The following is a 62,159-nucleotide window of genomic DNA, read 5'->3' on the forward strand; positions in this document are numbered from 1 at the left end:
ATCATCCCATTTGCAATAACATGGATGGACCTTGAGGGAATTATGTTAAGTGAAATAAGCCAGCTGGAGAAGGATAATCTGTGTATGACTCCACTCATATGAGGAATTTAAAAATGTGGACCAAGAACAGTTTAGTGGATACCAGGGGAAAGGTGGGGTGGGGGGTGGGCACAAAGGGTGAAGTGGTGCACCTACAACACGAATGACAAACATTAATGTACAACTGAAATTTCACAAGATTGTAACCTATCATTAACTCAAAAAAAAATTAATTAACACACCCATCACCTCTCATCTTTACCTTATTTATTTATTTAACATTGACCCTGAGCTAACATCTGTTGCCAATCTTTTCTTCTTCTTCTTGTCCCCAAAGCCCCCCAGTACATACTTGCATATTCTAGTTGTAGATCCTTCTGGTTGTGCTTATGTGGGACACTGCCTCAGCATGGCCTGATGAGCAGTGCCATTTCTGTGCCCAGGATCCGGACTGGTGAAACCATGGGCCGCCAAAGCCTGCAAACCTAACCACCCGGCCATGGTGCCGGCCCCTGTTTATTTATTTATTTTTTTTGATGAGAATGCTTAAGATCTAATTTCTTAGCAAATTTCAAGTATACAATACAGTATTATCAACTATTGTCACCAGAACTTATTAATCTTATACATGAAAGCTTGTGCACTTTGACCAACATTTCCCCATTTCCCCCACCCCCATCCCTGGCAACCACCATTCTTCTCTCTCTTTCTATGAGTTTGACTTTTTTTTAGATTCCACATATAAGTGATACTATACAATATTTGTCTTCCTCTGTCTGACTTATTTCACTTAGCATAGTGCCCTCCGGGTTCATCCATGTAGTCACAGAAGGCAGAATTTTCTTCTTTTCTAAGAGTGAATAATAATCCATTGTATGTATAAACCACTTTTTTTGGGTCCATTCATCTATCAATGGGCATTTGAGTTGTTTCCACTTCTTGGCTGTTGTGGGTAACGCTGCAATGAACACAGGAGTGCAGATATCTCTTTGAGATCCAGATTTCAACTCTCTTGGATATATACTCAAAAGTGGAATTTCTGGGTCATATGACAGTTCTATTTTTCATTTTTTAAGGAAGCTCGGTACTGTTTTCCACAATGTCTGCACTGTTTTTCCTTCCCATCCACAGTGTCCGAGGGTTCCAATTGTTCCACAACCTCGCCAACACTCGTCATCTTTTATTTCTGTTACTATGGCTTTGTGATGTCTATACTCCAATGACAGCCACTCACTCACTCCAGCCTGACATCTCTCCTGAACTCCAAGCTCAGACATTCAAGTGCTTTTTCAAAGGTCCACTTGAGTGTCTAACAGACCTTGTAGACTTAGGGCAGCCATGAAAATCTCTTTACCTTCACTGATAAACTTGTCTTCCCAAGCCTGTCTCTCTCAATAAACAACTCAAAATATTGGTTTTCTGGCCACATAAACTTGATGTCATCCTTGACTCATCTTTCTTTTGCATTGAAAGTCCAATGGAGCAACAAATCCCATTGACTCCACCATCAAAACAGATTCAGAATCTGACCACTCATCACCCCCTCCATTTTGCCACTTCTTAATCTCTCACAGATAGTTGCAACAGCTTCAGAAATGGTCCCTCTGCTGGCCTCTGCTGGCTCTCCTCCACACAGCCCCCAAACTGTGCTGTTTTAAGACATCAGCCACACATTTTGCTTCCCCTCTCAAAAATCTGCCACTGGCTTTGCAGAACACTGGGATAAAAATTCAACTCCTTTGTCATGGCCTCAAGGCCCTTTAGGATTTGTTCCTCTGCACCCCATCTCACCTCCAGACATTCTCTCCCTGTCTCATTCCACTCCCCAGCGACCTTGCAAGAAAATGCACTTCTGCTTTGAGATTTAGTTCATGAGGTTCTGCTCCACTGTCTGGAATGCTCTGCCCCTGATACAGGCATGGCTGACCCTCACACTTGGTTTAAATTTCAATGCAATTCTCAGGGCTTCGGAGAAGGCTGCTCCGACTGTGCTGTATCAGTCAAAATCCCACTCCCATCACTAGAGTTCGTCAACAGCAGTCTCTCAGCTCCAGCGCTTTGGACCAGATCATTCTTTGTCTTAGGGGGCTCCCCTGTGCATTGTAGGATGCTGAGCAGCATCCCTGGCCTCCCCTTACTGGATACCAGTAGGTTCTCTTAGTGTGACAACCAAACACATCTCTAGACATTGCCCAGTGTCCTCTGGGAAGCACACTTGCCCTGCTTGAGAACCTTTATGAGCCTGATTTATATTTATTCATATTATTTACCACCATCACACATATTATACATTTATTTGCTTATTTCCTTATTGTTGGTCTTTACTAGGATACACCGCAAGCTCTGTAACATCTGCTCCTTTGTTTTATTTACTACGTCAGCATTTAGGCTGATGCTTGAGACCTAGTACAATGTTTACGCAGTAGACGCTCAATATATAAATACAGATAATAGACAGACAGATGATAGATGATAAATAGATAGATGATAGATAAATAGATAGATACATCCAAGGTTCTGTGCTATTTATTAAGATCTTCCATCATTTTTTTCATGCCTATAAATGGCCTTGTCTAATTGAGAATGTGCTCCGCACACAATCTCCATTGGAATGACTATTTGGCTGCACAGAAAATTATAGTTTGACTTTGCTTTCCTTCAACTTCAAAAGTGTTGCTTCATTGTCTTTCCACACCCAGTGTCACCGCTGGAAAGCCTTATTGCCTTCCTGGGGAAACGATGGGTCTGGAAGGTTTTTGAATTTTTCTTTTCTCTTTGTTTTAGGTATTTTTGAAACTCATTGTTTTGTGACTAGGTATAGATTTTTTTCCTGTTTGGCCTTAAAAACCCTACCAATCTGAGAGGTTTTTCATCTTTAATCTTTTGAAATTTACCTTTATTATTTCTTCGAATATTCCTCCTCTCCCTTTTTATTTTTTCCTCTTTTTGGGAACCTATTATCTCATGTTGGTTCTAGATTCTTCCTACCTTCTCGCTTCTAGAAAAGTTCCCCAGTTTTTTTTTAAATTTAATTTAATTTTTTTTTTGAGGAAGGTTAGCCCTGAGCTGACATCTGCTGCCAATCTTCCTCTCTTTTTGCTGAGCAAGACTGACCCTGAGCTAACATGCGTGCCCATCTTCCTCTACTTTATATGTGGGACGCCTGCCACAGCATGGCTTGTCAAGCAGTGCCATGTCCGCACCTGGGATTCCAAACGGTGAACCCCAGGCCACCCAAGCGGAACGTGTGCACTTAATCACTGCACCACCGGCTGGCCCCATTTCCCAATATTTTCTTCCACTTCTCTAATTTATTTTTCTGTTGTGTCCATTCTACCATGTCTCATGTAGTGTGTTCTTTATTTCAGCTATTATATATGTATATATATATGCCATCATCACAGCATGGTCACTGATGAGTGGTGTAGGTCCCCACCTGGGAACCAAACCAGGGCTGTCAAAGTGGAGTGTGCTGAATTTAACCACTAGGCCACTGGGGCTGGCCCTATATCTTTTCTTAATTAATATTTGACTGCATTTATGGTTTTGAATTTTTTCTTTTTGAGGAAGATTAGCCCTGAGCTAACTGCTGCCAATCCTCCTCTTTTTCCTGAGGAAGACTGGCCCTGAGCTAACATCCGTGCCCATCTTCCTCTACTTTATATGTGGGACGCCTACCACAGCATGGCATTCCGAGCGGTGCCGTGTCCGCACCCGGGATCTGAACTGGAGAACCCCAGGCCACTGAAGCAGAACAGGTGCACTTAACTGCTGAGCCACTGGGCCAGCCCCCACGCTTTTGAATTTTTAACTCTTATTTCATCTTGCTAATTTCTTATGTTTATTATGCTTATTTATGTTTTCTTAGATGGCAGTTTTAATGCCCTTGTTTCTGAAAATACCTGTGATCCAGTTTTTATATTCTTGGTTGATTTTTTGAATTAGTTGTCTCCTTATTTGGCCTGTGAATTAACAACCTTTAGGATAGGAATTCTCAGTCCCGGGTAATTTTGCCCCAAGTGGACATTCATCAATGTCGAGAGACAATTTTGGTTGTCACAACTGGGGAGAGGATGCTCTTGCCACCTGGTAAGGAGAGACCAGGGTTGCTGCTCAACATCCTACAATGCACAGGACAGCCCACCATGACAAAGAGTGATCCCACCCGCCGGCCCCCTGGCTGAGTGGTTAAGTTCACATTCTCCGCTTCAGTGGCCCAGGGCTTCACTGGTTCAGATCCTGGGCATGGACCCAGGACTGCTCATCAAGCCATGCTGAGGTGGCGTCCCACATAGCACAACCAGAAGGACCTACAACCAGAATATACAACTATATACTGGGGGCTTTGGGGAGAAGAAGAAAAAAAAGAAGGAAAAAAAAAAAGAAGATCGGCAACAGATGTTAGCTGAGGCGCCAATCTTTAAAAAAATAGAAAAAGAATGATCCCATCCGAAATGTCAATAGTCCCAAGGTTGATAAACCCTGGGATGGGCTATTGTCTGTAGCTGATAAGCCTGGCAAAGAGCATTCGGCCAGAAACTCAACTATTCTATTTCCAATGCCCTTAAAGAGTGGAGATTAACCTGTAGTTAAGACTCCCTTTAGTATGTTCCTCCCAAGTGGAACCTCAGACCAGGGCCTGAAATGCAAGCCCCCTATGGAGCCCGCATTGAAAGGAGACACTCCCTGAACTTGAGATTCTCAACTATAATAGAATCACAGGAACATAGAGAACAAACAAACAAAAATACCTCCCATGCCTTTACCCCACCCCGGAGAGTCTAATTTATTTGGTCTAGGGTGGGGCTTAGACAAGGACTTTTTTAAAGGTCCCCAGGTGATGGAATATTACCCAGGCTTAAAGAGAGGAAATCCTGTCAGAGGCTACAACACAAGATGAACCTTGAGGACGTTATGCTGAATGAAATAAGCCAGACACAAAAGGACAAATACTGTGATTCCAGACGGAAGGTAGAATGGTGGCTGCCAGGGGCTGGGGGAGGGGATGGAGAGTGAGGGTTTAATGGGGATGGAGTCTCAGTTTTGCAAGATGAAAAGAGTTCTGGAGATGGACAGTGGTGATGGTTGCACGACAAAAATGAGTGTCCTTAATGTCAATGAACTGTACACCTAACGTTATTAAGGTGGTAAATTTCATGTGACATATTTTAACGTGATTAAAAAAGTTTTTAATTCAATATTTTTAAGAGACTAGTTTGGGAAACTTGATTAAGGAGAGATCATGGTCAGATATGTATCCACTGCCCTCCCCTTCCTCAGGTGTGTCCCTTACCTGAGTTCTCTGAGCACAGGATGCGTCTCAAACAGCTGCTGGTTCTACTCGTTAGGACCTGTCAGTCACCAGGACACATGGAGGGTGATTTGCACCTGAAATGGAAGTCTTCTCCACCTCATGTAGACCTCCCTGTCTCCCCCTGCAGACACAGTCACTGCTCCTACAGGGGAGAAAGTGGTGGCAGCTCCTGGGACTTTGACCCAGCTTTCTCCCTTCACTCTGACTGACATGGCCCTGCACGCAGCCTTAGAAGCAAAGACCAGTCCAATGAGTGGCCCCTGATGGTTCTAGCCGTCCAGCCTCGGAGGGAGCCCAGGGGACCTGTGTGTTGAGAGGTTGGGCAGAGTGGTCTCCCCCCATTCTGTTGCATCACTCCTTTCCTTACCCAACTCTTTCCATCCTGAGCTGCACAGAAGGAGCAAGGACTGAAATCTGAAGATGGGGCTCTGACCCCAAAGCCACTCAAGGAATGGGCTGTGTTGACAGTGACCTGCGTCCTAGACAGTTGGGTGTTGACGGCACTCCAGGAATGAAGCTGTCATGGCTCCAACAATTGTAAGCAAATAAAAATTCAGGATGCCCAGTTAAATTTGAATTTCAGATAAACCATAAACAAATTTTAGCATAAATATGCCCCACACAATATTTGGGATATACACATACATTTGGATTTGAGATGAACAATGAAATTTTTTAATGTGTATATATTGCATGCAATATGAGCCCCATCTATGCAACACAGGACCACCCCTCTGCAGGGTTCCAAACCCCGATCAGTATGGGTGAAATTCGAGCATCTGGACAAGACCCTTATCTTTATTCCCCTCATCCTTAACACCCATAGACCTACCTTTCTCTGCCGTGGCGACACCAGGTCTCATTTCAATATATCCTTTACTTATGTTTTTGTCAGTTTCCAAAAGAAGACTAGGTGCCCCCCAGGCATCCCTGAGCCCCCAGGCCCTAGACATAACACGAATCTGGATCTCCCCTATTGTAATACCCTGTTGCCTCCCAACTCCTGAACCCTTCCATAATGTCTTCTACAGGGCATGGTCACTCAGCAGGAGAATTCCTTCACCTCAGCCTCCTCTACGAATGTGTCCTTCATGTCATTCACCCTCACTCCTGGAAGGGCTTAGTTCCCACCTCTAATGGTATCACTACCGTAGTTCTTGGGTATTTCCAGCTCCTAAATAACGTTCCCTTGATCCTCTGCCACACACTCCTGTGAAGCCATACCTGTGGGTTTGTCATCTCCAGTAATTGCAATGCTTCTACAGTCTCCACTCCCAGCCTTGTACTCTACTCCCCTCTACTTCCTGTTTCTCTCCCTGATCTTCTTTTTTTAGTGAGGAAGATTGACCCTGAGCTAACATCTGTTGCCAGTCTTCCTCTTTTTTTTCTCCCCAAAGCCCCAGTACATAGTTGTAAGTCCTTCTAGTTCTTCGCTGTGGGACACCACCATGTCATGTCTTGAGTAGTGTGTGGGTCCGCACCCAGGATCCGAAACTGGCAAACCCAGGGCCACTGTACCGGAGCGCGCGAACTTAACCACTATGCCCCGGGACGACCTCCTCTCCCTGATCTTTGAACACCACTGAGGCCTACAACCTATTGAATCCCCAGAGCTCTGCCCTTGGACCTCTTCTCTTCTCTGTTTGCTACCTAAATCCTACAGTGCTCCAAATTAGACGTCCGTTCTGCACCTCTCTTTTTTTTTTAAAGATTGGCACCTGAGCTAACATCTGTTGCCAATCTTTTTTTTTCTCACCAAAGCCCCCCAGTACATAGTTGTATATTCTAGTTGTAGGTCCTTCCGGTTGTGGCATGTGGGATGCCACCTCAGCATGGCCTGATGAGCGGTACCATGCCCACGCCCAGGATCCAAACTGGCGAAACCCTGGTTCACCCCTGGAGAGCACGAACTTAACCACTCAGCCACAGGACTGGCCCCTGCACCTCTCTTCTGAATTTGAGATTTGCATATTCAACTCCCAGCTCCCTACCCCCTATTGCATAACCAATAGGCATCTCAAATTTAACATGTCCAAAACTGAGCTCCTAGTCTTTCCCCCAAGCCTGCTCTATGCATGGCTTCCCATACCCTTCAATGGCAACTCCCTCCTTCCATTTACTTAGACCAAAGAAATAGGGACTCACCCTTGGCTGCTTCTCAAATCCCATGGCAAGTCCGTTGGGGAATCCTATTAGCTCTACCTTCAATTGTATCTAGAATGTGACTGCTTTTTACCACCTCCACTGCCTCCACCCTGGCCCAAGCCCCCATCACCTCTCACTGGCATTACAGCATTGTAAGTGGTCTCTGCCCTCTTTTGTCTATTTTCAAAACAGCAGCCAGAACAATCCTGTTAAGATGTGAGTCGTTTCATGTCACTCCACTACTCGAAGCCTCCAGTGGCTTGGCACTTCACTCAGGGACAAACCTGAAGTCCTAGTGGCCGACTCCAGGACCCCACCTCCCATTACCTGTCTCAACTCATCTCTTCCACGCTCCGCACTCAACTGATTCGAGACCCACTTACGCAGCTTCCTGACCCTTGGAAACTTGCTCCCACCCTGAGCACTGCCCTTGGTCATTCCTCTGCCTGGCATCCTCTTCTCCCAAATATCCTCATGTCTCCACCCCTTTCTCCTTCAGTTCTTTATTCAAATTTCATCTTCTTCACACCTCCCCTCACCACACACTGAAAATTTCAAACTCACTCCTTGGGAACTTCCCATTGCCCATCTCTGCCTTTGTGTTCCCCATAGCACTTATCACTGTGTGGAATACTGTCTATTTTACTCACTAACTTTTTTCAATGTCCAACTGCCCTCTCTCCCAGAATACAAGCTCCAACAAGACAAGAATTTTCTTTTTTGGTCTGTTTTGTTATCCACTCTATCCTGAACCCCTAGACGTGTTCTGGCATATGGTAGGTACTTAACAAATATTCACTGAATGTTAAGTTAATTGTAGACCGTTCCATCTCCCTGTGTCTTCAGTCTGTCAGCTCCTTTCAATGCCCACTTCTGTCTCCTCAGCTAAGGATGCCATCCTCTCTCCCCATGAATAGCACAACAGCTTCCTATTTTATCTGCCTCCAGGATCATCTTCCTCCAACGCCTTTTCCATGCCAGCCACTGGAGTGGTCTTTCTAAAATGCAAACCTGGCCATGTCAGCTATGGGTGAGGTGCTATGTGTCCACCAAAACCCATGCTCCCTTTCCCAACTTAGTATTTGTAGCTGGGGAGCAGCTTCATACAAAGGGAACTTATTGCCCCCACTTTTGAGCCAAGTGTGGCCAGATGATGAATATGAACAAAATGGATGCAGGTACTTCCAGGCCAAGGCTTTTATGAAACAGGAGTGCCCCCCACCCCCTGCATATTCTCTTTCCCCTTCCACTGTTTGAGACAAGACCCTAATCGATGGGTGAACAACTATATAGAGTGAATCTTGGTTTCTGAATCACTGCATAGAGGAGAGTTCCTGGCCAACTTGAAACATCCTCCCTGGACTGTTAGGTGAAGGAGAAAAGAAATTTATTGTGTTCAATTCATTGCATCAGAGATTGGCTAACTTTTTCTGTAAAGGGCCAGATAATACATACTTCAGCCTTTGCAGTCTCTGCTCATCTTCTTCTTTCTTTCCCAACCATTTAAAAGTATAAAAACCTTTCTTAGCTCAGGGGCCAACCATCAACAGGCAGCCGGGCTGGGTTTGGCCCCCGGGCCATAGTTTGCAACCCCCTACATTGCATGCCCACAGTCTAATCTCTCTTTGGTGTTACACCTTCAGCCATTTCTAACCGTCTTCATAAGAAAGTCCATGCTCCCAAGACTGAAATTCAGAGCTTGTCTTTGCTCCTGTTTCCCCACCTCCGCCACCCTCGTTGCTGTCCTCTTGGTCTCTGAATTTTATACTCTAATCCCCCTGAGCAACCTGCTCGACTTCCTGTGCCCACATATTCCTCCCTCTGGGTCTCATGAAAAGTGCCGATTCTTCCTACAAGTCTGAGTCCACATATATTAATGCTCCTTGGGACCAGTTTCTCAGCCTGACCCCCAAGTTGGTTAGATGCTCCATGTCCTATTGTCCCCTGTGTGACTTCTCCCAAAGCCCTTGTCCCCCTCCATTTCATCTGTCCACTCACATGTCTGGTTTCTCCCCTCTGTGAGATCTTTGAAGGCAGTGGTGGTGTCTTATTGGTCCCTGAGGCTTGCTGCTGCCTCTCTCTTCCCATTCTGCTATTTAAAGTTGCTAAGGGCTTAGAATAAGATTTTTGATGATATTAGACTGCATACGGCCAGAGATCTAGGCATGTCAGAATCCTGCACTAGCAATCCCTGCCATGTGACGTTGCTGAGAAAGATGTAAATCCAAAGGACAACGGCAAATCAGAACAAGTGGCTGAATATCTATCTCCAACTCTTCCATTGTCTTGTGTTTTTAACTGGGCAGTGCCTCCAGCTAAAGACAACATTTCCCAGCCCTCTTGTGACTAAGAATAGCCATGCATGAGCTAACATGATGTGTGGCCTTTCAGACTTTCCTTTAAAAGGATTGGTGTGACACCTGCTGGCCCCCTTTCTCACTGGAGGTAGATGAAACATCCCTCTTGGGTCCAGAGACGAAACTTCATAACTGAAGATGTCATGGCCATCCTACCAGATCCAGATTGCCCCCTTCTGGACTGTGACATGACAGCGAAATAAACTTTTATCTTGTTTGCACTACTTTATTTTGGGGACTCATTGTTACAGCAGCTTGGCCTTAATCAATGTCCTAGATAATAAGGCGAAAGCCCTGAATTCCCATGTAAGAATTCAGTGATCCTAAAACCATCACACTGGAGAAATCATGTGTAGGTACTTGAGTCAACTCTCCCAGCCGAACCCGACCTTCTGGCTAGAGCCATCCAGGCACCAGACTTGTGAGTGAAGCCACCTTGGACTCTCCAGATCAGTCTACTCACCAGCTCAGCACCCCCAGTGGACTCCATCAAAGCCACATGGAATAGAAAAATCATGCGTTTGAGCCCACCTGGATTCCTGACCTACGAGATCATGATGTTTAACAAAATAGTTGTTGTTTCAGGCCACTGAGTTTTGGGGGTAGTGTGTTATGCAGCAGTAGTTACCTGGAATAGGCAAAAGAGAATCTAAAGCAATAGGCATTAATGGGGATAACAGAAGTCTATTATATAATGATAAAAAGAAGTTTCCTCCAGATATTTATAAAACTTATAAACTTATATGACACCGACAACATAGCTTCAAAATATGTAGAAGTTTTAAAATGAATGAACTGATGAACAGAGAGTAGGTCAGATATCAAGGTAGGGACAACTGCCAAAAATTAGAATTAAATTTAGGCCTCTCATCAGATAATCCAAGATCTAATGCCTCTAAGAGTTTATATGTCCCCCAAAATCCCCCACCTGACTCTATCATCCTTGATTTTGCTACCCCCAAGAAGTTCCTGTACTAATTAATGGAAGAAAACATTGATTATTTGAAAAGAAATATTTTATTCTCTCCATTCTGCTCCAGATGACCTCTCCTCATTTCCAGCTGGAGGAGGCTTGGATGAGGTGGAAAAATGAAGAAAGGTGAGGATGCTACTCTGGAGCATCTTTTCAAGCCAAGACATCATAGAACCTCAGAGTTAAAAGGGATAATAATATTGTATTGTTCAATAGTTCCTGTTATGATTCCAAAAGAACACAATTATTTTAAATGTACTGCAGGAATATTCCCTGATACCCCCCACCTAGAATCTCCTAAATGGTTTCAGAATTATTCTTGAGTTTGTTAACAACACTTTATACTTATTCCAAAGATTAATTAGTAAAATCTGAAACAGTCCAGCGACTTTTGAGAATAATTCTTCAAATGATCCAAAATTCCATCACGAGATTTGGGGATTTAGCTTCAGGATTTTAGTCTCAGTAGAGAGTGTCTAGACAGGGCTTCAGGAGGAGCTGGAGAGGAGAAGGATGAGGAGCAGAGGTTTGGAGACATCTATGACTGCAGGATGTCTCCCCTCTTGGGAACTCTCTTGCCAAGCTCACTCTGATCTGCGAGAGAGAAAAGGGTGAATTTTGAATGGTTCTGTTTACCACCACCCCCCAAACCAGGTTCTTGAGGTTGGGATGAAACTCTCTTTAGTTCATCTCAGATCCAATAGCCTTCCCTCTTCTCACTCCCTCTTTCCTTTTCTGTTCTACCTTCTTTTTATTTTCATCTACCCACATATTTCCCCTTTCTGCCCCCATTTTAAGATGGCACATGGTGGTGGTGGTGGGTGCTTTCAAGAGCCAGACTGTAGCCAAGGTTGGTGTGGGAATTAGTGAATTCAGAAGATGTGTCATGTCCTGCCCTGGTAGGTGTCTAATAAATAAATGCTTTTCAAATGAATTAGTACAGTTGGAATAAAGGCACTGCGTTAGTTTCCAAAAATAGGGTTAGGACTGAAAAAGGAGATGGAATTGGAAGGAAAATCCACCTGGAGGCAGGCAGAAGCCAGGGTTGATTGTTGACTTTGATCATGGTTGGGAAGGCAGTATGTGAAGACTGAATTTGGATAATTTAGTTCATTCATTTAACAAATGTTTACCAAGCACCTGCTATGCATCAGCCATTGGGCTAGGCAGTGAGCAGGACAGAAAAGGTCTCTACTCGCATGGAGCTTGGAGTTTTTGGGAGAAGATGGAGAATAAACAGAAAATAAATATATGAAGCAAAGAAGAATCATATAATGATGAATGTTACCATTAAATAAAACAAGATGACAAAAATAGAGAAAAAGTAGCTTTATTTCAGGGAGTGTCTCTCAGGAGTTGATGACTAAAATGATTTCTGAATGACGTGAAAGATCTAGCCATGCAAAGCTCTAGAAACAGAACATTCTAGGCAGAGGCAACAGCTGGTGCAAAGATTCTAGAGTGAAATGGACCCAGTGTTCCAAGAAAATCAGAAGTCAGAGTTGAGACAGAAGGGCATGCTGGAGTATGAGCACAGAAGAGTATAGAGCTCAGAGTAAGGTTAAAGGTTGGAAATAAAGATCTTCTTTAGGAGGGAGGTCAAAGTTTGGATTGAGCTGTGAGGTCAAAGTGAGGGTTTAAGGTCAGTGTCATAGCTAAAGCTAGGCTTGGGGGTGATGTTGGGGGAGATCAAGGTTTGGGTTTGGGGTCATAATTGGAAAAGTACCAGATTGTGGGGAAATGCCAGTATTGGTTGGACAACTAGATTTAGACTGTGAGGCAGGATGTGAAGTGAAGGAACAGAGTCGAAGTGAGCAGTCAAGGCCAGGATGGGAATTTAGTGTTAGGATATGTGGTCAGTGGTGGACATTGTGGCTATAAGTCAGGGGGCCTCTTGGTTGATTCCTGTTTCTTCCCCACCCTCCCAGGCCCTCAAAGCTCTGCCGGCCACATCTCCTGCCCTCTTCTTGTACCTATTTCTCTCTTCCATGTTCCCCCTGCCTTTACCTCCAATCTCTGGTTCAGCAAAAGTCTCGCTCAGACTCCTCTTGGAGGCCTGCTGAGAGAGGGGATAAGGGAGCCCATCTAGAAACAAAAACAGAAATCGTTGTGACTTATGCTACTCAGTTCAGTACTTTGTACCGTCCAACGTGGTTCTACTTCCCCTGTGTCCTTGGGAATCTGACAGTTCTTAGCGGTTCTCATCCAGGGGCACTTTTGCCCCTCTGGGGATATTTGGCAACATGCAGAGACATTTTTGGTTGTCACAACTTGGAGGTGCTACTCTCTTCTAGAGGGTGGAGGCCAGGGACGCTGCTCAACATCCCGTAATGCGCAAGATGGACCCCATGACACAGAGTGCTTCAGCTCCAAATGTCAGCAGTGCCAAGGTTGAGAAATCCTGCCTTAGATACACTTAATTGCCTCCATTTAGAAGGTGACAATGACAAGGAGATTCCCTTCAAGTCATATGCTGCATTCACTGTGTGCATACGCAGGTGTCCGAACCCCTTTGTGCCTCCATGATTCTTTCCCTTGAGATATGACACGGGAAGGAGAAGGGAATCTCAGAGATATCACTTGGTCAGGTGAGAAGAGGAGATAATAGCACCAGGGGTGAGCAAAGAGGAAGTGAATAGGGGATCTTGCAAGGAGATAATATTAAAAATAACAGCTTAGGAATTTTACATGCATTCTCTCATTGAGCCACACAATCGAATTACGAGGTAGTTTTCATTGATACCATCTTACATAGGGAGGGGTTTGAGGCTCAAAGGAATTGCATCACTTACCCAGCTCCCTCAATCGGTAAGTGGCAGAGCGAGGAATGGAGCCTACATCCGCCAGTTTGCAAAACCAGTAGTGGGCACGTGGAGGAGAGTGATGGCGATGAAGAATGGGGGAAGTCTAACTGGCCATTCACTCACCAACGGCCTTCCACAGCTCTAGGATCTCGAGGGCTGTCTTCTCCTTCCTGCCTTGGTCAGCCTTCTGGGGAAGGTGGAACTCTGGGGAGTGGGGGAAGAAGCAAGAGCTGGTGGTCTGTTAAATGGCAATGGCAACACACAGAATCCAGCAATCCTGTGGCATTCATTACCCATCCGAAGGAGCATGTCCACCAAATCTGTGGGACGGGGTACGCTTTGACCATCCCTCCTTGTTAGTGAGGAGACTGTGGCTCTGAGAATTCTCTTGCTCAGAGTTACCCCACTGCTAAGTGGCGGAACTGGGGTTTGAACCCACCTATGTCTGAATCCAATTCTTATGTCCTTTCTGCTATGCCACACCGTTATGGGAGCCTGGGTTTTCTTGGACCACTGAATGAGGCCCAAGATGAACTCTGCCTTGAGCATCATAGGGGATCCCCTTATGTAATGGGTTTAATTGTGACCAAGCAGCACATTGCCACATGTGCAAAAAGTGCCCAGTGCAGATGCAGTCAGGGGCACAGAAAGAGAAGGATGGGGGAATATGTCATATATTGCTCTACCTTATCTAATCCTCACGACATCCCTATGAGGCAGGGGCCTTCATGACACTCTTCATCATAGATGAGGGAACTGAGGCATAGAGAGATGAAGGCCACACACAAAGCAAGTGGCAGAGCTGGACTTGGACCCAATGCTCTGGCTCCAGGATCCACATGCCCATCACTCCGCTAGACTAACTCTCAAGACAGGTCTGGAAACAAAACCCGTGGACTTCAGTGAATGTGAGTTGAGGGTCTTTACAGGGTCGCAAACTCACTGCCCACAGGCACCAGGCAGACACTAGCCGGGGATGGAGCGCTCAGAGCAGGCTCACTCACCAGGACCCAGAAGGTAGCCAGCACTGTTGAGGGTCCAGCCTCCTCGCCCCTGGATGGAGATGGAGAGATCAAGACTCAGAGAGGTGGAAGGGTAGCCGGCACCCCCAGGTCTGGGATGGGGTGGGTCAACATGCCCCTTTCCCACCAACCTGTGAAGCAGGTTCGCTTGATCTGAATTTCACCAAAGAGGAAATTGAAGACTTCCTAAGATGTAACAACTCAGAATGCAAAGAAAGCCTTAAAAACCACTGCTGGAAGTCCTTTATATGCATAGTATATTGTCACCAATCACACACACACACACACAGAGGGGTTCAAGGCCAGGCTACATAACTGGATGGCTAACATCTGTTGTGGGTTTACCATATGCTAGCATCCATTATTTTTTTTCTTTCAATTTTTTTTCTTTTTTGGAGGAAGATTAGCCCTGAGTTATCCTCTGCTGCCAACCCTCCTCTTTTTGCTGAGGAAGACTGGCTCTGAGCTAACATCTGTGCCCATCTTCCTCCACTTTATATGTGGGATGCCTGCCACAGCATGGCTTGCCAAGTGGTGCCATGTCCGCACCCGGGATCCGAATCGGGGAATCCCGGCCCACTGAAGTGGAACGTGCGAACTTAACTACTGTGCCACCGGGTTGGCCCCAGCTAGCGTCCATTCTAAGCAGGACTGGCTACATAATTTAGGGAGCCCAGCGCAAAATGAAAATATGGGGCCCCTTGTTCAAATGTGATTAAGAATTTCAAGATGGAGACAGCAAAGTGTTAAATCAGGCACAGGCGCCTTCTGAGCGCCCCAGGTGACAGTCCAGGTTGCATGAGCATGAAGCCAGCTCTGCTTCTACGTCCATGACGTATTGACTGATCTAGTCCTCGCAACAACCCTGGTACGTAAGAACTACGATTAGCCTCATTTAACGGAAAAGGAAACTTCCACAAATAGTTTGGGCAAATTTCCTAAATTAACACAGTGAGCAGTGGGCTGACTTCAGACTTAATGACTCTGTGGACCCAACATTCAAGTCTTAGTTTTCCATTCTGTAAAATGGAAAGTAAACAAATGGAATCAACTCAAAGTGTTGCTGGTGCAACTGCAGCTGCCTGTCAGGGGAGTTCCCACGGTTCCCGGGGCCAAGAAAGCCCTCCACATCCGTGAGAGCCTTGTCAAAATGCCCTGGCCATCCTCCCAAATAAGTGCTGTTATCCTCTGGTTACACAGAAGCAAGGGAAGCTCAAAGAAACTTGAATGGCTTGCTGAGGACCCGTCAGTGTGAGGATAGCTGGTACCCAAACCCAGGACAACACAACACCAAGCCTGGGTCCCCTCCATTAGATAAGATAGAGAGCTGACTGCCTGCTCACGACGTTCTCAGGGCCTTGCACGATGAACTCAGTTAACCCTGCAGTGCTGTGACTTTACAGAGAACACAGAGGCACTGTGAGATTAGGCAGCTTGCTGGAAGTCATGCAGCTAGAACGTGACAGAACCAGAACTCCAAACTCAGCCCGGTCTCCATATCCCACACTCCTAACCAGGGGTTCTCACAATGTGGTCTCGGGACCAGCAGCATCAGTGTCGCCTGGGAACGGGGTAGAAATGCAGGCTCACCCAATTGGACTCTCCAGCGGTGGCACGTGGTTGGTTGTACTTCAACATGCCCTCCCCTCCGGGCGATTATCATGCAAGCCGAAGCCCTGAAGACGCAGAATGATGGGGAGCTCTGCCTTGGAAGGCATCTTTTTGCATGTCTGGGCAATGCTAATCCTTAGGAAGCGAACCCTGACTCCTCTTATTTCACCTGTTCTATTCTACCCCTGGGGCCAAGGAGATGAAGTCTGTCCTTGTCTTATCGTATTTTCATAGCTTGGTCCCCACGGCCCTGGCTCAGCCAGGAAAATTAGAAAACTTCCTGGAGGGCAGGAAGGGCTCACCTGGTGGACAGGTAAAGAGGCAGGAGTCTCTGCCAGGATGAGCAAGACGGTGAGAAGCAGGACCAGTTGGACAGAAGGGGCCATCTGAGGGCCGGAAGGATGGGCGCTCTGCAAAGAGAGGGTGGTGAGTGTATTTATTTTAGCTTTATTGAGGTATAATTATATGCAAAAAATTGTGCACATTTAACATCTACATCTTGATGAGTCTGGACTATGTGGACACCCGTGATGCTGTCACCACCATCAAGGCGATAGACATACCCACCACCTTCAAAACGTTCCTTGTTTTTTTTTTAGTTTTACTTTTTTGCTTTGTTAATGTGAGATCTATTCCCGTGACATATTTTTTCTTCCAGTTTTACTGAGATATAATTGACATACATCACTGTACAAGTTTAAGATGCACAGCATAATGACTTGACATTTGTATATACTGTGAAATGATCACCACAATAAGCTTAGTCAACATCCGTCACCTCACAGTTACAAAAAAACCTTTTTTCATCATGATGAGAACTTTCAGGATTTACTCTCTTAGCAACTTTCAAATATACAACACACAGCATCATTAGCTCCAGTCATCATGTTGTACGTTACATCCCCAGGACTTATTTATTTTATAACCGAAAGTTTATGACTTTCGACCACATTTACCCAATTCCCTCAATCCCGCCTCTGGTAACCACCCACCTGATCTCTTTTGCTACGAGTTTGGTTTTTTTTAGATTCCACATGTAAGAGAGATCATACAGTATTTGACCTTCTCTGTCTGAGTCTTAACATATTGCAAAATGCACAATACTGTATTGTTAACTGAAGGTTAATCTCTATGCCTTTTTGTCTTAAGCATATGATAGAAAAATAAAACAAACATTTTCAAGTTTCTTCAGATTTTCATGGAGCTCTGTTTTGGAACCCATTTATTAAAGTAAAATGAGAGAAGCCGGTTGAGGGAAAATGCCACAGGAAATAAGTAAGTAACAGGATGTTGGGTACATAAAACCCCCACAACTCATGAAAGACCAAAGTTTAAGATTCAGAGGCATTAACGCTTCTCCATCTCTCATCACAGCACCTGCCTCCCGCCATCCCATCCGCTCTCCCAGACCCACCGCCGTGCCCTGGAATGCTCGTCCTCATTCCCTCTTCCACCCGTTCCCCAGACTTCCCCGGTCCTCTGCCTGCTCCCCAACTGTCCTCCATCACCACTGCTCTCATTTTTCTTGACCCCCATCCCTTCTTGACCTCCCTGCATCCTCCCTCCTCTCCTCCCGCTTCCCTCCTCTCACCTCACTGGAGTTGGCAGCTCTGCCCCGCTCTCTCTGGGTTCCAACTCCCCAGACTCCAGCTTTTATGCCTCCCAAGGAGGAGGAAGGAGGAGGTGAGAAGGGCAAGGAGAAGGAGGGGGTCAGAGACCAGGAGGGAGGAGGGAGAGAGAGCACAGAGGATGGAGGTGGGATGAGGATTCACCCACACAATGGGCTTTTATTAGCTGGCCTGTGAGGTCAGAACAAAGATGCTTCCCTTGGCGTCTCCCCTCTGACCCTCTAATCGGAGATGTGCGCTCTGCGTTTATTCAGGTACCCTCCTCCCCACATGTGTGTGTGTTTGGGCCCCAGTGGTGCCCTTTCTATCCACACCCCTCGGTCTCTCCCGACCTGGAGCCTGTGCCCCCACAGCTCTACACTCCTCTCTCTGCCATCTCTTCAATCTCCGTGTCTTCGAAGTTCTCTTGCTGTGTCTGTTTCTTCTCTCTTGCATGATGTACGTTGTCTATTTCTTTCCTTGTTTGTTGGGTATCTCCCCCTCCCTGGAAAATAAGCTCAAAGAGGGGTGGCAATTACATCCTGCACATCATTGTGTCGCCAGCCCAGAGAGTGTCAACCATGGGTGGTTTTGTCCCCAGGGAGACATTTGGCTACATTTGGGGACATTTTTGCTTGTAACTTGCGGGGGATGCTTCTGGCATCCAGTGGGTGGAGCCCAGGGATGCTGCTCAACACCCTGCAATGCACAGGACAGCCCCCCACAGTAAAGAATGATCCAGCCCCAAATGTCAATAGCACCTAGGATGAGAGACCCTGTGTCATCCCCTAAAGTAGTGCCTGGAACTCCATAAATGTTTGCTGGGTGAACAAATGCAGGTGTGTTGTTCTCTTTCTTCCTCTCTGTTTCTGCTTTTTGGTTTATCTGTCTCTTCATTTCTCTCCCTCTCAGCCCTGGACAGCAGCAGTTTTCCAGAGGAAAGAACCCCGGAGTCAAGCTGGGGCACATACTCCTGGCTTTGCCCTTGGCTTCCTGAGAGTCCCGGTGTTCGGGACGCAGTATCCTTGTCTCTACCATGAAGGGCCAGCCTCCATTCTGTCTGTCTGAGGCTCTCTCTGTATCTTTGTCCCATCTCCGTATCTTTGCACCAGCCCTCCCACCCCCCTTGAAGGGACCTTTCTGGAACCTCATCCCTTCTTGTCTCAGTTGAAAAGGAAGACCCCATGGGAGGGACAGAGTGGGAGTAAGAAACTGGACCTCAAAAGCCCTGTTGGCTCCTGACCCTGACTTTGCTCCTTATGCTCATCTCCCCATGTCCTTCATTTCTCCTCTGGAGGGGAAGGGGGAGCTCCGGTGGGGGAGGAAGTGACAAGAGGGTGTGAATGGCTCTGCTGGGAAAGAGGATGAAGGAGGATGGGTGACGGAGAGGGCAGAGGATGCTGAACGCCTGCCCAGAGCTAGTTGCCTGGAGACCCACAGAGAGTCAGAGAAAAGACAACCACAGACCTCACCTCCCTGGTTAAGCAGCTCATGAAAAGTAAATGTAGTGCGACCAAATCTCATTAAAAAGAAGCCCAGCTGTGGGAGAAATGTCGCTCTCTTCATATTTCTGTGACTGAGCCAAACATCTGTCTTGAGGCTGCATCCTTCTTCGTGCCTTGGAAATGTAGAAACAAACGCTCCTCTCCCAAGGTGGACACTCCAGTCACCTGTCCTTCATTTGGTCCTGTGGGTGATGAGTCCGCTGGCTTTCACCCACATAGGTGCTCTTCTTCTATGCGTCCCACCTGCGATGGGGATGCCAACCTACACCTGGCCCTGGGGCACGGCAGGAGCCTGGGCTCAAAACTCATCCTCCTTCCTTCCTTCCTATCTCCCTTCCCTCCTTCCTTCCCTCCTTTCTTCTTTCCCTTCTTCCTCCCTCCCTCCCTCCCTCCCTTCCTTCCTTCTCTCCCTCTCTCCTTCCCTCCTTCCTTCCTTCCCCAAATAGGAATTGGGTGCCTAAAGGTACCATATCCTGCTCACAGTCCAGATGAGCTCATGTCCCAATTATTCCAGTTGCTGAAAGTAGAAAAGATATTTTCTGAGGGCTTCTGAGAAAAAAAATTTCTTCCTTGTTCTTTCCTTGAACTTTCAGGAAAGTTCAAATAATTTCTGAATGCTCAGACTCTCCAAATGTTTATGTTTTACTGCATTCAGTTTCTCTGATCCCCCTTCTTCCTCTCTCCTCTCCGCATATGGACATACAGATGTTCTGAACTGTTTGAGGGTCAGTTGCAAACATTGTGCCCCTTTGCTCCTAAACTCTTTTCAGTGTGTTTTTCCTAAAAGCAAAGGACATTCTCTTTTTCCTAAAAGCAAAGGACATTCTCTTATGTAACCACAGTAAAACTGTCAAAATTAACATTGATATCCTACTAATGTCTAAGCTACAGATCACATTAAAATTTCACCAACTGTCCCAGTAATGCCATTTATAGCAAAATGAAAGAAAACCCAAAAAACCCCTCCACGCCTCTTTAGTCTCCTTTAACTGGAAGAGTTCCCCTTCTTTCCTTCTTTCGTGACCTTGGCGTTTTCCTTGACATTTTTGAAGAGTACCAGTGAGTTGGCTTCTCCATTTGGGTCTATCTGATGTTTGCTCGTGATTAGATTCAGGTTATGCATGTTTGGCAGGAAACCCACAGCAGTGATCTCAGTGTCGTATACATCACAGCTGAGCGTATCCCGTCATGGGGGCACGGGACGTCGACTCATCCGCTGCCTGTGATGTTAACTCTAATCACCTGGTTCAGGCGGTGTGGCTGGCTTTCTCCACTGCAAAGTCACTTTTTGTCCCCTTGTAATTACAAAGTGTCTTGTGGGGAGATACTTTGAGACTGTGTAAGTGTGCTTCCGTGCTCTTTTGAGAGAGTTTCCAGAAGCACCTCTGTCTGTAGATATAGATGTGGATACAGACATGGAAATGGATATAGATGACATAGATACAGACGTAGATAGATATGTATATCTAAATCTCTCTTCCTTAGAAGGAAGCCCAGACCCACGAGTTGTTATGTCACCCCATCACCATGAGGGGGAGCCGTGCTTACGATGAAATTAACAACACAGAAGGCACAGTGGAAACTGAGCAACCCAGTTCAACAAACCTCAGAGCCGCTCCCGCCCCTGCACTCCTAGTCCTGTGTTCCTATGCTGTTATTAAGCCAATTAGAGTTGGATTTTTTAAACAACTTTATTGAGGTATAATTGGTGTACAAAGAACTGCACATGTTTAATGTAGATAATTTGATGAGTTTACACATAGGCAAACACCTGTGATACCATCACCACAAGCCAGATAGCAGATATGTCATGTCCAACACTTCCCAGAGTTTCCTTGTCTGTCTTTGCTTTTGGTTTTTCTAAAGACAGATCCTCCAAAGGAGCTCAATTGTCTAAATGCCCTCCCAGGGAGTTTCATCCATCAGGAAAGACTGGCTCTTATCTCAGGAGAGGAGACCAGAAGTCAACACCATACCCAGATGCACTTCGTCACAAACTGTCATACCACCTGTCTATTCTTCTAAGGGCCCATTCATCTTTCCTAAAACTCATTTACTCTCCCCTAAAAGCCCACATCCCGCTCCCCTTCCCCTATTAAGATGGTATTTAAGCCGGAGTTCTAAGCCACTTCTTTGAGTTACTCATTTTCTCCTAGCTATCCTCCACGTATACATGAGGCACACACATCAATAAGCTTCTGTTCGTTTTTCTCTCGTTAATCCATCTTTTATTGAAGGCTCTCAGCCAAGAACTCAGAAGGATAGAGGGAAAGTTGTTTTTCCTTTCCCACACATCTCTCCCGCTGGTAGCTTTGAGGACATCTCCATTCCCATCCCTCCAGGCACTGGCCATACTGTGTTCCCCACAACTGTTCCTAGTCCACCAGCTCTCCACACCTTGTCCTTGTCTCTCTTGGGCATCCAGGATGCAGTCTTCTTCTCCATGCACACGGTGGTCCAGGGGACCCTCCAAAATCATTTCCAGTCCATTCACCTAGATAAAGACCCTGAGGTCTACTCTGGAGTCTTGGCCATCTGGTAGACTGTACTAATGCCTCCTCTACAGCTTTCACTCAGCTACCCTTGCTTCCTTCTGTTCAAGGATGGAGAAGCATTGTCCTCAGAGCGGTAGGGTCCTTCCCTCTGGCCAGGAGCATAAACCATGTTCAGTATAAGCCAATCAAGGAGTGTCAGTTTGCTTGGGCTGCTGCAACAGAGACCACAAACTGGATGGCTTAAAACAGCAGAAATGTATCGTCTCTCAGTTCTGGAGGCCAGAAGTCCAAGACCAAGGGGTAGGCAGGGCCACGCTCCCTCTAAAACCTGCGGGAGAATCCTTGTCCTCTTCCTAGCTTCTGGGGGTTTGTAGGTAGACTGTTTGGTTATTTCCTTTGTAGCACTCGTTACTCAATACATTAGCTCAAGTCCTTATGCTTTTATCGTGCCTCCCCCAACTAGTATGTGAGTTGCATGGGGCAGGAACTTGTTCTTTTTCACTGCAACATCTTTAGTGCTTCGAATTAAAATCAGTACCTGGCACCTAGTGTATGCTCACCTATTTATGGAATTTTGTCTTCAGCTGCCATTGGGAACAAATGAAGTTGACCATATGACAACAAGGGAAAGAGCCATGAAGTCCAAAGCTTGAAGCCACAGGAAGACAGATTTAATATAAAGGTAAGAAGGATTCACTAGTAGTTCTGAGCTTGGAATGTGGGGGTATCCAGAGGGGCTAGGGAGATGTCCCTGTTCACCCCTAGCAGTTTTCAAGTTTATTGACTCTGTGTGTGCATATCGCCATTTCTCTGAAATAATGACTAAGAATCCTTTTCTCCACATCTCCTCTCCCCACCTCCCCCGCCTGCCGCTCTCGACACACACGTTCTGCTTCTGCTGGGAACACTCATTAACATCCAAAGGAACTAATTATCCACTCCATTTATTTTCCATCAAGTACTTGAAGGAATGAGGTACAAGGATTTAGCCTGCCCCCAATTACTAATGTATTTAAGTGCCTAAAGGATGAAGGCTGTAAATTGAGAGACAGAGGAGAAAACTGGAGGAGGAAACAGGAGGAACTGAGTTTTCTTTCTCTCTGCGCTCTTCTACTTTAGAAGACCGAGAAAAAAATAGAGAAATAGAGATGAGCATGGATAGAGATAGATACATACATACGCACATAAATAGAAAGGTAGATAGATGATAGATATATAGATAGATAATAAGTAGATAGATGATAGATAATAGATTATTGATAGCTAGATAATAGATGATAGATAAGTAGATAGATGATAGAGAGAGATAATGAGTAGATAGATGATAATACATAGGTAGATAGATAGATAGGTAGATTGCAAATTCAATCATATGAAGCAGGCAGAGAACATCTTAATGCATAAATATTTCTACAAGTTTCTCATTAATTTATTAGGCTCAAATCCTAGAGGAAAGGTAACTCAGTCAAAAGTTATGAACAACCTGAGGGTCTTAGTGTACCAGTTTTCAGCTCCACCAGCACTATAGAAAGGTACCCGTTTCATCTGAGAGAGTTATAATTCTGAGGGAAAGTTAATGAGAGGGGTTAGGAAAGACATAAGCACTGTTGATGTAGGAGAAAGACCTAATTGGATTATTGAACCAGAACGATTGAATTCTTAGACTTTTAGAGATGGTTGGGCTAGTGAAGCTGAAAATCATACTATCAGAAGCAATAAGATGTTGAAGAAGTGACAGGATAGGAGTCTGTGGTCCAGAAGACACGCTTCAGAGTTGACTCTCCTGAGAACATTCCTGTGCAAAGTGGTGGTGAGTCAGAATGGAGTGGAGCCAATGAGGTGTACAAGTGTTGACAGCAGCATGTGAAAAACATCACTGATGCTAATGCTGCATTCACACCATTGACTCAGGTGGAATGACGTGGCCTGGAGAGCGCAAACTCACGGGCTAGAGTCCTGAAAGATGAGCGAGTGCCCTGGAGTTCAGCAGATGACAACAGCCACAATGGGAAGTAGACGCAAAAGTTGAGTGGAGATCAACTTGTAAAAAATAAAAAGGAGTGCAGAAAATGTGGCAACCGCTCTTGATTTTGAATGGGAGGGAGTGCAGGAAACGGAACAGAGATGGTTGTGTGAGAGATGATGGGCGCCTTCATGTTAGTGGGGTGGGCTGTGTCTTTCTAGCGTTTGTTTTCCTTGTAGGTGCACAGATAATATCAATGGGATTGAAAAGGGGGTTGTATATTGACAAGAACAGAAAGGGAGAGAACATTCTACGTTGGCTCTGCCAGATATTGCTGGATGACTCCCTTCCTGCAGAGTCTGCAACACGCTAGACTGAAAAATTAAAAAATGAAACAACGGGTGGCCCAGTGGCTCAGCGGTTAAGTGCGCACATTCTGCTTTGGTGGCCAGGGTTCGCCGGTTCGGATCCCGAGTGCAGACATAGCACCGTGTGGCAAGCCATGCTGTGGTAGGTGTCCCACATATAAAACAGAGGAAGATGGGCACGGATGTTAGCTCAGGGCGAGTCTTCCTCAGCAAAAAGAGGAGGATTGGCAGATGTTAGCTCAGGGCTCATCTTCCTCAGAAAAAATAAAATAAAATAAAATAACATGAGCTAAAAGGTCATAATGAAAGTATGGGACAAAAGCCTGACGTGACCATGGCAGGCTGTGTCTTTCCTGTTAATAACTCTGGTCACCATGATGGTTTGAGGAGGACTGTAACTTAGAGGGACTGTCAAATTTATGATGGAAAGGAGGGTTTCTTTCTAAATATACATATGAATGTCTTAAAATGTTACCCCTTCTGAGCTAGGCAAGTTCTAAAGATCCATGCCCACTTTCTGTGTTGTCCAAAAATTTGGCATTCATAAAACTCTTAAAATTTATTTTATTTACAATATGGATCTCTATTTTTAAAATTTTAATTTTCTTTCTTTTTTTTTTTTGAGGAAGATTAGCCCTGAGCTAATGTCTGCTGCCAATCCTCCTCTTTTTGCTGAGGAAGACTGGCCCTGAGCTAACATCCGTGCCTATCTTCCTCTACTTTATATGTGGGACGCCCACGACAGCATGACTTGCTGTATGGTGCCATGTCCGCACCCAGGATCTGAACTGGAAAACCCTGATCCGCCAAGAAGCAGAACGTGCACACTTAACCACTGTGCCACCAGGCAGGCCCCAAACTCTTAAAATTTTAAAGTTTAGACCCACATCTGTCTTTTCAATCTTACCAAAGAATTCCCCTCGCATACACACAATATAACAGGAAAGGGGGTGCTTCTACAGGTTAAAAACAATGTGCATGAAAGCTTTATTTCTCTTTCCCATCCAAGAAAGGAGGTAAAAATAGATTTGGGGGCATGGAGAGGTGTGTATCCTTCTTTCCTGTACTCAGCTTTGAGCAACTACCTCTGTCCATTGTGCTGAATAGTCAACAGTCTCCCTCAACCTTGTCTTGGACCAAAATGAAGAGATTACAATCAACCCTCTGCAGGACATGGGTGTGCTATTGTTTGGGGTTGGCAATCTGAGTTAGGATTAAGACCCCCCTCTCTTTCCTGCCCATAAACCAAGGTCAGTGTTGTTCCAACACCCTCCACTTGTCCACTCCTGTCTCTTCCACTTCACCCCATAAAGGAGGGGTTTGGGAGCCATCGTTCAGTCATCACCCTGACTCAGAAGGGAGCAGTGAGGAGACATCCTTGCATCTCACTGGCCCGTCATGGGACTGTGGGAAAGTCACTACAGGTCTTTGGACCCCAATCGCCAACCTGATAAGTTGAGGAACCAGATCAGATGTTGCAAACTTTGGTAAGCCACACCAGACTCTCAGGGATGCTTTTGGTGTGTCTGCTTGTTTGCTCATGTTTTCTTTTTGTCTGTTTTGGTTCCTCTGTGGTGTTTTTGAAGAAATGCAAATTAAGCCACCAGTGTGTAGAGTTCAGAAATTTCACATAAAAATCCAGATTTCTGGCTTCTCTTGATATGTCAGAGGGTCTGTAAACACTGCATCCAGGTCCCCTACTTCCCTGGGGCTGGGTAGCAGCTTTTGACAGGACTTGTCCTTTCCATTTCACCACAGACCTCACCAGTCCCTATTGTGTACCTCTAGGCTCCTTTACTAATTTCTGCAACCTCCTTGGGCCCTATTATATTTCACATGAAACGCCTGCTCTAGAAACCCTCGAATGCCTCAGATTGAACGACTAATGCAGAACTTTTCCCCGGGCTTTGTGACAGGAGCGGATATCTGCAGCAGCTTTTAGCTGGCTCCCTGCTCTGGAATTCAGCACTTTCTGATGTCTTAGTGTCCTGGCATCTCTCATTCCCAGGGCTGCTTTGTGTCTCTTTCTGCCCCTGTCATGTCCCGTGTGCCTCACTCTCTGCTGCTCTGTATTTCTTTCGAGGCAGAAAGGGACATAGGAAGAGAATGGACTTCAGAACCAGACGTGCCTGGGTTTGAATTCCAGCTCGGCCACTTCCTAACCAGCCATCTGAGCATCAATCTCCTCATCTTTAAAATAGGAATAATAATATCTTTGCAGAGTTGTTGTGAGGACATTTAAGTATTGGGGACCCTGCGTATAAAGCAGGCTGAGAAGGGACCCACTGTGGAAGGGGGTCTTCATCAACTATCACAATCCTGTTAATAGTAAGCATCAGCACCTACTGGGTTCCAAGTGGCATGTTGTGTTCCTGACCTCACCGAATCCTCCCAACCACCCTATAAGGTAGCTGTCACCCTCCCTGAACCAATGACAAACATGGGGGCTCAGAGAGGTTAAGTAACTTTCCCAAGATTGCGCAGCTAGTAAATAGCCAGATCCAAACCTGGGCATTTGGACTCTGGAGCCTGTTTGCTTAACCATCACGTAGTCACGCCTCTCAGTAATAAGTAAACTTCCTATCTGCACAATTAGAGAAAAGGATGCACGAAGAGGGGCCACGTTGGACCCGAGGTCACGGGCGAGGGAGGAAGTGGAGGACACTTGGTTCTTTTCCCAGAACTGATCACCAGCACCCACAACTTGTCATCTGAGCCTCCTGCTTTCATCCTCTTCCCACCTCCATCTGTTCTCCACATAGCAGCCAAAATATTCCTTTTAAAATACAAATAAGATGATGCAACTCCTGCCCAAACCTCCCAATGGCTTCAGAGCATGCCAAAAATACAACTAAATTAGCCCACACGTGCTCACAACTCCTCTCCTTGCTCCAGCCACGCTGGCATTCTCTGAACCTCAGACTCGTCGGTGCCTGTGGCCTTGGCACTGGCTGTTCCTACCCCTGTACCGCTCTTCCCCGCATCTTGGCATGGCTGGAGGGGCGTCAGCCAGGTGCCCACCCAGAGCCCTCTGCGGAGTCCTTCCCTGACAACCCACCTCCACTGTCCACTCCTTCACTCCCTCTTTGTCCCATCTCCATGTCTTCGTTTCTTAGAGCAGGTGTGTCACTCCCTGCACCCTCATTTACGCATCTGTTTATTGTTTTCTGTCTTCCTCCCCTTTCCCTGGACCAGTAGGATGTAAGCTCGACTGGACAGTGACTTCGTTTTGGTTGGCTGCTACTTCGATGGACCACCTGTCACAGACCTGGGCACAGCAGGCTCTCGTTAAAGACTGCTGAATAAATGAAGAGCTTGTAGGAGAGTGATTGCACTTGGGGCCCCAATTCTCCACCGTTTCCTGCATCCAGCCCCTGCGCAATGCACCTTTGCCACCTGCTCATCAAGAGGCGGTCTCCTTCCTGACCTCCTGATGTGGGCCGGCCGTGCAGCTTGGTTCAGCTGATAAAACCCGGTGAGAGTGAGTCGTGCTGGGTGCAATCCTGGCCCCAAGAGGCCAGGCACACCTCTGTTCCCTCTGTCTTGCTCACTCTTGGAACCCCACCACTGCCACGTGAAAATGCTGACTAGTCTGCTAGAGAATGGAGACCTTTTTCAGACAAGGTTGATTCTTGCTGAGTGACAACTCACTACTCCCGCCTCTTTCACCTCCTCACACTCTATGTATCACTCGTCAGAGCAACGGGAAGCCGTGAAGTCTATTTTAAGCAGGAGGAAATGAGAACACATATGGCTTGAGCTAGACGGGGCTGATGAAGACGGGGAAGGCCGTGGGGATATATCCGGGATATATTTTGGAGGTGGAACCAGAAGGCATTCGGGGGGATCAGTGAGTGGTCACCCACGAGAGACACGCTGAAGATGGACCAGGACACTCCTGCTGTTCACCTGCTCACACAGCGAGTAAGAAGCGGGGTCAGGTTTGGACCTGGTATGTTGACTCCCTTTCACTGGAGCAAAGGGCGGGGTAAGGGGAGGCGGGTAATACAGACAGAGGGGCGACTGAGGAGAAATCAACTTCTTTCCGCTGGGTCCTGACAGAGGCACCTGCGCCAGGCCCCCGAGGAGATGAAGCAGGAGGAAAACCACGGCTGTTGCCCAATTTGCAGCTTCTGGCCACCTTCCTGGTCCCACAAGGACCCCTGTGGGCAATAGTCTCCCTTCTCGCCACTGAAGAAGGAAGCAGGAGAGCCGAGGCCCAGCATTCAAGGCCGCAATCCAGGCTCTCTGGTCTGCTGGCCAGTCAATAAAAAGGACCGTGGACGTGGTGGCCTGTGAGTCACGGGAGGCCCGTCACAGGCTGTCACAGTGGTGATTGTGGGGTAAGCTGTTGGTTTCATTTGTCTATTTTTCTCTTGAGATGCACCATCACTGGTCTGTGCAAAGCCCTTCTCTTTTTAAATTTATTATAGTATTCCCTTTTTTTTTTAAAGATTGGCACCTGAGCTAACAACTGTTGCCAATCTTTTTTTTTTTTTTTTTCCTGCTTTATCTCCCTAAATCTCCCCGGTACATAGTTGTATATCTTAGTTGCATGTCCCATTAGTTGTGTCATGTGGGACACCGCCTCAGAGTGGCCTGACGAGCAGTACCATGTCCGCGCCCAGGATCCGAACCGGCAAAACCCTGGGCCACCACAGCGGAGCGCGCGGACTTAACCACTTGGCTACAGGGCTGGCCCCTATAGTATTCCCTTTTATCATCACCGCTCAGTCCCACTCTCCTCCCCCGGGGGCAATCACTAACATACTTGGTAGGCATCCTCGCATCTTTTACTACTTCTAAGTATTCTTTTAACATCTGTTATTTGGAGTGGGGCGGGAGGGGTGGCGCTCCAGCTCTCACTACATTCCTTTTCTTGTTTCCACTCAGCACCATGTTCTGAAGACAAAGTCATGTCGCCGAGGATGCCTCCAGCTCATTGCCTCCAACTCCTGGTAGTATTCAGTAAAATCAGAGTTACTGAATTTTTAAAAACAATTTTCACACAAATAGGCAGCAAGCCTGGGCTGATGTTTCATTCAGCTCACTGCAGACAGACCAGCAGTAGGTCAGAGCTGGTTCAGAAGAGGACGGGAAGGCCAGGATGGCAGAGTCAGGGCGAGGGCTTCGGGAGCACGGGGGCTGTGTCAGAACTGCCTCACGTCCTGAGGACGAGCAACCTGGCCGCCTGGGGTCATCCTGTCTACCAGACAGAGTCACAGTGGCCCCCACACCCAACCAGCTTTGTACAAGTTAGCCTCTAACTTGACAGGACTGGCAAACCAACTCGTCTCCAAACTACTGTTAGTCCAACGCAGTTGCATGTTCAAGGAGTTAGAGACCCTCAGGCAGAATTTTTTTTTAATGCTCTAGAGTGATTTTATAAGGTGCACATTTTCACCTTATTTCCACGTGTTGGACAACTTTTACTGAGCGGTGTGGGTGCACCTTCCCTTCCCCACTCTCCCAGGCATGGACATTTGTTGCTCCAATTTCCGAGCGACACTGAGATGAAGAGCAGTACGCCTATTTCCGTGGCCACGCGGGCGAGTCCGTCGGGTCGGGGGCGGTGGGTCCACAGGCCGCGAGATGTACGCTTGCGTGTTTGGACAGGGCTGCCAATGGTTCTGTCTCTGCCCCCACCAGCTGGACACAAATCTCGTATCTCCCACGTGGAGGATCTTTTGTTTTGTTTTAGCCTTCCAGCAGCACCTCCTTCCTGTTTGGGGGATCCCCGCCCCGGGTCTTGGAGGAAGGCATGGCCCATCATCAGACATGGAATCCTTAGACCAACGCTCCCCCTGGCAGGCACAGAGGGCTGGGCGCGTGAGTGCTGGGGGAACTGTCGGGTCTCTGCGTCTTCCTGGTTGACTCCAGGGGTGTTCCTTCCCAGCCCCTCCATCCCTAACCATGACCAGGTGCAGGCAGGACTCTGCCTCCTGAGCGAGTGCCATGAAAGCCAAGAGTGGGTGGGACACCTGAGGGACAGTCCACACTGATGGACACAGTGTGTGTGTGGGGGGGGGGGTCTCCCCAGGGGCAAGTGAAGGTCTGGGGGAGCTCATCAGGAGAGGAGGGACGGAGTCTAAACAGCCACAGCAGCGGCAGTGCTGGCAGCAGAGGTGAGGAGCCCTGAGTGACGGTGGGAGCTGGAGGAAATACAGCTATGTGATGAGCAGGTGCCAGGGTGCTGGAACCTGAGCACCCGGGTCTAGATCAGTGACTGCGGCCCAGCCACTTACCTTTTGAGTGCCTCAGTTTCCCGGTCTGTGTGACGGGGATAACAATAGTGCTGCCTCAGTGGGTCACGACGATTAAATGAGTTGGCGGATTTAATCACTTCAAGGAGGATCTGGCCCATGGTACGCGCCAGTTTTTGCTGTTATTATCAGAACCCCATGCTCAGACCCCAGCCTGGCCTCTCCCCCACCCCCGCATGTTCCTCATCCCCTCCTGAGGCCTGCAGCAGATGAGGTGGCTGCTCCAAGCCCGTTTCCTCTGCTAGACAGTGGGCGCAGTACCCTCCAGAGGCATAGACCCCTGGAAGGAGGACACTGTGACAAAAGATGCCCGTGGGCGCTCACGCTGGGCCGGGGAGGGCTAGGCACTTTGTGCTCATTCCCTCACTTCATTTCCAACGATGGGCCCTTCGCAGCAGGAGTGCGATCAGCTGTTTCACCAGGTGGGCACTGAGGCCCAGGGGCCTGTCGGGCACCCCAGCGGTCACTGTCTTGCCCTGAGACTGCCGGGCACCCAAGGCTCCCTCAGCTGTTCGGGTAGTTTCCTGCCTTATGGGTCTGGGAAGGTGGGGTCAGCCTCTGGTGACAGATGCTGGACAGTCCAGCTAGCTGCCTTCCCAGACTTTCTTGCATCTAAGGCACAGCCTGTGGCCTGGGTTTTATTGGTCAGACACACCAGTATCGCCCTGGAAAGAAAGAACCAGGGCCTGGACCCCAGGACATTGTGCTGAACTGAGAACAAGGGGCGAGAGGCACCTTGGAAAGGGGGCTGGCCAAAGTCTGCACTCAGCAGTGAGCCACCCAGTGCCCCACACTTGGGCGGTCCCAGACTCATGGCCGCCAGACTCGAACCCCACCCCCAGCAGGAGACTGGATTCCTCTTGGCAAAATGGGCCACCCAAGAGACCTGCTGATATGGACATCTAGGGGTCCCCCATGAAATGGGGTGACCTACCCCAAGTAATACTCTTAGCAAGGGAGGTGGGCATCATTGTTCTTTACAGATGTGGAAACTGAGGCTCAGAGAGGAGTGTGACCTAAGACTATGTAGCCAGTTTGGCGCTGGGCTGGGTCCCTCCTCCTGTCTCTCTAAGATGCAAGTGGGGAGACTTGCTCCTGGGGCCACCAGGTGGGTCCACGAGGTGACGTGCGTGAGCACTTGCTGCGCTGTGCAGACGTGGGTGAAAACTCACGTCCTGTCGCCTAACGGGACTCCTCATCTCTAGGCTCAGCAGGGGACCATGCCCCAGGGCTGAGCCCAGACTCTCAAAGCCTCCCGCATACTCAGGGGGTCCGAGGTGGGACCCACAGAGCCCGCTTCGAGACGCGTTCAGCTTGTGGAGGGCGGCCGCCTAGGACAGAACCTGGGACTCTGGGTCTGCACACCTCATCAGTGACTTTATTACTCTGCAGATGCTGGTGAACTGTCATCTCCGATGCGCTTGCCATGAGCAGGCATCTCTGTCCATCTCATGCCTTCCTGGCTTGCAGGGAGGAAAGGGAGATGGAGGAGCCCACCGCCAGGCCCCCGACCGTCCTGTCAACCATCCCCCCCGTCCCCATCTGTCCCTCAGTCTGTCCTGAAGGGTCTCCTAGGGACAAGATCCGGTCCCCTTCCTCCAGCCTCCTCTTGATCAATGGGGCCGGGCCTGCTGCTACTGCCCTCGCTCCTCTTCTGAGCTCCTGGCCCACCTTGTTCTCCACGTTGAGGGTAGGGAGTGAGTGGACAGGAAAGGAGGGAAGCGGGAGGGGAGGGGGAAAGGGAGGACACGGGGAGGCACCTTTTACAGCGTGGGAGAGGCTGGGAGGTCAGGCAGGATGACAGAGCTCACCTCACGTCTGAGTAGGACAGGGAGCTCTGGACAGGAAGAGTCAGCAGGGCACACAGAGCGTTAGGACTTGGGGAAGTCAGACGGGGAGGAGCGGATGGAGAGAGGCAGGCAAGGAGCCGCTGCTGGAGGAGGGCTGCGGGACGGGGCCTGGACCGCCAAGGGCGGCGGCGGCTACCCTAGCGGCCAAGGCGGGAAGGTCCCCCCGCCCTCGGGGCCCGTGGGTGCCGGCCCGCCAGCGCCGCCCGCCGCGCGGCCGTGGATGCGCTGGTGGCGCAGCACGTGCTCGCGGCGCCCGAAGCCCTTGCCGCACTGCCAGCAGGCGAACGGCCGCGCGCCCGAGTGCGTCTTGCGGTGGCGCACCAGGTGCTCGCGCCAGTAGAAGGTCTTGCCGCACTCGCAGCAGGCGTGCGGCTTCTCGCGCGCGGGCAGCGGACGCAGGGCCGGCCCGGGGCCGCCAGGGTGCGTGCCGCGGTGGCGCCGCAGGTGCTCCTTGCGCCGGAAGGCCTTGCCGCACTCGGGGCAGGCGTGCGGCTTCTCGCCCGAGTGGCTCTGCCGGTGGCGCAGCAGGTGCGCCGGCTTCAGCGAGGCCTTGCCGCACTCGGGGCAGGACGCGGCGCCCGGGGCCGTCAGGAAGGCGGGCGGGCCGGGCGCGGGCGGGCCGGGCGCGGGCGGGGGGCTGCCCGGCTCCTGCTTGTAGGGACGCGCGGCCTGGGCGTCCCCCGTCGCCAGCTCCTCAGCCCCCGTGGCCGCATCTCCTGCCAGGCAAAGACGCAGAGTCAGGGCGGCCGGCGGCTCCGCGCAAAACGGGGCGGCGGGGTGCCAGGGGTGCGATGGTTAGGAAGGGCAGTGCCGGGGCGGGCCTGGGGACAGTTAACGCCAGGAAACCATTGGGATGGGAAGAGGGTTGACCGTGGGCTTCTTCTTCGTCCCTGTGTCCCCGGTACAGCACAGTCCCTGGTGCACAGTAAGTGCCCAATAAATAGATGTAGGAGGGATGGCTGGTGGATGGGGGAGAGCGTATGGGGGAGGCCGGTAGATGGATGCGCAGGAGGGCAGACTGATGGGTGAGTGGGGGGGGGGGGGGGGGGGTGGGCTGTGTGATGTGCCAGGGTGCAGGTACCTGAGTGGGTACCCAGGCAGACCAACGGGTGGGTGGGGGAGTGGGGATGGGTAAGCTGGCTGGAGAGCTGAACCATGTATCTCCTTTCCCCAGGTCTTCAAACTGCCCTATGGAACTACAGGGAGATAAGCAACCTTTGGTTTTGTTTCGCACTTGGACAGGCCTAATAAGAATAGCAACGGCTAACACCTGTTGCTCTCTGCCTGGGTGCCTGGCACGTATGGAGCATGTCATCTCGGCCTCACAGCGCAGCGAGGGCAGGGCTAAGGCCATGACAATGGCGCATATCTCAAAGGGCTGCCGTGGGATTTCAGAGACCTGGCACACACCAGCGGCTGGGATGCTCACTGGGGGCTCGCTGTCCTGTCTGACCCCCACTCGCTGTGCCCTCCAGGGCAGGGGAATGTCTGAGCCATCTCCAGCCCTGGTGCCCAGCACAGGGCCTGACACACAGGAGGGATGCCAGGGTCGGTCACTGAACAAATGAAGGACGGGCAGGAGGGGGACCCCCCTTGGGCAAGGAGAGGAGAGCGGTGCGGGAAAGGGGGTGAGCTGCTCACCTAAGGGAACCATCCCACTGTCTTCCTTTCCAGCGCTGACCCCAGAGCCTTCTGTTGCATCCCGAGGGGCCCTCATGGCTGGTCCCTGAAATGAGAGACACCACATTCCAAATTGAGACACCTGGGCGAGAGCCTCTATTTTTCCACCTCTGTCCCCACCACCTTCAGCCAGTCCAAGTGCTACCGCTTGCTCTGGGGGACACCGGCTGTCCTGCTGGAGGACGCTCAGCCACCCACGGCGAGGCCCACGGGGTGAGGAGCTAGGCCTCCTGCCCACCACGTGAGGGAGGTCCTCCAGCCCCAGGCCAGCCTTCAGGTGACCACAGCCCCGGCCAACATCTTCACTGCCAGATCCGCCCCAAATTCCTGACCCACAGAAACTGCATGAGATGATGTTTTACTGTTTTAATTAAGTCTGGGGTCATTTGTTATGCACAATAGATAACTGATATGCCTGCTTTAAATTTTACTTTAGTTTCTTACTGCCCCTTGCAAACTCCTTGACAAAATGCAGAGGAAAAACACATAAGCGACTTTTAACTCAGAAAAAATTTAAGTAGGTTCAGAGTGGAACTCTTCCCCCGCTCAAGCGGTGGACAGCTTCTGAGCAGGACGGTGCCAGCCAGGAATAACGAAGGCTAAAGTTTTCGGTTCCTTACGCTATTGTCACTGTTCCTCAAGGCCACGTCCTCGAGGAAAAGATCAGAATTCTTCTGGAGCCGATGGAGGAGACCTGACTCATGAGTAACATGCATCTAAACCCTTTTCTCCCATTTCACTTGTTTCAGATGCTTTTGGACTAAAGTAACCATCAGGGTGAAAATTAGCCATGCCTAAAATTCTGTCGGTTGGTGAGAGGACTCAGCAGGGAGCTTCCGGAGCCTTCCATAAGAGTACAGTGCTTGGGATCTATAAATGCCCACTGTCTGGCAGGGGCAGGATGGACACTGCATGGTCACCTTTCCACCGGGGCAGTGAACTGATTCCTGATCACTCCTGCAGCTCAGGGCGCTGTGGTGTGTGCCACAGGCACTGTCCCCTGCTTGCTTCTGCTGCAGCCCACAAGGCCCAGCGTGCCCTGGCCCCTGCCACCCCCTCCAGCCCCACCTCTAGCTGGGTACCTGCCTAGAACAGTAATCAGCTTATGGTGTCCTGGGCATGCCAGGCTCTCTCCAACCTCCGCTCTCTTGCACACGCTATCCACTGTCCCTGGAACCCCCTCTCCCATTCCCTTCACCCTGTCTCCCTCTACGTCCTTCAGGAACTGACCGAGCCCTCATCTCTGCCACCCCTATCCTGGTACCCGTCCCACTGCACTTTTTAACAGCTTTATTGAGATGTGATTCACCTGCTACAGAATTCACACACCTGAAATACAATTCATCGGTTTTCAGTATATTCAGAGTTGTGCAACCATCACCACAGTCAATTTTAGAATATTTCATCCCTCCCAAATCTCGAGCCCCTCAGCAGTCACTCCCCTGGGAACCACCAATGTACCTTCTGTCTCTATGGATTTGCCCATTCCAGAAACCTCATATAAATGGGATCATGCAATACGTGGTCCTGACTGGGTTCTTTCACTTTTTCCCCCACAATGTTTCCGATATTCATCCCAGCTGTAGTGTGTGTCAGCACTGCATTCTTTTTATGGCCGAGTAATATTCCCTTATATGAACATCACACATTTTGTTTATCCACTCCCCAACTTGGGGACGTGTGGGGTGTCTCCCCTTTTGGGCCATTCTGAACGCTGCCACCCTGCTGTCCTCAGACCGCACCACACACGAGCTTCGTGTGGACGTTGTTTTCGTCTCTCTAGGGTGGACACTCAGGAGTGAACTGTGGGCTCACATATCACCCTATTTAAGCTTCTGGGGAACTGCAGGCTGTTTTCCACCACAGCTGCACCACTGTGCACTCCCACCACCGTGGAAGAGGTTCCCATTCCTGGTCCCTCTTACGGCAGATGCTGAGCGAATGAACGGATGGGGCACGAAAGGGCCAAACAGTCTGGCTTCGCTCAGATCCATCAGGAAAGGTTCCCTGAAGAGGAGGATCAGGATATGGGAGAGCCGAGGCGTGGGGAAGGGGTCTGGCATGAGGCCAACCAGGTCCCTGGGTGCCTCCCCCACAGACCTGCTGGTGGGACACCAAGCAAGTCACTTCCAATCTGGTGTAGTTCGGAGGGGGCTGGCGCACCCAGCCTCACCTGAGTCCCCACTCGGGCCGGTGGACACTAAGCAGGCAGCGTGAGAACTCCCCGACTCCCTGGCCCTCAGTGGCTCCCAGGACCCTGGGGGAGGCTGGCCAGGTGCAGGCGTGGCGGGAGCAGGATGCCTGCCCGGTGCCTGCCATCCCCAGCCTCAGCTGCACCTGGTCAGCATGCCTGGTCTTGGAGCCCAGGAAGTGGCACTGCCGGTGGTCCTCTGGCGATCCCAGGGCACACAAAAGCCTGAGAACCTTCACCCCCTGGGGGACCCTATGGGCACTCTGGTTCGGGGTCACAGACACAGGACGCTGGACCCGGCACCACCCACAGGAAGATACGGAGCAGAGCAGCCGTGGGGCTGGGAGCGGGCTGTGGGCTAGGCGGCTGAGGCTCAGGGATTAGAAGCAGCAATTTCGAGCCACAGTACATGGATTCTAATCCCTCTGCTGCCCCCCAACAAGCTGTGTGACCTTGGGCCAGTTGCTTGACTTCTCACCTCAGTATCTTCACCTGAGAAGTAGAAAGGATAACCGTACCCCATACTGACCCCTCAGGACCGTGTGGAGACTGGAGGAGATGCTGCATTTTGTGCAGTAAAGGGTCAGCCTTGCCCAAAGTGATGTTGGGCCCTTGCGTCCAGCTCCTGGGAGGGGGAGTAACCTTCATGCCTCTGTAATGTCCTGCCCAGTAAGAGTGTCTCTGCTCCCACAGGGGCCTGGGGCCATCCAGATGTGCCGCGCTGGGATTCACGGGGGCCCTTTCGGGCATGCGGTATCAGCTCGACCTCCAGAGGGACGGGAGATTAAGGTCAGCCACGGGCAGCCAGCTGTCTATGCAGCCAACCTCGATAAAAACCCTGCACGCCAGGCTCAGGAGCCTCCTCGGCAGCAGTGCTCAGCGCTGGCCGCACGCGTGCAGCTCTCAGCGAGTTCTCAGTCCTTCTCGTGAACTGCTGAACCCGAGGGGGCTCCTGGGGACCCCTGAACTTGCAGCTGGTGTCAACGTGAGGGTGGTCTGGGGGCTGGTACACAGCAGTGCCCATCCACGGCAGCTCAGGCCCACGGGCTCAAGTTGGAGCTTGGTCCTGGAGCCCACTCGCGTCTTCGACAAAGCCTGACCCCGTGCCTCTCAGCTGTCTGCTGGGTGCTGTGCGACAGCACACGGGGCCCACCCCTCAGCCGGGGCCGCGCTCCCGACGAGCAGCTGCACGGTTGCCTCAGAGAGCTGCGACAGGGGATGTCAGGGTCTAGCATCGCTCACATCTGCTTGAACGGATTAGTGAAGAGATGAAGGGAGAGGTGAGATTACGTGAGGTGAGGCTACGAAAAGCCAAGCCGTCAGGGAGGCGCTGGAGGCCGGGGTGGAGGCCGCAAGGGCAGGGGGGCTGGCAGGCCCACCTCGCACAGGCCTCCCAGCCACATGAGGAGGTCGGACTGTTTTCTCTGTAGATTCGAGGTCTTTCTGACCCGACTCCTGCTGACCTCTCAGCCTCCTGGGCTCCAGCTGGAGCCACCACACTGCCTGTCACCTGCCCTGGATGACCGCAAGCCTCTGTGCCGCCACACGTCCGAGCCCCTGCCTTGTCCACCAACGTGGCTGTCACGTTCCCGAAGCCGGCTGCCTGGAGCCCCAGGACCCCCGAATTCCGATCCTAAGACACAGACTGGCCGGCCTTTCCCACTGTGCTGACCAGGCGGGTTCTCCCCACCTCGCTGCTCCTGCCCGCCCAGCAGCCATTCTTTGGGTGTCTTGGGCTGGCAGACGCCGCCCCCCACCCCGGGTTACTGTGGCGGGAACTGGGCGCCCGGTGACCACAGCCAGGGCGGTCCACCTCCCTGCGCCTCCTCCCTCACCTGCAGAACAGGCCAGGTGCTCCCTCGGCAGAGGTGAGGGAGGCGACCACGCCTGCGCTCGCCCCTTCAACCCTTCTCCTTTGGGGCAGGACAAGGGAGGCCTGGGGAGGGCTGTGCACCTTCTCCTTAATGAGCACCTACTCTGTGCCAGGCATGATCCTAAGCACCAGGGACACTTCACTGACAAGACAGACAGGGTCCCTGCCCACAAGAGTCCACGTTCTAGTCAGCGCTAGACAGATGGTGGAAAAGTAATAAATTCTACACGGCCGACTTGGCCAGGAAGGGATTCTCTCAGCCCTGGAAGCCAAGGCACTGAGAAGAGTCCTCAGAATCATGGAGACTCACACATTGATGCTGGGGTCGCCAAGAGGCACGGCCTCCTGGGAAAGCGGTTCAGCAGTTCCTCATGAATTAAATGCACCTGTCGTGGAAGCCGGCCACCCGCCTGCTGCTGGGCGCTCACCCTGGATAAATGAGAGCCACGCGCACACAGGCGCCTCTGCCCAGAGTCAGCAGCTGCGTTCACAGTCACGCGACGCTGGAGACCATGTGGGGCCTTCATGGGGGAGGGAGAAACAACTCACGCCACACCCAGGCCGCGGATTCTCTGGCAGTAAAAAGGAACCGACTACGGATGCACGAGGCCACACGGGTGACTCTCAAAAGCATCGTGCTGAGCGAAAGAGCTGGTCTCGAAGGCTGCACCCTGAGTCCATGGACCACATTCCACGGAGATGAGACTGTCGTGAGGGGAAACTGCGCAGGTCACCGGTGTGGGGTGACTATGAGGGGGTGACTGTGAAGGGGCGACTCGAGGGAGCGCTTTGCGGTGATGGCACAGTTCCCTATCCTGACTGTGGCGGTGGTCACAAGAATCTGTCATGTTAAAAACACACAGATGGGGCCGCCCCATGGCCAAGTGGTTATGTTCATGTGCTCCACTTCGGCGGCCCAGGGTTTGGATAGTTCGGATCCTGGGTGCGGATATGGCACCGCTCATCAGGCCATGTTGAGGCGGCGTCCCACATGCCACAACCAGAGGCACTCACAACTAGAATATACAACCACGTACCGGGGGGTTTTGGGAAGAAGAAGAAGAGAAGAGAAAAAAAGAAGATTGGCAATAGATGTTAGCTCAGGTGCCAATCTAAAAGAAAAACACAAAAAACACAAAGAGCTGTACATCCAGAAAAAAGGTTCAAAAAAATAGTGAAGCCAAGTCCCCTCCCACCCATGAGGACGAACTCAGAACCCAAGCGTAGGTCCTGGCACCACCGGCGTTTTTCAAAGCTCCCAGGTGTTCTCACACACAGTGGAGTCACGAACACTGCCTCACACCCATGCACGCGCATGCACTTGGCTGTCCTCGTCTCTCTCCTTCCTCGCCGTGTCAGGGACGGCTCGGCTGGGGACAGGCGAGGACCCAGAGACACCCTCATGGAAATGGCCTTTCGCAGAGGGCAGCTTCTGTGTACACCACCACCCTCTGAGCTCAGTGGCATGGCACTCGGGTTATTATTACTCCTTTCTACTTTTACTTAAAATAGTTTTATATCATTATCAGAAACAGAAAAACAGTCTTATACAGAGAGGCCACGGGAAATTCAACAGTTACACAAAACAGTGTCTACTGACCCCCTGGAAGGTCCGAGCCCCAGGCCTGCTCTTACTAAACAGAGACATAAGCAAAGGTGACAGAGGTGATGAAGGCAGCCCAGCACGGGGCGAGAGCGTCTCCTGAGGTGGGCAGAGAACGCACAGGGACCAGCCGGCTCCACGCTGAGCCTAATGCTGAGTCCCCACACCGCCTCCCGTTCGTCCCGTGTCCACCTGCCCTGTGGGAGACAGAACAGCTGCCTCCAAGATGTCCACGTCCTGATCCCCGAAACTTGTGACTGGGTGACCTCACAGGGTAAAGGCACGGGACTTTGCAGATGCGATAAATTAAGGATCCTGGCGTGGGGACATGACCCTAGATTACCCAGATGGGCCCGGCGTCATCACGAGGGTCCTTCGAAGCAAAAGACAGAAATAAAAGGATCAAAGTCATAGGAGGGGACGTGATCACAGAAGCAGAGATCAGAGTGACATGCTTTCAAGACGGGGGAAGGGGCCACGAGCCAAGGGATGCAGATGCCTCTAGAAGCTGGAAAAGGCAGGGAATAGATCCTCCTCTGGAGCCTCCAGGAGGAGCCAGCCCTGCTGTGTTGACACCTTGGGTTCAGCCCAGGGAGACCCGTTTCGGACCCCTGACCTCCAGAACTCTAAGAGAATAAACCTGTGTTGTTCTCAAGGCACTGAGTTTGTGGTAACTTGTGACAGGAGCGAGAGGAAACTCAGAACCAACTCCGGGAAACACTGCCCCGGGGAGGTTCTGAGGAGCGGGGTGTGGGAAGAGGTGGCCGTGAGGGGAGGAAATCGAGGGCGAGCCACGTCCCAGCAAGTGAGAGAGGGGCGTGTTTTAGGGGAGATTGGGTGGGAGGTGGGCAAGCTAGGCGAGAAGAGAGACAGACGAGTCCCCTGGACTGGGCAGTGTGGATGCCGCCAGTCACCTCCACAGTAAGTGTCCCATCGGAGGAAGGGCGGGTGCCCCGCTGGAGGGGACTGAGGGTCTGCTCTCTGCCTCACGGGACCCTGCCTCCTCCACGGCTACGCTCCAGCACCTGGCAGGTGATCACAGGCATTCGTGGTGAATATGTTGCCATTCTTTCTGACTCCTGACCCCCATCGTCTGCCTGCCTCTGACCTCATGTCACTTACACCCCCCCCCTCGTTCACTAGCCTCTCCAGCCACCCCGGGGCCTTTGCACTGGCTGCTTCTGTGGCAGGTCACTCTTCTCCCAGGTCTCTGCATGGCTAGCCGCTGCTCATTACTCAGCCACGTGAGGCTACTGAGCACTCAAAACGTGACAAGTGCCGCGGGTGGAAATGGTCACCCCTTGGATATACTGAGTTCAATAAGGCCAGGTATTAAAATTAAACCACCTGTTTCTTTTTACCTTTTCTCACTACTTGAACGTTTAGGATTACAGATGCGGCTCACGGTGTATTTCTCGTGGACAGTGCTGCTCTAAACAGGGGTCAGCAGGCTATTGCCGGAAAGGGCCAGAAACTAAAGGTTTTCGGCTCTGCGGGCCACGTGGTCTGCATCTGACTGCTCAGCTCTGCCCTGTGGCAAGAGTGGCCACAGGTGATGCATAAATGAGTGGACATGGCCGTGCACCCTGTGAGCTCTGTCAGCTCCACAGAAACGGGGCGGGCTGGGCTCGGCTCACAGGCCGCAGTCGGCTGATCCCTGGTGTAAAGAATGTAACCTCACCTAAGAGAGGCCGGCCCTTGACTCCGGGCTGTGACCCCGCAGCCTTTGGCATGTCCTGCCTGACAGAAGCATCTGTGTCTGACTGTGACAAACCACAATCCGAGCACGGCAGCTTCCAGTGAATCTTGAGTCCTTCGACTGAACTGTCAAACCTGAGGGAGGTCTGGGGGACCCCAAACCTGCAACGAGTGTCAGAAAGGAGGGCGTCCCGTGTACTGTCCTGCTGTGCGGCTCTCCCTCTGCCCTAAAGCACCCCACTCTCGATCACGGCTTCTTCTCAGGGGACCGTGGTCCCAGTTTCATCTGTCTGCTTACATGTGGGGCATCATTCCCACGAGCTCAGGGCCAGCGACCCTCTGGAGAGCAGGTGTAAGGCAGGCCCGTCTCCAATGGCTTGGAGGGATCACACACAGGGACCAGGCAGAGGGAATCACATGCAGGGACCACGCAGAGGGATCACACACAGGGACCACGCAGGGAATCACACACAGGGACCACACAGGGAATCACACACAGGGACCACGCGGGGAAATCACACACAGGGACCACGCAGGGAATGACACACAGGGACCACGCAGACGGATCACACACAGGGACCACGCGGGGAATGACACACAGGGCCCACGCAGAGGAATCACACACACAGACCACGCGGGGAATCACACACAGGACGAGGCGGAGGGATCACACACAGGGACCACGTGCAGGGAAGGCGTGCGTGTGGGCCCCTCCCCCGGCCCCGGGCTCACCCAGAGCTCCTCCAGCAGGGCCACGGCCTCCTCGCCGCTCTGGGGCCCCCGGCTGCACACCCAGGCCTGGATGTCGGCGGGGAAGGCGCTCAGGAACTGCTCCAGCACCAGCAGCTCCAGCATCTGCTCCTTGGTGTGCACCTCGGGCCGCAGCCAGTCCCGGCAGAGCGCACGCAGCAGGCCGAGCGCCTCGCGGGGGCCCGGCGCGTCGCCCAGGTGGAAGCGGCGAAAGCGGTGCCACGGCGAGTCCAGGGCCAGGCCCTCGGCCCGGTGCTCCTGCTTCACGGGCAGGGGTGCCGGGGCCTGCTGCGGGGGGCACGGGACCTCCATGAGGGCCTGCGAGCCCTGGTGGGACAGCAGCACCTGGGGGGAGGGAAGTTGAGCATGGTGAGAGCGTGGCTCTGTCCTTCCGGGACCCACCCCTCCCACCGGGAAGGGATGCAAGCAGGGACTCGGGGTCTGGAACCAGAGAGCAGCGACCCCACTTAGGAGCAGAGTGACCTGGAGTAGGTGATGTCCTCACTCAGTGCCTCAGCACCCCGCCTCTAAGAGGAAGCGCTCGGCCGCCTTGTGTTGGGGGGAGGGCTGCTGAGACGGCGCCTGTGAGGTGCTGCACTGGGTGCCCGCATACAACAGGCGTCAAAGCGAGAGGATTCTGAGCCCCTGCTGGGACGGACCAGGTCTGAATCCTGCCTCTGTCCCTCCCTGGGGGGGAACCCTGGGCACCGCTGTACCTCAGTCTCCTCCCACGGCTTCGCTGTGAGATTAAACAGGAGAACACACACACGGGTTTTAGAACAGGGCCTGGCCCGCGGCAAGTGCTCACAAGATGTCGGCTGTCAGCAGCAGCATCGTTATCACAACCGCTCTGCGCCGTCTGCGCACCAGACGCTGCGTCCCCCACAGACACTCTCAAAAGCCACCCCCCGGTCTTCCTTGCTAACGGCTGTGGACTGAACTGCATCCCTCAAATTCGCACACTGAAGCTCTAACCCCAGCGGGACTGGATTTGGAAACGGGGCTGTCAGGAGGTGACTGAGACTAAATGAGGTCATAAGGTTGGATCCAAATCTGTCAGGACTGGTGGCCTTACAAGAAGAGGAAGCACTGTCTCTGCCATGTGAGCACACAGCGAGAAGGCAGCGGTCTGCAAGCCAAGAAGAGGTCTCTCCACAAACCGACCCTGCCGGCACCTTCATCTTGGACTTCCACCTCCGGAACGGTGGCAAACTGTGCGTTGCTGAGCCGCCCAGGCTGTGGCGGCTCAAGTCGACTGAGACTCTAAAGGGCCCCAGTCACATCTGGGCAGTGTGGCCATGTCCCCATGTCCTTTCTCCATTCTCCTTTTTGTAGTACCCCCGCCCTGGGGAAAGCTGGTGTCCCCCACTTCCTCTTCCACCTCCCTGAAGGAGGGAACACAGATGTGGCAGTGGCTTCAGTTATGACCCTGACACAAGAGCCCAGAATAGTGGTTCTCAACCAGGAAGCTGTGGAAAAGTCTGGGGACATCTTTGATTGTTGGATGGGGCGGGAGGAGCAGGGCTGCTGTCATCCAGTGGGTGGAGGCCAGGGACACTGCTAAAGGTCCCACAGGGTACAGAACGGCCCCACGGCAAAGAGTGACCCAGACCCAAATAAACCCTGGTTTAGAACCACCGTCTGGGGTGGTCTGGGGACCCCCAAGATCCTTCTGGGGTGTACTACGAGGTCAGTACTGTCTTCCTCATACACGAAGACGTGACTTCCTCTTCTCTCATGCTTGCCTGGCCGTACAGTGGGGTCCCCTGGAGGCCACCTGGCCCCAGGCTGAACGCAGAAGCAGATATGAGAACCGAGCAGTCTTCTTTCAAGTCAGACATTAAAGAGGTGTGCAGAAACAAGATGCACAATTTTCCATTTTGGAAAACATGGTTATTTCTCAGATTAAAAAAAATGTTATTTACATTAACATATGAAGAGCTGATTGCTGCTAATTCTAAATGCATTAGTACTTTGAAATTTTCTTGGCTTTAGTTTCTAGCAATAATATATATGCATGGCTAGAAGGCCCATACATAAAAGTGGTTTGGGGCCTTCAACGGGTTTTTAGCAATATAAAGTGCTCTGGGTGCACACCTTTGAGAACCCCTGGCCTGCAGCCTGTCTTCTCAGTGAGGTTTCACTGACGCCTGGCCAAGCTGTCTGCTCTGCACCGTCCACGGCTGCTTCTGACCTCCAACGGCAGACACGGGACAGCCTGCGAGGCTGCGCCCACGGCCAGGGATCTCTACTCTCTGATTCTTTCCAGAAAACATTTGCTGACCCCTGACCTAAAGGACAGTGGAAGACCAAGACAGGAGGGACCCAGGAGGACCCCGTGGGGCACAGCACTGATGCATCCTAGAAGGCCTCTGGACCGTCACGTGAGCAAACAGTAAGCTCTTCCATCTTATCTGAGCCACTGGATCCTGGGGTCTCTGTTACAGCAGCTCGGCCTGGTCGTAACCACCAAGGGTGGCTCCCGGGCCACTGGGGGATGGACGCGCTCAGCCTGCCCAACCAGACTGAGAGGAGTCCGCGTCTGGATGACGTTTCTCCGAACACGAGAGACGCTACCCCGGCGCCTCCGCCTGGGCTCTTCCCTGCGGGTGGAGATGATGGCCTGACGCCCCAGCCACACTGTGATGGCGAGAGGAAAACGGAAGAGACACACACTCGGGCTCTGCCCGCAACGTTGGCTGAACTCGTCTCAGGAAACTCGAACTCCCTGCTTCTTGTCACAGAAAAGCCAAGAAGCCCAGTCAGCTGGGCTGCTGTCACTTGCAGCCAAGAGCACCTCGAACGGACAGTGCCACACCGACTCTGTCACCTTGACAGCCACCCGTGAAGGTGTAATGATGACATGGGGAATAGTTCACTGGGCACTGTGCGTGGCCCAAGCGAGCGCCCTGCAGACAGCAGTGTCTTCCTGGTAGGCCTGCAGGTAGGGCCAACCCAGTTCCACGGCAGGCTGAGTGGCAGAGCTGACCCGGTCTCTTGGATGGCCTGAGTGCACAGCCCGGCTCCTGATCACCATGCGCCCTTAACCACACACATCATCTCGCTCCTGGGACAGCTGCCACAAGCCCCCGCAGCGTCCCCCTGCCCCCACGTCTGCCACCCTAGAATCAGATCACCCCCAGCAATCAGAGCGACTTTTTTCTCAGTGTAAATCACATTATGTCACTTCCCTTTCTAAGTCCTCCGCCTGCTTCCCGTGAGACTCAAAACAAAAACCCAGGCCCCTCACTCCAGCCAGGTCCGCACCTGCCTACCTCTCGACTCTCACCCTTCTCTCCTGGGCTCCCGTATTCCAACCACACTGGCTCCTGTTGATCCTCTCAGACGTAGGGCTCGTCCTACCGCAGGGCCTTTATACCTGCCACTCTCTCCCTCCCTGTCTTCACTCAGCTGGCCCCTTCTCATCATTGACGCCCGGATGCAATTCTTACCTCCTGGGAGAGCCTCCCCAAATCATCCAAGTAACGCAGGATCCACACACCAGTGCCTGCAGCTGCTATCACGGCACTCGTTAATCTTCTTTTAACATTTAACGAGATCTGGCATTACCGCATTTCTGTGCCTCTTCCCTCACAAGACCTGAAGCCTCACAAGAGCAAGAGACCACATACAGAGCTGAGCACGCTGGGGGGCACGCAAAGGAAACTGACAGGACGATCAGTCCTATGAGATCAGATGTTACTGCCCCCATTTTGCAGATGGAGAAGGAGAAGGTGAAGGCGTCTTGCCCAGTCACCCGGCAGAGTGGCAGAGCCTGAATTCACACCTGCGCCTGCCTGGCTCCGGAGCCAGTCTGCAGCACCACCTCCACCCTCCCATCCCTCCATCTAAGGACCCAGTAGCCTGGGAGCGACAAGGAAGGCTTCCCAGAAGACTGGGGCCACAGTCGAGTCTCGAAAGATGCACAGAACCAAACTCTGCCATGAGAAAAATCCCTCTGGGACAGGAGTGGAATCGGAGGGACCATGGCTCCGGGCATCAAGCTGAAGGGCCTGCAGTGTCAGGGAGGACCACAGGTACCCGTCTTCCCGGCTGTCCACAGTGAGCCCCTCGGGGCAGGTCCGGTAGCGTTCATCTCTGGGTCCTGGGGTCACCTAGCCCAGGGTCTGCCCCTGAGAAAGCACACAGTGAGTGATAGTAAGGTCATCGCACTGTGTAAACCAGTGCTCTCATCCAGTGAGGGTCCAAGTGCCTCCTGTGGCTGCCAGTGTCCTGTGCTACCTCCTCGGAAGCACCTGTAACACTCCTACCCCTGTCTGTGTCCGTCTGTCCGTGTCCATGCAGCATCGTCCTGCCAATCAGGCACCCTGGGGGGCCTCAGGAAACAGCCACTGAGTGACATCTGTCTGACATGACCCCACCCAACGCTCCCAATGGCCCTGTGATTTGGGGAGATGGGTCCCCCTGAAGAGAAGGAGAAACGGACACTCAGAGTGACAGAGGCGGGATTTGAACCCAGAACTTTCCTCACTCCAGAGCGCATGCTGATTCCACCCAGCACCCACTGTGTGTGCTGGATTAATTAAATGGTTAAGAGATGGGCTCTGGAGCTTGGCTGCCTGGCTTCAACTTTCAGCTCTGCTATTTATCTGCCATGTGACCTTGGACACGTGACTTGCCCTCTCTGAGCTGAATTTCTACACCAGAAATACAGAACTAGTAATAATAGCTCCTTCCCTACAAGGGGTTGCTGGGAGCATGAATCAGAAGTGGCCCGGCACGGAGTAAGCGCTCAAGGGAGGCCCGCCTGTCTATTCCAAGGTTTCCTAACCTGGCACTAGTGATATCTCAGACTGGATAATTCTACGTCGTGGCTGCCGTCCTACGCAATGGAAGATATGTAGCAGCATCCTTGGCCTTTTTTCATCCGATGCCAGTAGCATCTCCCCAACTGTGACAACCAAAAATGTCTCCAGATAATGCCACAGGTCCCCCGGGGGGCAAAATCGCCCCTGCTTGAGAGCCACTGGTCCACGGGACAAATATTTACTCAGCACACAAGGGCTCTGGAGCAAATCCCAGCTCTGCCACCTACCAGTTATTTGTCCTTGGACAAGATACAACAGCACCTTTTACACACTTAATCTCCATTCCTGGGCAGTCAAATGGGGGAGAAAATCATGCGAAGCCGAGTCGTCGTAAGAATTCAAGATAGAAGGAAAACAAAGATGCTGAGGGCACTTAGCAAGCCCTCAACCAGGGTTAGCGTTTAAACCTTTGTTACTTTGTGAGGTTCTCAGGAAACCGCTATTAACAAAACAAACACACGCACTGAAACCTAACCACGAATTGGAACAGGCGTTAAAACAGGAAAGAAAGGAGGGTATTCGAGGCTGACTGGGGTAGAGGTGGGGAGGGGGGCGGCTTCAGACAAGGATCACAGCAGACACAGCCTCAAAGCACTGTACGCCCATTAACGAGTTTAATCCCTTGCAACAAACTAATGAGGTGGGTACTCTCCATCAAAAGGAAAAAAGAAAACAAGGCAATTAATCTTATCCTCAGGAATCTCACAACTCCGTAAAAGTGCGGCCGTACTCGTAAAAACGGCGCACAGGATGAACTACCTGCACCCCATATACGTCATGACGAGGACATTCCCCCAAAATCCCTTCCCGCAAGCAAACCTTTCCGACGGGGTCAGTCCGGGCGCCCCCAGACTCCTCGCAGGGCCCAGCCCCTCCCCCTGCTGGAATCCCCTCCCCCTTCCCCTCCCCGGGACCTCCCTCACTCCCCTCCCTCAGTTTCCAACTCGCTTTCACCTTCCCCACCTGGAGGATCCACAGCCCCCTCCCCCTCCCCCTCCCGTTCGCTCTACCATCCCCCTCCCCGCCCTCCCCCTTCACCCCGGCCCCCTTCTCATCCCCTCCCCCCAACTCTTCCATCCCTCCCTCCTCTGGCCTCCAGTACCCCCTCCCCAAGGCTCGTCCAATCGCCCCCCTCCAATTCCCCCTCCTATCCCCCCCTTGCTCACCTCACTCACCCAGGCGAGGCCCCCCAAGCCCCTCACCTCCTCGCACATGCGCACAAAGCTCACCGGGACTCCATGCCCCGGCAGGCTTTGCGCCAAACTCATCCGTCCCCCTCCCCCCAACACTGAGAGACAGAGTCGCCTGCACTGGCCGACAAAGCTCCCCAACACACCCCTCCGGCTTCAAACAGAACTACATTTCCCGGGAAGCATCGCGGCAAAGGCGGCTTCCCATTGGCCCTTGCCGTGGCGACCCACACACGCCTGTCTCCAAGTGGCTCTGCCAGCGCCAGAACTACATTTCCCAAGATGCATCGAGCGCCGCCGCGGTCTATTGGCCCTCGTAAACATGGCCTCTCTGGGCGCCCGGTTTTGAACTACATTTCCCAGAATGCATGAGGGGGGCTTCCGATTGGCCCGCGCGCGGGTTCCGAGCATGCGCAGACTGCTGACAGGGAGGCGGTGGGCCTAGGCCGGGAGAAGGAGGAGCCAGCGCGGCGTCGCCGTGGAGACCGGAGGAGGCTGGGCGCTGGCGGCGCTGGGGAAATGGGGCCTCAGGACCCGCAGGAGCGGCGGGCGGGCGGGCGAGGAGGAGGGGCGGGCCAGGGGTGTCCGCCAATCAGGGTAGCGTGGTGCGTCTCCTGGACCCCGGGTCGCGTTGCACCGCCTTCCGAACCCAACGAGAACTGTTAGGGTCCCAGGTTGGGGCGGGATCCGGACGAGAGCGGGCCGCCGGGTCCGAGGGGAGCGCGGCCGGGGTCCCCTGCTCTGCCTGTGTGAAGGTGGCACACGGTATCTGGCCTCAGTTTCCCCATCTCAGAAACGGGATGAAGGAGGAGAGGGAAGAAACCGGAGAGATGGTTGATGCTCCGTATCCAGACGGTTCCAGCCCAGTGGCGGCCCACACACGCCCCGTGGACCCAGGGTGGTCCTCGCCCCGTCCTCGGCGGCTTCCTCCTCCGCAGTCGGGGTGAGAATGAGGCCGCCCCCGCCGCGACGGTGTGAAGACGAAGCGTGACCGTGGCCGGCGCAGAAGCCATTAAAAGGGCGATAACTCCCCCGGGTCTGGGTTTCACAAGCGGTTAGTGGCTGAGTCAGAACTTCCTGCCCCCGACCCGGGGAAAGCCGCCCTCCTTGTTGTGGCCTGACCTGCCCTGGCCCACCTCTCCGCCCCCGCTCACCTCCTCCCTGATGGGTTCCGGCCACAGCGGCCTCCTTTCTGCCCCAAGAACGCGCCGATCTGGTTCCCACTCACCTCCGATGGCCCCCTTGACGTTTCCACTTGGGTTTTCCACCAGGCATCTCAAACCTAAGGGGGCTGGAGAGAATTTTATGCCTCCCTCTGGCCAGCAAAGAAACTTGCTTCTCCCCAATACTCTGCCCTCTTAGAAAATGAATCTGTCAATCACCCAAATGTCCAGCCCAGCGTGCAAGGGTCGCCCTCGATTTAACTTTTCCATCACCCCCTCCACATCCACTGACAGCAGGTCCTGTGGGCTCTGCCTTCGAAATAGTGTTTGTCCACGGCTCTTGCCTCCACTGCTGTCACTACCTCCTGCTTGGCCAGGTGCCTGTGGTAGGGGACAAGGTTCTCCAATGCCACTTTCTCTCATGAGCAGCATGCTTCACCACAGGGGCCTGAAGCTCCTCTAACCCGGTTCTCAAAGTCAGCTCCCCAGACCAGCTGCAGAGCATCACCTGGGGGCCGTTAGAAATGCAAATTCCTGGCTCCCCGCCTCAGACCCACGGAATCAGAAACTCGGGGGAGGGACCCAGCACTTTGTTGTTACAAGCCCTCCAGGGGATTCTGCTGCACTCACGGCCTTCAAGCATCCACCCGACCCCTTAAACTCTTAAACGAAGAGTAACCACTTCACAGGGTTCTGGCCGGGATTCTTGAGTGAATGCCTGCAAAGTGCTTAGAACACTGTCTGGTGGAGTAAAGAATGGATAAACAATAGTTGTTTTTTACTTTACCTACAGTTGAGTAACTCGTAAAAGCAAGCCCCAGCCAGATGCAAACTCGAACCCCTCCCCCCCACCATGTGATGGAAGCAGCTATTTCACCACAGAATGTTGTCTTCTCATCACACGTCCAATTCACGTGTACTGGGCACCAATTGTATGACAGGTGCTGGGCAGGCTCGGAGGATACAGGACAGACAGGGCCAACGGAATCCGTGTCCATCCCGAGTTTAGGTCACCACACAGCTGGTGTGTCAGGATTCAGAAGGCCCCCCAACGCCCCCCAGCCTCGAGACCCTGGGCAAACCAGTTAGTGTCGTCGTCTGAACTGGAGATGATAGAGTGCTCACAGAGTCACTCTGGAATAATGAGGATCCACACAGGGCCTGTGCTTGGTGGGCTAAGTCAATCGTGTCGCTCTCCTTGCCCATGACTGGCTGAGGCTCAGGTCTGGGCGCCATCCTGGCCAGTGCATTGTGAAGGCAGATTTGCGAGGCACCGCTAGGAGGGGGTTTCCCAACTCTAAAACAGGAGGTAAGCAGCCAGTTGTCCTGTCTGTGGGTGACACTTTAAACTGTAGCAGCCACCTGGGTGCCATGAGGGGTGATAGTCAGACACTCCACTCAGGGTGGGAGGGAGGAGAGATGGAGGAAGCTGGTCCTTGGTGGCGTGGTCGAGCTGCTGAGTTAACCGCCCCTCGCTGGAGCTCCCCTACCTCCAGGCTTCTCTCTACGTGAAATAAGAAGTCCCCTCAAGCCTTTTCAAGTCAAGTCGGTCTGTTCTCGAAATCAAAAGTGGCAAAAGTCACACAGCTATCCAGGGCCAGTTTCCTGGGGCTGCAACCTGTGTAGTTGCACAGGGGCCCGTGCTCAGTTTAATGCTCTCCTGGGGCCATCTCAAAGTTCTTAATGCTTTTTTTTTTTTAACAGGGGGCTCTGCATTTTCATTCTGCACTGGACCCTACAAATGAAGTAGCTGTTCATGTACACATCACTTTGATCATTTGTGCAGTGTCCACACACCACCGCTTTTTCTCCAGCATTGAAGTGTACCATAAATAATTAGGAATGGAACGAAGAACTGACTCCCTGGAACGTCCTGCCTACGCTTCTCCGCCTGGTAACATAGTACATCCCTCAGTGATCAGTTCAGAGGCGGCCTCCTCCAGGAAGCCTTCCCAGACTATCCCCACCCCAATCAACCTGGATGAGGCGCCTCATCTGGGCGTCCACAGTCCCCCTCCTCTCTCCATCTCATGCTGGGACTATTTTTTTTGTGACTGCCCAGCCCACCTTCTGGTGAACAACTCAATAACAGAGACCCAGTTGTTGCCAGCTCCCAGCTTGGAGCCTGCCTGTGAATGAGTAAATAAGGATTGAAGGAAAGTGGTTCTTACCCTATTTCCCAGGCCTGAGGGCGAGAATTCCTTTGGCAGTAAATTTAGCCCATACCCTACCAAAGCTTCAGCTCCTTTGTAGCACCGCTATAATTATTACTCAAAATAATAATTAACATTGTCTCTTTGCATGGTGCTCTAAAGCAGGGAGCTCCTCCAGGGCGGGGAGGGGGGTTTGGCTCATCTCTGGGTCTCCAGCCCCTGGCACCTGGAGGCTGAGGTGAAGTTCATTGGATAGATGGATGATGGATGAGCAGGTGAACACAGGAGGGGAGGAGTCCTGGGTGAGCAGGTGGCTGTCTGTCAGTCTGCACCCCACAGGGAGGGCTCCTGGGGGGCTGGATCCGAGCGTGAGTCATCTTCACCAGGCCTCAGGAAACACTCAAGAATGAATAATTATGAATGAATTGCTTAATGATGGGCTGCCACTGCCCATTATGTTATTTCAGCCTCGTGCTTCAGCCCGTGGGACGGCAGAGCAGATCAAAGCATCGGTCCATTTTACGGTCGGGACCAGTGAGGCTCAGCGAGGTAAGTGATCTTTCCCCACGTGACACAGCAAGAGAGAGGCAGGGGTGGGGCTAGACTGAGGTTTTATGACCAACGGTGGGTGTGGTGAGCCTTGTCTCAAGGAGGACGTTCTGGGGCCCTAACCCAGCCCGGCCGCAGGTGCTCCGCCGGCCGGATGCCCTCTTCCTGGCCGCGCAGTGAGCAGAGCGCGCAGGAGGGAGCCGAACAGATTCACTTCTCAGCGCTCTGGAGGCTCGAGTCCAAGATCAGGGTGTCAGCAGGGCTGGCTTCTCACGAGGATTAGTTTGGGGATGACAAATTTTAGAGAAGAGATAAATTCGTAGATATGGAATCCACATACAATGAGAATTGACTATTTTTTAAAAATCACTTTTTGTTTCATTCGTCAAGCGAGAATCCCAGCCAAACCTGCAAATAACGTTCCTGCATAAACATGAAATACAGGTCGCTGTGTTGAGCGGCGTTTTCCCAGCGCCACTTCTTCTGGGATCCTGAGGACCTGGTGGGCCGTCGGGGGTCCTTCCAGAGGTCCGCAGAGGGCACGGGCTCCCTCCGCCACGTGGTGCGGGCTCGGGAGGGAGGGCGGGCTGAGCGCAGGGCGGGGCCCCATCAGAGGTGGAACCAGCACCGCAGCGTCTCTGTGCGGTACCGTCAGGAAAACCCACGTGAGAGAAATAAACATCTGTTTCAAAATAAACTGCAGCAGCAAGAAGAGAAGCGTTCCTCGAAACCTCACTACCGCTTGGAATTCGTGCTGAACTTTTTATAGCTCTGAGAACAATCCGATGCCCCAAGAGAAAAGCATACTAGGTTTTACAGTTTGTTTGTTTACACCACGGAAACCGCTCAAGACCTCTCGTTAATTTCCTCATGACGTTTTGTAATTGCCAAAGCAGGTTGCTTGAAGTGAACCGAAGCCTAAAGGGTTATAATATGTTTTTCTTATTCAATAATAAGGATCGAAATATATTTTGTAATTAAATCTATTAAAAGCTTATTAAATTTGCTTTACAGTTAAGGAAGTCTTTGGGTTTTTGTTTGTTTTTGTTTTTGTTTGAGGAAGACTGGCCCTGAGCTAACATCCGTGCCCATCTTCCTCTACTTTATATGTGGGACTCTGCCACAGAGTGGCTTGACAAGCAGTCCATAGGTCTGCACCCAGGATCCGAACTGGTGAACCCTGGGCCACCAAAGCAGAGCTGGTGAACTTAACCGCTGCACTGCCGGGCTGGCCCCACGGGTTTTTAGTTATTTTTTGGGGGTCAGTTTTTTCTCCTTGGATGTCAAGAGTTTGAGAGAACAGGAAGTGCAATGTATAGCCAATTCAGTCTCATGTGGGGATTTTTATTCTTTAGCCGATGTAGTCAGAAAAGCGCTTTAATAAGACAAATATTTCGTTCTTTTTTTTGAAAAAGAAGACTGGCCCTGAGCTAACATCCGTGCCCATCTTCCTCTACTTTATGGGTGGGATGCCTGCCTGGGCCTGGCTTAACCAGCAGTGCGTAGGTCCCCACCCAGAATCCAAACTGGTGAACCCTGGGCCTCCGAAGCGGAATGTGCAAACTTAACCGCTGCGCCGCTGGGCTGGGCCCCAAATATTTCATTCTTAAAGAAGAAATGCATATATTTATGCTTTCATATTCCCTTTGGAAAGGGAGTTGCTGTGGCCTGAATATTTGCATCCCCCTCCCCTCGCCCCCAAATTCACGTTGAAATCCTGATATCTGTGATGGTGATAGGAGCTGGGGCCTCTGGGTGATCATTAGGGCGGAGCCCGCATGAGTGAGATTAGTGCCTTTGTGAAAGAGACCCCAGAGAGCTTGCTGGCCCCTTCCACCGTGTGAGGACACAGCCAGGAAGTGCAGGCTGTGAACCAGGAAGGGGGCCCTTCCCAGAAGGCGAATACACTGGCACCTTGTTCTTGGACTTTCCAGCTTCCAGAACTGTGAGCAATAAATTTCTGTTGTTTATAAGCCATCCAGTCTGTGGTGTTCTGTTACAGCCGCCCGAACAGACTAAGACAAGAGTGATCCATTGCGTGTGTGTGTGTGTGTATCCATATCTCTATCTGTTTCTCTTCCACGTCTAGCACCTACTTCCTAGGATTAATGTGAGGATTAAATGAGATAGTATAAGTGAAGAGGTCAGCACAGTGTCCCGCTGGATAAATTTTAGTAGATGTTATTAACTCCTGGGATGTTGATGAAGTTAAGATGAGGAAATGCCTGTGAAGCACCAGCACACCACCTGTTGCCACCCTGGGCCCTTCCTGGAGCCCTCCACTATTTTCCCAGCACCCACTCCCTTGTCTCTGGTAACTGCACCCCGGTTTTCCTGGGGAGTGGAGTGGGCCACCTCTTCCCTACTCTGCCTCCACGTGGCTTTTCAGGGAGTTGCCTCCATCACCAGCTCCAGAAGTGATCGTTGACTCAGGACTGGCCAATCAGAACATCACCCCCTCCCCAAACACTGTGATTGTTCAAGTGGCCCAATCAGATTCAATGAAACAGAATGGGACACTTGCCCAGACAAGTGAAAGAAGGCAGGCACCAATTTTCCCACCTAACTTTTACTGAGGTGAATGTATTTTGGAAACTGCTGAAGGCTGTATTGCCACCATGTGTTTGCCTGGAATGAAACAAAACTGAGGCAAGCAGAACCAAAAGCTGGCAAGAGACTAGGCTCTGGTGACACTCTTTGAGCTCCTGGATCAAACCATACCTGAAGGTGTCTATTTCTAGATTTTTTTTTTTGATGTTACACAAGCCACTCCTTCTTTCTTTATTTATTTTTTTGTCTTAAACCTGTTTGAGCTATGTTTCTATCTCATGCAACCTGAGCCCTAACTGTTATAGTCTTCCTAGTTTATGATTGGATTCCTGGGGATTGGAATCCTTGAGATTTGTGCAGATTGCATGGAATTGCCAAACACCTGGATCATAAAATTCTAAGTGTTAGGACCACAAGGGGCTTTCGAGGAAACTCCAAGCAGTGACAAGAGTTTCAGAGTCAGATGGACGTGGGTTTGAATTTCAGCTCTGCCCTTGCTTGATGTGGCTTCAGGACAAGAGGAGTCATTAATAGAGGGGATGGCACAGGGAGGCGGTGGAGCAGTGGGGAGGTACCCAACCAGATTGAGTCGTGAAGGATGAGTGGGAATTAGCCAGGGGAAATGAGAGAGGGTGACAGAGGTGAGGGAACAGCTGGAGCAAAACGCCTAGAAGTGGAGCCATGGCAGCACATGTGGGAAATTTCCCAGCAGTTCTCTGTGGCTATAGCCTTGTGTCACCCTGGGGTTTGGGGGAGGCTCTGAGAGTCTGGAAGAGTGGGCTGGAGCCACACGATGAAGGGTCTCGGAGCTCAGCGAGGCTGAGCAGCTCTGACTTCCTCCGGAAGGTGATGGAGAGACACAGGAGGGCTTTGGACGGGAGAGGGACAGTCATATTGGGGTGGCGGAAAATTCTTTCTGAGGCTGGTATGAGGAGAGACTGGAGGCAGGGAGGACAGGACAGAGCCTGGAGCAGGGGTCCGGGAGCTGGGGAGGGGCTCAGTAAACTGTGTTCAAATCCCAGCTCCCAATTGCTGTGTGGCCTTGAGCATGTTACTCAGTTTCTCTGCGTCTCAACTTTCTTGTCTGAGACCCCGACAAGAGTTTTTCCCGCCTCCTTCAAGCAGCACTGCGGGTTTGAAAATGCTTTGAACACGTGCAGGTCTTGGGTGTCTCCATCAGTATGGAGCTTTCCCAAATGGAGCGAACAGGGGAATGGCTACCAACATGGTCTTTGGTGTCAGACAAACCTAGAATTAACAAGACGGCCATGTGGCTTTGGGCATGTAAGCTCCCCTCTCCCACCACCGGTTTCCTCCTGCATGAAATGGGAACACCAAGAGCTCCTATCCGTATTAGTTGGGATGCACTCAGCTACCAGTTCTGGGAATCTCAATTCCAGCTCAAATGGAAGGGAGGATTTATCGGCCAGCAGAAAGTCCTAAGATAGGGACTGCTCCAGGGTCCATTTGATTCACTTGCTCAAAAATGTCATCAAAGGCCTCTCTTCTTTCCTGCTTTCTGCTCTGCTTCCTGTGGTGTGGGCTGTGTCCTCAGGCTGGTATCCCTCCTGGTGGCAAAATGGCTACCACCATTCCAGCATCACATGCCATATCCCACCATCCAGAAAGAAACAGGCTGAGCTTATTTGCCAGTACCCCACTCAAAACACTTCTCTATCACACTGGCATGTATTGGGTCAGGTGCTTACCCAGAGGTAGGGCCATGGAATGGATTTCGCTTTGATTAGTTTGGCTCTGAGGCAGGTGTTGCTCCCACTTCTTTAAAGACAGGGATGGAATCATCTCCCTCTCTCACACTCACCCCTAAGCACCGGGATGCATGGAGGAGGGGAGGAATCCAGGGAAATCAGTGAAGAAAGGAGAGTGGATGGATGTTATAGGCGCACCCACTGTGTCCTCTACACGGAGCCGTCAGATTTAGCAAATAAAAATACAGGACATCCAGCTCCATTTGTATTTCAGATAAATGACAATTCTGCTGGATAAGTATTAGGACATTTCTATACATTCTAAAAGAATTTCTCATCATTTCTCTGGGATTCGGACTTAACCGGGTATCCTGTAGTTTATCTGGCACCAGCGCTTCTCAGACATCCCTGTGGGTAGGAATCATCGAGGATCGGGTTAAAATGCAGATTCTGACTCGCTCAGTCAGAGTGGGGCTTGGAATTCTGCCTCCCTCCCAGGCTCCGGGGCGACACCGATGCTGCGTGCTGGAGGTCCACCCTTTGATGAAGGGTCCTCACTACCTCCTCGGGGTGGAGATGAGGAGCAAGCACGTGAATTGAACTAAAGCGCTTGGCACCGTGTCCAGCCCATGACGACAACCCAAGAGATGGTTGCTCATTGTCATGATCACAACGATCATTTGAAAAGTGTGATTGTGTGTGTGTGTGTCTTTCTCTGTCTCAGGACTGCTCAGCAATTGTACTTCTGCCCGCTGCAGCTGTTCCTGTCGCTGGGCAGAGGGGATGCCATCAGGGGCACACGTGAGGGGGTCATAAAGTGGGAGCTGTTCCCGGGGCCCTGCACTCCGGAATGTCTGCGAGCACAGCCTCCCTGGAGGCTTACGTGTCCCGCCTCCAACCCGTCTTCATCTCAAAGCTGAACGGAGCTGGGGGAGGCGCAAGGTGCTGCGGGGGATGGGGGCTCTCTTGGTTATGAGTGACAGAAACCCAAGTGGAATTCGCTGAGGCCAAAATGGGGATTTCCTGGAGGAAGTCTGGAGAGACTCCCTTAACAGAAGGAAGAGCTGAACATCCAAACCTCCGGAGGGCTGGGGAGTGTCGGAGGTACCTGGACTCAGCCCGGTCATTCTCTCTCTCCACCTCTCTCCTCCCGGGGTAGCTTCGTTATCTCCTCCTGCAGACTGGCCTCCTCCTCCACACGGTGAGAGACCAGGCTGTGATCAGTTCCTGAGGCTTACATCCCTGGGGCCCGATGACCACTGTTTGCCTCTTTCTCCATCCTCATACTCTCCATTCTCTCTCTCTCTCTTCCTCCCTCTCTACCCCAGTGATCTTACTGGGCCTGTGGCTTTCAGTTCCATCTAGATGCTAAGGAATCCCCGAAGGGGAGCACTGCTGTTTCTACTGCATAGCCTCTGAGAACCCTGCATTCGTTAAGGTAGGAGAAGCTTCTGTAACCAAGAGACCCATATGTCTTAGTCTGTTTGGGCTGCTGTAACAATATACCACAGGCTGAGTGACTATGAACGTCGGATATTTATTGCTCCCAGTTCTGGAGGCTGGAAGTCCAGGATCAAGGCTCCAGGACGGTCGCCTTCTGGGGAGGGCCCCCTTCCTGGTTCACAGCCGACTTCTCACTGTGTCCCCTACATGGTGGAAGGGGTGACAGATCTTTCTGGAGCTTCTTTTATAAAGTCATCAATCCTATTAATGAGGGATTCACCCTCACAACCCAAGCACCTCCCAAAGGCCCCACCTCCTGATACCATCACCTTGGGAGTTAGGTCTCAACATATGAATTTTGGGGGCACACAAAGATTCAGACCAAAGCTCTATACATTGTAATACCTTATAAGGTCACATCATATTAGAAGCTTATTTCTTTTTACTTTTTACTTAAAAGTTTTTTAAATGAAGTAAAACACACATAACAAAGTTTACCATCTTAACCAATTTTTTTTTTCCCAGAGATTTAAAAGCTGTTGTATTCTTTTCTCTCTTTTGTTTTTTTGAAGATTGGCATCTCAGCTAACATCTGTTGCCAATCTTCTTCTTTTTTTTTTCTTTTCTTTCTTCCCAAACCCCCCCGGTACATTGTTGTATATTCTAGTTGTAGGTCCTTCTGGTCGTGCTATGTGGGACACCACCTCAGCATGGCATGATGAGCGGTGCCATGTCCATGCCCAGGATCCGAACTGGCGAAACGCTGGGCCACTGAAGTGGAGTGTGCAAACTTAGCCACTCGGCCACGGGCCGGCCCCTCTATTCTTTTTTTTTTAAATTTATTTTATTTTTTTATTTCAGTAGCATTGGATTATAACACTATATGACTTTCAGGTGTACACTGTAATATATTTCAAATTCTGTGTAGGTTACGTCATGTTCACCACCCAAAGACTAATTATAAGCCATCACCACACATGTGTGCCTAATCACCCCTTTCATCCTCCCCATCTTAACCAATTTTTAATGTACATTTCAATAGTGTTAAGTATATTCACAGTGTTGTGCAACCATCATCACCCATCTCCAGAACTTTCTGCTTCTTGCACAACTGAATCTCCACCCTCATTAAACATGGACTCCCTATCTCCCTTGCTCCCAGCCCCTGGAAATCACCATTTTACTTTCTGTCCCTGTGAATTTGACTACTCTAAGTACCTCATATAAGTAGAATCATACAGTATTTGTCTTTTTGTGTCTAGCTTATTTCACTTAGCATAATGTCCTCAAAGTTCATCCATGTTGTAGCACATGTCAGCACCTCCTCCCTTTTTAAGGCTGAATGATATTCCAAAATGTGTACCACATTTTGCTTATCCACTCATTTGTCAGTGGACTCTTGGGTTGTTACCACCTTTTGTGACGAATGCTGCTATAGACATGGGTGTACAAATTCGATGTTTATTTCTTGATCATGTAACAATTTCAGATGGGTTTTGGGTATTGGGTGATGGAGAGTATCCTCATGAGATGGTTGTTGAGGGACCCCGATTTCTTGGGGCTCCGCCATTCTCTATGGCCTTGTTACTGTCTGTGTCCAGCCAGTAAGAGGGGAAAGAGCATGGAGCAGGCAGGCTCGTTTCTTAGGAGCCTTGGCCTGGAAATGGCCGGTGTCCCTTCTGCTTCCATCCTATTGGTGAGAACCAATCACGAGGCCACACTTAGATGCCAAGAGGACTGGCAAATGTGGTCCCTGGATGGGGAGCAGCATTCCAGGAATAACTCCCTACTTTGGAAGGGAAGAGCAGGTTGTTGTGGTGCATTAGCCACCTCTACTGCAACTTGTTTGGGAAATACCCTAACATTGGTTTGGCTGTCTCCAAAGAGGCTCAGAATTAGCAATGGTTTAAGTCAGCTAGAAAGTCATTTCTCTCATGTAATATCTCAGCTGGCACAGAGCCTCTTTTTCACAAAACCATCAAGTGTCCATCTTGCTCCTTCTATCTTGTAGCTCCACCATCCTCAGTGTGTTGATGGCTTCCTTCTGGTGATCTAAGAGCTGCTTCAGATCTCTAGCTTCTCAATTTGGCCAGCTGGGAGGGGGGAACTGGAAGGAGAGGAGGAAGCTGTGCCCCATCACCAAGAAGGCCGCTGCAAATATGTACTGATGGATTCAGAGGAGCACACACATGTCTTACACACAGGTTTCATGGTATAAAGTTCATACCCATAATAATAATTCGTATTCATTGCTTTGTAATAGCACTTTCCCTCTGTCTAAGAGCTATTTAAAATTTTACTTTTGTGATATTTCTGAAGGTGAGACACAGACCTGTCTTACTCTTTACATGCATATTTAATACAGTACACTTTTTCCTGGAAAGACGTTAATAAATCAAAAATGCACAACTTATGATTGATGCAGACTGAGACTTGAAGGTATACATTGGCCACAGTAGTAGAAATAATATTACTAATAAGTAATACTAATCACTACCACTATCATTGGGAGCTTACTACAAGCCAGGAATTGCATTAAGCAAATTTACACAGATGATCTCACTAAATTGAAGCTGTGAAAGGTATTATTCAACAAGTAAATTGCACATCCCCATCTTTCAGACTCCCAAGCTTGATGACTGTTTCAGTGATTATAAGCAATACTGAGAAATCATCTGCCGCACGGGTGAGATTAGGCGAGAGCCAGACGAGTACAGAACGGGAAGGGACTAGAGGGACCAGCCTGCAAGGATACTGTGGTGTAAACCACAATGTAAAAATATCGATTTTATCTAGGAATACTAACAACAACATCTAACATTCAGCGAGCGCTTACTAAGTGCCCGGTCGCATGAGGGAAGCAGGTGAATCCTTAGCTGCTTAGATCGATATTCTAGTACAGGAGGCGGTGTGCACAGGCACAGTGAAATACAAGAATCGGGAGCCAGACCCCACGGGTTCGAGCCCAGGCTCTGCGTTCTCGGCATGTGGCATTGATGTGGATTAAGGCTGCCCCAGCTAGAGAAGCCCAAGGTGACCTGGCCTACATGCCAAACTATATGACCCAGTGGTTTTTTTTTATGGTATGAATTAGGACTGCCCCAGGGAGAGAAGCCCAGGGCATCCTCACCTACATGCCGATCTATATGGCCAGATTCTTATCTAAAGTTATATGACCGCACAATAGCCAGACCCCATCTGCACTGAAATCATTTAATGACTTTTTACATCATCTTTTTCTTTTTTTCCAGTAAAAATAAGTCACGTACCCATGCCTTATAAAATTAGCCCTAACCCTCAACTCAGGGCAGCAGCAGGAGCTCTGCCTGCGCATGGGTCCTGTCCCCCTGCCAGCGAGGGCAGCAGCAGGAGCTGTGACTGCCTGTGGGTCTTGTCCCCACACACCAGCTCTGCCTGCCCATGGGTCCTGTCCCCATGCCAGCGGGGGCAGCAGCAGCTGCTCTGCCTGCCCATGGGCCCTGTCCCCATGCCAGCAGGGGCAGCAGAAGCGGCGGCAGCAGAAGCTCTGACTGCCCATGGGTCCTGTCCCCATGCTATTCCACACTATTCTCTAAATAAAAGAGCACTACTGCCAGATCTTAAGAGTCTAAGAAATCTTTCTTTTGACCCTCGGCTCACCGACCCCGCATCAGCATGACCTCTCCGTCCCTCGTTATCTGCAAAATGGAAATAGGTTACTAATAGGACCTAAGTATGTAAAGCCCCTGGAGGGGCGCACTGTGTCGTTATTACTATTAGAAGGAAACGGAGGCTGAGAGAGACAGGGACTCAGGCGGCGCTTTGTCCAGTAACGAGGGACCAGGGTCTCCGAGGAGGGACCCTCTGAGCGCGCGGGCGCCGGCCACCGCCGGGAGCGTCGGCAGGAAAGGGGTTACAATGATAGAGACGACGGGAGGACCCGGGGTGGCACGAGAGGCCCTCCCCGCCGCGCTGCACGCCCCCCCCCCCCCGCCCCAGGCTGGAGCGGGGAGCAGACCGCGCAAGCGCGAGGTGCCTGGGGCGGGGTGGGGGGGGGGCACCTCCCTAGACACCCGGAAGTCTCCGCCTAACGGGTCGAGCCCGCGCCTCCTGTCCTGGAAGGGGGCGGGGCCCGAAGCCCCTCAGCGCGGCGCCATAGAGCGTGGACGGAGGACCCGTGTCCTAGACGCGTCCGGAAGTGGCTCCCTGAGGCGCCCGCTCCGCACCATAGAGCTGGGGGGGCGGCGGCGAGGGGGGCGCCGGGCTCGCCCTCCCCTAGCGGGGCGGGGACGGGGTGCAGGCGGGGGGGGGGGGAGGAAGGGGAGGGGGGAGCGGCGCGGGCGGAAGCGGCCAGGAAGGTCACTTCCGGCCTGGGCGCCCGTCCCCCTGACCCCAGGGTCTGAGTCGCCGCTGCCGCCGCTGCCACCATCCGCGAGGGAGGAGAGAGGAGGAGGAGTGCGGCGCGGCGGCCCCGGGACCGAGG

At 51.3% G+C, this 62,159-nt stretch overlaps 3 protein-coding genes and 1 long non-coding RNA gene across 12 annotated transcripts in view; 2 read left to right on the forward strand and 2 right to left on the reverse strand.

The window, feature by feature from the left end:
• Positions 1-11,014: 11,014 nt before the first annotated feature.
• Positions 11,015-17,875, reverse strand: GALP (galanin like peptide). Its single transcript, XM_046681634.1, has 6 exons — positions 17,857-17,875; positions 16,568-16,675; positions 14,637-14,685; positions 13,756-13,836; positions 12,836-12,913; positions 11,015-11,422 (listed from the first exon to the last, which is right to left on the reverse strand). Exons 2-6 carry the CDS (start codon positions 16,649-16,651, stop codon positions 11,367-11,369), a joined length of 348 nt encoding a protein of 115 aa, XP_046537590.1. The 5' UTR covers positions 16,652-16,675; positions 17,857-17,875; the 3' UTR covers positions 11,015-11,366.
• A 13,949-nt stretch (positions 17,876-31,824) lies between these two features.
• ZNF444 (zinc finger protein 444) lies at positions 31,825-49,831 on the reverse strand. 9 transcript variants are annotated; one of them, XM_046681610.1, is made up of 5 exons: positions 49,656-49,831; positions 49,285-49,421; positions 42,094-42,456; positions 33,958-34,042; positions 31,825-33,032 (listed from the first exon to the last, which is right to left on the reverse strand). In XM_046681610.1, exons 1-5 carry the CDS (start codon positions 49,723-49,725, stop codon positions 32,449-32,451), a joined length of 1,239 nt encoding a protein of 412 aa, XP_046537566.1. In that variant the 5' UTR covers positions 49,726-49,831; the 3' UTR covers positions 31,825-32,448. The 9 variants fall into 9 exon arrangements, with proteins under 9 accessions (XP_046537566.1, XP_046537571.1, XP_046537574.1 ...); XM_046681615.1 differs by having other exon boundaries at positions 49,359-49,421; positions 49,656-49,706; XM_046681618.1 differs by having other exon boundaries at positions 49,586-49,684.
• Positions 49,832-50,122: 291 nt separating this feature from the next.
• Positions 50,123-53,107, forward strand: LOC124249983 (uncharacterized). The gene is made up of 4 exons (XR_006891505.1): positions 50,123-50,602; positions 50,998-51,187; positions 51,914-51,995; positions 52,386-53,107. It is a non-coding gene; the product is annotated as an uncharacterized LOC124249983 (long non-coding RNA).
• Positions 53,108-61,988: 8,881 nt separating this feature from the next.
• ZNF787 (zinc finger protein 787) overlaps positions 61,989-62,159 on the forward strand; it is a 34,231-nt gene continuing 34,060 nt past the window's right edge. Inside the window, exon 1 of the mRNA XM_046681620.1 lies at positions 61,989-62,159. The gene's annotated coding sequence lies outside the window, so the exon portion shown is untranslated.

Source organism: Equus quagga, chromosome 13 (assembly GCF_021613505.1).
Source record: "Equus quagga isolate Etosha38 chromosome 13, UCLA_HA_Equagga_1.0, whole genome shotgun sequence".
Classification (NCBI taxonomy): Eukaryota; Metazoa; Chordata; class Mammalia; order Perissodactyla; family Equidae; genus Equus; species Equus quagga.

Excerpts from the sequence above, each read along its gene's own strand:
- ZNF444 (XM_046681610.1), bottom strand. The coding sequence starts at position 49,725 with ATGCTGCTCATGAGAGAAAGTGGCATTGGAGAACCTTGTCCCCTACCA. Across the intron at positions 49,422-49,655 it reads GGCACCTGGCCAAGCAGGAG|CCCCCTTAGGTTTGAGATGC; the intron begins GTAGTGACAGCA and ends AATTCTCTCCAG. Across the intron at positions 33,033-33,957 it reads CAGTGGGATGGTTCCCTTAG|GAGATGCGGCCACGGGGGCT; the intron begins GTGAGCAGCTCA and ends TTTGCCTGGCAG.
- GALP (XM_046681634.1), bottom strand. The coding sequence starts at position 16,651 with ATGGCCCCTTCTGTCCAACTGGTCCTGCTTCTCACCGTCTTGCTCATC. Across the intron at positions 13,837-14,636 it reads TGGCTACCTTCTGGGTCCTG|AGTTCCACCTTCCCCAGAAG; the intron begins GTGAGTGAGCCT and ends CCCACTCCCCAG. Across the intron at positions 12,914-13,755 it reads AGAGCTGTGGAAGGCCGTTG|ATGGGCTCCCTTATCCCCTC; the intron begins GTGAGTGAATGG and ends TTTTGTTTCTAG.